At 43.0% G+C, this 72,089-nt stretch overlaps 1 long non-coding RNA gene across 2 annotated transcripts; it reads left to right on the forward strand.

The window, feature by feature from the left end:
* Nucleotides 1-17,342: 17,342 nt before the first annotated feature.
* On the forward strand, nt 17,343-44,606 carry LOC119937036. Of its 2 annotated transcripts, none has more exons than XR_005453907.1 (5): nt 17,343-17,377; nt 20,185-20,221; nt 29,171-29,247; nt 29,360-29,531; nt 44,362-44,606. It is a non-coding gene; the product is annotated as an uncharacterized LOC119937036 (long non-coding RNA). The 2 variants fall into 2 exon arrangements; XR_005453908.1 differs by lacking the exon at nt 17,343-17,377 and adding an exon at nt 19,435-19,532.
* The last annotated feature ends 27,483 nt before the right edge of the window (nt 44,607-72,089 follow it).

Genomic DNA, 72,089 nt, shown 5'->3' on the forward strand with positions numbered 1-72,089 from the left:
TAAACTGATTGATTGCAGTAATTTGGAGGAGGTCAAGGGTTTGAGAGCCTGCTATAGAGAGCTCCTGGCCTTAGCCCCAGTTTCCCATTCCCAGAATTTTAGTGTGCTGGAGAGGGTTGGATAAAACTCACATACCCCAGAATCCCCTGAGGATTCCTGAAGGAGGAAAGGGGGTGTTGGGAAAGGGAGGGGAGGCAAACCACCCCAGCTCCACAGTGGTCATTGCATCCACAACCACCTCAGTAAGGATGCTTCTCTGTGGCATTTCTGACCTTCAGTGGGTGACCTGAAGGTCCTATAGAGAGCTAGAGATGCCAAGTTGGGCTGGAATCACCACCGATTTGGGAGGGACACCTTGGTGTTCATTGAAGTTGCAAAGTTGTAAGTGGGTTTCTTGCGAAACTCCTTAGAAAAATACAGGAAAAAGGGACTGTGACCCAAGGCCCCTGTCACCATGGCCGGGATGTCTGGGGCGTCTAAGGACTCATGTCACGTGTTGAGTGTCTGACCTGATTATCTTTTATCTATCCCAGCACTTAGTGCAGTGTTGGGCGCATGCCAAGTGCTTAACAATTACCACAATCACTATTGCCCTCCCTCTGCCCATCCGCCAAGCTAGCTCTCTTCCTCCCTTCAAGGCCCTACTGAGAGCTCACCTCCTTCAGGAGGCCTTCCCACACTGAGCCCCTTCCTTCCTCTCCCCCTCGTCCCCCTTTCCATCCCCCCATCTTCCTTCCCTTCCCCACAGCACCTGTATGTATGTATATATGTTTGTACATATTTACTACTCTATTTATTTATCTATTTATTTTACCTGTACATATCTGTTCTATTTATTTTACTTTGTTAGTATGTTTGGTTTTGTTCTCTGTCTCCCCCTTTTAGACTGTGAGCCCACTGTTGGGTAGGGACTGTCTCTATATGTTGCCAAATTGTACTTCCCAAGCGCTTAGTACAGTGCTCTGCACACAGTAAGTGCTCAATAAATACGATTGATGATGATGAAAGCATATTTCTTAATGCCACCTGGATGGGACGTGACCTCTTTTACCACTCACACCTTTCTAATTTTAAAAATATGATCGTTCTTCCTCCAGTTGATGATGATGATGGCATTTTGTTAAGCGTTTACTATGTGCAAAGCACTGTTCTAAGCGCTGGGGAGGTTACAAGGTGATTAGGTTGTCCCTCATGGGGCTCACAGTCTTCATCCCCATTTTACAGATGAGGGAACTGAGGCATAGAGAAGTGAAATGACTAGCCCAAAGTCACACAGCTGACAAGTGGCAGAGCCGGGATTTGAACCCATGACCTCTGACTCCAAAGCCCGGGCTCTTTCCACTGAGCCACGCATTGCAGCTGTCACTGTCAAACTTTCGTCTAGAAGGAAAGGGGAAAAGCTACTGAAAATATAAATGAGTCTGCATCAGTGTTCTAGCCTCTATTTTCTGGATACAATGGGAGTAAAAATGGTGACCCTTAGCCCCTGAGGGTCAGTAAATTTTTGCAGTCAAGCACCGACCCGTCCTGCTAGAGGAAGCTTAACATTTTCATTTAGTTTTCCAGAGCTTCTGGTTAGTATTCACTCCCTTCTGTTGCAAGGTTATTGAAGTGCTAGTAATGCAAAGCTAAATAATTTTATGACAAGAGGAGTGTTTCTAACAAGGGAATTCAGTTTGCCTTCTAAAAAATAACTTGGGCAGAGGTAGGAAGTGGAGAAGTGATGCTGATTCACATGAAAGAGTACATAAATTCCTTTACGAACGAATCTTCAGAGGAACGGACATTTTCTTATCAGTTCACTGGGATAAAGTACAGATTTATACCAAAGCAAAAATAGCATAAAGGTTATTTAATTCTGCCTTAAAATAGTTTCAGATAACACAAATGCCACACAGAACCCTCCAAATACTACAATCCAGAGGATTATTTGGGGGGGATTATATTTTAATGCCAGTTCTAGGATTTTTCCAGTTTACCAATTAATTTAGCTCCTGAAATTCCTCTAACGTATTCAGCAAATGTGCACATCTCTCCTATCTTCTAAGACAGGGTTTTGACTTCTCATCTTTGACTTCTTTCCACCTTGGGTCACACCTGTTCAGTCAAAAAAAAATGTAGCATCCCTCCCTTTCCGATGCCATCTGCATCCACAGCTCAAGCCTTTATCCACACCAAGGAACAGCACGGTTGATCATCTGTCTCAGTATCTTCATTTCCTTCTGCTTTCTCCTTGCTCCCTCGGTTCCACCCATATTAGTCCTTGCATCTCCTCTTCCCACCCTATGTTGTCCCCCTCAAAACCTTCTCGGCCTTGGAGCCTTATGGGTTCTGGTCCAAAATGGAAGCCATAGGCCCAAGTTATCACTCTTGTCCCAATTATTCAGATGTGCTCTACAATCCAAGTGCCTAGTACATTGACCACACCAAGTCGCCATTCATTAAATGCTAGGATTACTACTGAAGTGTGCTCTGAATCTCTACCCAATCGAACATCATCATCATCAATCGTATTTATTGAGCGCTTACTGTGTGCAGAGCACTGTACTAAGCGCTTGGGAAGTACAAGTTGGCAACATATAGAGGCAGTCCCTACCCAACAGTGGGCTCCAACAGCAAGACAAGAAGTGATGTAGAATGAACAGTCATTTAAAAATGACTTTGGGAAGTTCACCGTGATAACAGCTTTGTTTGTTTAACCTGAAAGTCATCTGTTGCTTCTGCTGGCAGTTTCTGGAAAGCTCTGCTTGGGACAATCTTTTCCGTTTGGATTATACTCGAGTTGAGTTTCATATGCTCAACTTGGACAATCAAACCCTTTATTATGGTATTTGTTAAGCACTCACTATGTGACAGGCACTGTTCTTATTTATTAATGCATTAATTTATATAATAAGTGTATTTATGTATATAAATGTGTCTCCCCCTTTAGACAGTAAACTCTTCGTGGGAAGGGATATGTCTGTTCATTGTTATATGGTACTCTCCCAAGTGCTTAGTACAGTGCTCTGCACTCAGTAAATATGATTGAAGGAATGAGTGATTGAATGAGTTCCTAAGCATTGGGGTAGATAAAAGGTAATCAGGCTGGTCAGCGTCCAAGTCCCCCATGGGACTCATGGTCTTAATACTCATTTTATAGATGAGGTGACGGAGGCACGGAGAAGTTAAGTGACTTGCCCAAGGTCACACAGCAGGGAAGTGGCAGAGCTGGGATTGGAGCCCAGGTCCCTCTGAATTCCAGGCCTATGCTCCCTCCACTAGGACATGCTGCTTCTCTTGGAACATCGTATATCCTCAGATATACCCTTCCTGGTATATGCATTTGTATACAACTATCGACTGGAAAATAATACTGAAGAGTTTCAGTTAGCTTTTAGTGCCTGGATTGAATTTTCTTTGCAAGTTTCAAGCTGGGAGGAATAATCAGTCTCCCCCATCATCTCTCCTTGTTTTAGTTCAGTGGAAGAGGATTGGGACTTCTTTCTCTTCTTTAATGGTATGTATTTAACTCTTTCTATGTCAAAGGCACTGTACTAAGCACTGGGGAGGTACAAGATAATCAGATTGGATATATTCCTTGTCCCACTGCTTCCTACCCTGCTGAATAGGGACACCTTAATTCTGATCTCTGGGTAGCAGTGATGCATACAAAGAATTGTATTATATTTCATATCTGAATTCATGTCCATCAATCACTTAATCAGTGCTATTTATTGAGCACCTCCTGGGTGCAGCAGAGCACTAAACCAAGTGTTTGAGAGAGTACACCAGAGGTCCATTATCTTAAGGACTTTATAATCTATTGGTGGTGAAAGGCAGCGAGCCCCAAATCATCGACCTTGGTGGGGACAGGAGGAAGAAGAAGGTTTAAATAGACGATAACAAGAATGTGTAAACACGAAAGAATTTAGTGTTGCTTTACAGTAGCACTGAGGGTGGGTATAAATTGGTAAATGATAAAGGTGGCTGTTGGGGTGTTTTGGATTGGATTGTTGGAAATTAGCAGAAGAAGGCTTCCTGGAGGTAGCGGGATTTTAGGATGGTTTTGAGGATGGGGAGAGTTGTGGTTCGGTGTTTGGATGCTTTATATGACCTGTTCAATTTTTTTTTTCATAATTTGGGGGTAGGCTATCACTTGCAGAATTTGTTGCATCCATCATGCCACGCATTTCACATTTCTGAAATCAGGTTGCTTAGCATATTTAATATCTGAGAAACAGAGCAGTTTACCATTTCACTTCACCTCTAAATATCAGATGAGCATAAAGTGTCATTCGGAATTTTTTTTTCAATGCAAGTTATTTGTGACTCCACCACTGACTAGTTGGGGAAAGCTCTTGAGACTGGCTTCTGCTGCCCTTAAGGTTAAATATTTTACTTGACGGTTTTTTCTCAGAATAATTGTTAATTGGTTCATTCTCAATGAGAAGAAATGTCTGTCCTGTACTTTGAAGATTGCAAGCTTGAAGGATTTGTTACCATGATACTGCATCCCTATTCTACCTGAGAGCAAAATCCACCAATTTCTCCTCCGTCATTCATACCAATTGATGAAGATCTTATGCATACCCATATACCCTGTGAGATTGTGGACTTCCTGAACTGCTGGCGAGTGGGTGCCCAATAAATACTGATTGAGCCAGACAGGTCAGAATTAACCTCTTCAACTTATAAGTTATCAAATAGGCTATTACTAAAGCAAAAGAGAGTGATCTAGGCCAGCTTTAGATAATTCCCCTTAAGACATTTCTAAGGGCTGAAATATATTAAGGGCAAGCCACTCATGAATAACAGAAGAGTCTAACGACGTGAGCCCACTTTATGGAAACAATTCCGTTCTGGGCTGTGAAAATGTGTTTTTGCCTCTAAACCCTAGCATCCTGCAAACCAGTTAGGAAAATGAATATGGAGCCAATTGTCTGTGCCCTAAAATAAGTCATAGAGGCTATATTAAGGACCAGGCATACAGGGGGTGGGATGTAAAATAGTTGGTAAACTAGATTCGTATGCACACACACACATATATATGTACAAGTAAAAATAATTGTGGTATTAAGGGGTTGCGATGTGCAAAGTTTTGGGATAGACACAAAATAATAATATTGAATATATTCCCTGCCCCACAAGGGGCTCACATTCCAGAGAAGGGTAGAGGAGAAGGGATATTTTTTCCCCAGTTCACAGATGAGGAAGCTGAGACAGAGAGAAGTGATTTGCCCCAAGGACACAGGGCAGTCAAGCGGCAGAAGCGGGATTAGAACTCCAGGTCCCTGAAATCCAACCACATGCCCTTTCCATTCAAGGGAAGGCCAAGCTGCTTCTCATTCACAAATATCATGTATAAAACTTGGAGTAGATAGGTCTTGGTCCACAGCTCATCCGGAACGCAAAATATTCACAATATCCTTGAGAATTACATTTACATTTAGAGGTGTGAATTAGGCAAAATCTGCAAGCAATCATAAATGCACCCTTTGCCCTTTCTTTCAGGTCCTTTTTTGCTTGTTTGAAGTAGATCAAGATTTGGGGTACAAGCTTTGACCTTCCACAGCAGACCCAGGTTGACTTTCTCAGAGTCAGGGCGCACTGGCCAGCGTGCCAACGATCTCAAAGTGCCCTTTCTGGCCCTTGTTACTGCAGAGAGGAGAGAAGCCATGGTCGGTGTGGAGCCCAGGGAGACTGCCTTCTGCAGCTTAACCCAGAAGCAGAGCCTTCCTCCCACCTGGAATCGATTGCTGGTCGGGCTGATGACGGTTTAGATGACTGGGGAAGGGAAAATGGCATGGCAGTTCTAACTAATGCCTTAGATGTTCCAGAGCAACAGAAAGAAGGTAAGGACAAGGACTGCCGTAGGATGTTCTTACAGCAGGCATTACACGAAAAATCACTGCACACTTCAGGATCTGTCCTTTATGATGGATTGCAGGGCGAGTCAGGAAGCCCCCAGAGTACTTCCTGTACGTACCCTGACATAAACTTGATGGAAGCACTCTAATTTCCCTAATGCCTGCGGGGATTAGGCTGGAGCAAAGGAACGATCACTCTCATGGCCTCGATGAGCCCAATTTAGAATCGGCAAATGGTGGAAAGGTACCCTCCTGCAGATTCTACGGGACTGTTGGCATTCACAGTGTGGAAAGGGGGGCTCCCTAATTCTGCGGTCCTTATCATGTCTATCAGGCACCAAGCGGGGAAGGTGTTGATTAATCGGGAGACCAAAAAAGGAGGCGCTCCGTGGCCCGACCCTCATTTATTCAGGAAAATAGTCTGGGAGCCAGTGCTATAAATAGGCCTCGTTCCACTCTCTGTATCGTTCTAGCATATCGGCTGGTAAAATAGATCACCTTAAACTCTGAATGCAAGGTTCAGCCTGCTTTGCTTTTGAGAAAGAAGTTGAACAGTATTGCAGACTTTGCCCCCACCAATGAAATCATATTGAATATTGAATATTGGTTACCAGAACCTTGCCACATTGAAATCCTTCTCAAGGGAAAAGCTGACAGAGAAGATGAACTGAAGAATTACTCGTCAGAAACAATGTAAATTCAGTTCTCCCAGGATGCAGGGGTGGTGTTCTTGATGAACTCCAAATTCAGGAAAACCTGTATTCCAGTGCCTTTACGTTTTGACTGTAGGCAAGGGCCTGCATCTGACTGTTTCTCCTGACCGCAGCACGTTCTATGCAGTTTAGGCACGGGGAACTGACTGTGAATGGTGTTCCACAATTTGGCTTAGTATCATAATGGCCTGGCCTTTATGATGCATCAGTGGACAACGCCCCACTCCAAATATTTCATCCACTCATCGGGCAATGTGCCGATTCTTTCTCCAGGGCATAAAACCATCTGTTAGGCAGAGGTCCTCTCTTAGAGAAAGGAGCACAGAGCAGTGAAACAAAATGAGAGACAATCCAAATTCATTCTGTCGGATCGTAATTAAATTATCCTGAAGCGACTTTAATAATGCGGTGGTTCTGGTGGTAGTGGCATTGCATCTTTCACACGTTAAATAGGCTCCGTAATTACACGGGCTCAGTCTTTGTCCACAGATGTAACGGGATTCCAAGGTGTCAGAAATTCATCACGGCCCTGAGCATCAGATTTACATTTCAATGTGCGAGTTAGTCAAAAGATGTGAAAAATGATAAGCAGGCAGAGGGTGCACTATAGACACATGCGTCTGAAGAGTCTCTTGTGCAATATTCTAGCGAGTCCGTGAAATATCTTATGCAACTCAAGTGTGGCAAAACTGCCTTTAATTTTCTTCGGGACCCCTTTTCACGAACTAGTGATAGATAGAGATGGAACCCTCCCTCTTGTGGAACGTGAATCCTTCTAAAGATAGTCAGGCACAGGTGCGGTAGACATGCCCCACTCTTACAATATGCCTTGGAGACACAGAAATAAACTGTCCCCGTTCCATCTTTCAACATGATGAGAGGCAGCTACTGTCTGAATTGTCGCTTCTATTTGGAACTCTTGAGTTGCTTTGGGCAACTCTGCTTTAGAGAGCTACCCTCCAATTCAACCCAAAGCAAAGTTCAGAGCTCCTTCTCTCCACTCAGTAACGTCATTTCCAAATTCCCTGAGAAAATGTAGAAAGCAAGCCATCTTGAACACCTCCTGGGCAAGAAGCGTGTCTCCCAACTCTGCTGTATTGTACTCGCCCAAGCACTTAGTACAGTGCTCTGCACGCAGTGAGTTCTGAATAAATTGATTGATAATAGAACCATTTTTGACTCTTGGCCGTATTCTCCCACTCACTTCTGCATCACCCACGCACTTGGATTTCTTTTATTCACCCCCCTCTTTCAGCCACACAGAACTTACATATGAATCCATAATTTATTTATATTAATGTCTGACTCCCCCTCTAGTCTGTAACCTCAGTGTGAGCAGGGACACGCTTAAACCAGTGCTTGGCACATAGTAAGCACGTAACAAATGCCATCGTTATTACCAACTCTCTTATATTGTAACCTCCCAAGTGCTTAGTACAGTGCTTTGGACAGAGTAAGCACTCAATTAATATGATTGCTTGATTGGACCCCAGATATGTAACGGCTGGTCATTTTTTTCCTCCTCCTTCACAGTAATAATAATTATGGTATTTGTTAAATGCTTACTATGTACCACACACTGTACTAAGCACTGGGGTGGATACAAGCAAATCATGTTGGACACAGTCCCCGTCCCTCATGGGGCTCACAGTTCCAATCCCCATGTTACAGATGAGGTAACTGAGGGTAAAATCAAGGACAGAGGGAATATTATAAGACAGTCCAAAATAAGCCTCAAATAATGCTGAGAATAGGAAGATGAGAAATAGGATACATTTGCAAATGAACAAAGTGCCCATATGGTGCCTTCGCAAATATGTTGAGTCGGTTGAGGCCACTGGAGATATTGACAATCCATTGCAAAAATCCACTAAATCTATTTCAAATGATGAACAATTGGTCTGTTTTATGACACTGTTAAATCCATTTTGGAGAAAATGTTAAGAAAATGTTAATGAAGTTTGCAATTCAGGTTTTTTCATGTTGAGTCCACATTCACAAAAATGATTTGAGGGGGTAAAAATTGGGCCATGTTGGTTAAAACTAACAATGTAAATCCTAAAATCTAAGTTAACATGTGTTTTCTTGCTGATGCTTCACTAGTTTTCCCAGCTATTTCTGGTATCCTAAATCCTCTAAGGTAAGAAATCTAAGCAAGAAAGTTTTCCTGATGCCACTGTTCTGAAATTTCATGAGGAGTGATGAGTCTTTTTTGTGTGTCTAGTGTGGTTGAGTCATTATGATTTAGAATGCAAGGTGTACACTTGTCAACAACTGAGTTATCCACAAAACACTTCTTTTCTTGGTCAGGATGAAAAATGTTCCTAAACACAGCCTTTTTAGAAGTTTACTTAGGATCTAAATCTATCTGACATGAATTTTGAATAGGCAATACATCAAAGGAATCGGGAAAAATGGGCTTGAAGTATCTGTGATTTAGACATGATTTAGACAAAAAAAGAAGATACTGTTATATTTAGTCATGTTGGTTCACAAATAGGCCTCCCTTTTGTTATAACTGTTACTGAAACATGTCTTGTTTTGCTGCTGGTGACTTTATAATCTCTGAGCCGTTTTCATCAATCCAGCTGTGAAATCTGCTGGCTGGACTTGCAGATTAAGCCAAGAAACCTGCATCATCAGTGGTGGGCTGCCAGAGCTGAAGGGAATGTGTCTGTCTATTTGTTATAGTGTACTCTCCCAGGCACTTAGTACAGTGCACTGCACACAGTAAGCGCTTAATAAATACAATTAAATGAATAAAGAAATCTAGCAAAGTTCTGACTTTCCCCAAGCTCAGGACTCATACACATTCCTAGATCCATAGAACACTGCCAGCTAGATTTGCTGGAAACCGAGAGGATGTAATACATTTTGTTCAAGGTTTGGGTGTGTTTTGTGCATTGGATCCCCGTTGTTGGGTCGGGACCGTCTGTATATGTTGCTGATTTGTACTTCCCAAGCGCTTAATACAGTGCTGTGCACACAGTAAGCGCTCAATAAATACGATTGTTTGAATGAATGAATCCATAGCTTTTTCGTAGATTTATGCAGTAAAGCCATAGTGTTTGTAGCAAAACTCAGTAAGTCTGTTTGCTTCATTCTTCCGTGCCCAGATTAAGTGGCAACAGATGAACCTTCTCCTTTGGGTTACATCGGTGTTCAACATGGAGCTCATAGTCTTAATCTCCATTTTATAGAAGAGATAACTGAGACACAGAGAACTGAAGTGACTTGCCCAGGACCACACAGCAGCATTGCTACATGAATAGTATGACTTTTTTGACAGAGGTAACAGAATTTTAGGGAAGGGGTTATTTGAGGGGACTGGAATCATTTCAGGTCGCACTAATGAAAGTGGGAGGATCATTTGAGGTCACTGAAGTGAATTTTCAAGCTGAATTTGTAGAAGAGGGGTTATTTAAGGTGACTGGGGTCATTTCAGGTAATGCTAAAGTGGGGGGGTCATTTGAGGACACTGAAGGGAATTTTCAAGCTGAATTTCTAGAATAGGGGTCATCTGAGGTGACGGGTTATTTCAGGTCACGTTAATTAAAGTGGGGGGGGTCATTTGAGGACACTGAGGAGAATTTTCGAGCTGCATTTCTTGAAGAGGGGTCATTTGAGGTTACTTGGGTCATTTCAGGTCATGCTAATTAAAGTGGGCATCATTTGAGAACACTGAAGGGAATTTTCAAGCTGAATTTTAGAAGAGGGGTCATCTGAGGTGACTGGGGTCATTTCAAGTAATGCTTGTTAAAATGGGGGGTCATTTGAGGACACTGGAGGGAATTTTTAAGATGAATTTCTAGAAGAGAGGTCATTTGAGGTGACTGGGGTCATTTCATGTCACGCTAACTAAAGTTGGGGTCCTTTGAGGACACTGAAGGGAATTTTCAAGCTGAATTTCTAGAAGAGGGGTCATTTGAGGTGACTAGGGTCATTTCAGGTCATGCTAGTTAAAGTGGGGGGTCATTTGAGGACACTGAAAATTTTCTAGCTGAATTTTAGAAGGGGGTCATCTGAGGTGACCACGGTCATTTCAGGTCACGCTAAAGTGGGGGGTCATTTGAGGACACTGAAGGGAATTTTCAAGCTGAATTTCTGTAAGGGGTCATTTGAGAAACAGCATGGTTCAGTGGAAAGACTGCGGGCTTGGGAGTCGGAGGTCGTGGGTTCTAATCCCAGCTCCGCCACTGATCAGCTGGGTGACTTACCACCTCTACAACAGAGGTGGTAGATATGTTCTCTTCCCACATGGGGCTTCCAGTCTAGAGGGAGAGGCAGACATTAAAATATAGATATATATTTTTGTCCCCACTTTTATCGCCTCTCCATTTTGACTCCCATACTATTGCTGGCAGGAGTACACAATACAATAGAGTTGATAGACATGATTCCCGCTCACAAGGAGCTTGCCGTCTACAGGAGAGGCGGGCATAGGTGCAGCACAATGCAAGCGACGTACTGCAGGTGCGGTCTTTGCCCATGTGAGCCAACTACAGGCAGAAACCAGGGCTAAAACCCAGGTCTGATTCCTAGACCAGTGCTCTGGACCAGGAACAATTGACTGAAACCCTCTGAAACCCTCGTCCCCCTCTCCATCCCCCCCAATCTTACCTCCTTCCCTTTCCCACAGCACCTGCATATATGTATATATGTTTGTACATATTTATTACTCTATTTATTTTACTTGTACATAGCTATTCTATTTATTTTATTTTGTTAGTATGTTTGGTTTTGTTCTCTGTCTCCCCCTTTTAGACTGTGAGCCCACTGTTGGGTAGGGACTGTCTCTAGATGTTGCCAATTTGTACTTCCCAAGCGCTTAGTACAGTGCTCTGCACATAGTAAGTGCTCAATAAATACGATTGATGATGATGATGATGGTTAACCGACAGCTGTATAAGCTCCTAGTAGTAATAGTAATATAATTTATTAAGCTCATGCTGTGTGCTAAGTTCTGGGAGAGAATTCACGGGTGGGAAATAGATATGAACCCTGTCCCCGGGGGGAGGGGGCTCACAATCTAAGAGCTCCACAGCCCTAGATCTACTCAAGACTGCCTTTATGACCTTCTATTTCCTCCAGGAAAATGGGTCTTTTTAAGCAGATGGTGGCTTGTGAAACAGATGTTTCTGAATGATTCTGAACCCAAGGAAGCAGGGATAATTTCTGAGATGCAATTAGATGTGCTCTAAACAGTTCCTACTTGTCAGAGCTAAGTCTACGTTTGAGATGAGGTGGAGTGAAATCTAGAGCTTCAATAATTTATAATTGTGATGTTTGTCAAGGGCTTACAATGAACCAAGCACTGGTCTGGATACAATACATTCAGAACATACACAATCCCTGCCTCACATGGGGCTCCCGGTCTAAACATATCTATTCTATTTATTTTATTAGTATGTTTGGTTTTGTTCTCTGTCTCCCCCTTTAAGACTGTGAGCCCACTGTTGGGTAGGGACTGTCTCTATATGTTACCAACTTGTACTTCCCAAGCGCTTAGTACAGTGCTCTGCACACAGTAAGCGCTCAATAAATACGATTGATGATGATGATGATGAGAGGCAAGTATTGAATCCCCATTTTCCAAATGAGGAAACCGAGACACCTCAGACTCTCAGCTTGTACTTGAGGCGTGTCAGAGATCACCTACCCTCTCTGCCTCAGTTTCCCCTCTGGTATGTTCCATTTTGGCACAATGGGAGGCTGGAAACGTTTGAAGATTGATGTGATGTGGGAAATGCTCAGTGTGTTTCCTCTACCTGTCGTCACTCTTTCAGTCCCTGTGTCCAAGCACTGGCCAGAGCAATTTGAGAAATAATAATAAATGATATTAAGTCCTTACTATGGGTCAAGCGTCTGAGTGGCGCTTTCTTAGATGCCACCTCTACCATCATCAACTTCAAATACCACTTACAGTTTTCCCCAGAAGCTCTGGCCTTATGGTGGTCACGGAAAGGGGAGCGTCTCAGCCACGCACAGGAGACTGACGTCCTATGGCGTGGTTGATGGAGCTCAGCTCCGTCGCTCGTCACGCCTCAGGTCCAGTCACACAATCGCTACCGATGGCGATCGCTGAGGCTGCTGGACGCCAGCACAGGCTCACGAGGCTTCCGCTGTTCCTAGGGCAATGGCATGGATGCTTGATTCTTTTCTTTTCAGGCTCTTTTTCCTCTGCTTGCATCGGGGAAGCTACTTGGGAATTCTCAGGCTAGATTAAGGAGAAGGCAGCTCTGTGGATTGTGGGGCTGCAGCAAACAAGCAACTAAATTCAAAAGACCAGTGGAGCCTAAGGAGCAGAGAACAGCATCTGTGTCTATTGCTTTTTAAGCACTCTCAGAAGAGGGGCTTCTAGGCTTCAACCTCATGCAGTTTGTCAGAGGATGTTGCCGAAAAAGCACATATTTAGAGGCAGCCTGGCCTAAAGAGAAGAGCATCGATCTGGGAATCAGAGAGGTGGTTTCTAAGCTCAGTTCTGCTACTTGCCAGATGGGTTGACCTTGGGCAAGTCATGTAACCCTCTCCGCACCACAGTTTCCTCACCAATGAAATGGGGAAGAATGATTCCTGCCTCTCCCTAATTCACAGGAATAGTGTGAGGAAAAATTTTGATAACTGCTGTGAAAGGACTTTGGAAATAGAGAAGCATCGTACAATCAAGGTATGAGGTCTTGGTTTTATCGGGACCTTTCTGTTTTAGATGTCGTATTCGGATTGATTTCTTTGTATTTATAAGTGAGACTACCGACAGTGCCGTGTCTCAACTTGACCAACAACCTAACCCTTACTACATTCCCCCACCTTTTTCCTTTGTTTCTTTCCATTTCTGAAAGCTCTTTGTAATGGCTCTGGAGTTGCACGCTGTGGCCCAGAAATGGGCTAGCCCTGCATTACCATTGCTACAAATTCCTAACCAGGAATAGGATGTAACACACTTTCACAACAGGAGGTTGCTCTCCCTTTTGTCAGAGAGACAATTTGCTTCTGCTCTTCCTGTTTTGATTTGCAGCTGCCCCAAGGTTTGAAGATATAGCTCTATTCTTTCACATGTACCACACTTTGATTTAAAATGACAGCTGGTTAATAACTTCATCTTGAGATCTTGCCCAATAAGCATGGACTTAGTCATCTTTCAAATAACTCCATTAAGCTGCAAGTGTCCTTGTTCTCTTTTTATGGTTTCAGAAAGTGGGAATGAGAAAGGTTAAATACCTTTCCCCCAGGCCAGTCAGGAGCAACAAAGGAAAAGGATATTCAACTTGTAATCACTCCCCACCTCCTCTCTTCTCAGAATGGCACATTGTCTTCTCTTACAGCAGGGTTCTGCCCAGTAACAGTCTTGAACTTCATTTTAGGCTATTGCCTTATCACTTAATGATAGCTCACCCTGGGAAGCACTTCTGTTTGACTAAGCAGTTCTACACCCATTTTGGCCTCGCTGTTCCCATAAGCCAAAGCTCCCAGTCAAGTAATCTCGAGAAACATATGTCCACTAAGCCGCCTTCACATATTTCCTTATTCTGAATTGGTCAACAGGGAAGAATTTGCCAAACAAAGCCTCTTGCTGGTTCATTAAAATGTGATTAGTTTTGATTCCAATAAGTAATCAAATTCTCTGGCTTACTTAAGGCACTGAGAGATAAATGAACGACTGTGATGGCAACAGAGTGAAAATGGCCATGAAAGAGCTTGCTTTAAAGAGCAAGATCTGAGAGAACCGTGTTGTACGAAGCTTCAAGGCCAGTGCCTAATGGAGCCAGCCTTCATTTTGCTGAACCACTGAGCTCATTTCCCGTTCCCTCACACAAAGGCCTGGGATCAGAAAACCGGAGGTATGTCACTTCTCTTTAAGAGGGTTGAGACGCTGGGTGTGAAATCGTAGATCCAGATAGTCCCATGGTGCTAGAATAACCATGCTTGGGGAGGGAATTGATGTCTCCCCAGAGGGTATCAGTGTCTCCTGATCTTTACTATTTTTTCCCCTATCCAAAACCAAAACAGCCAGAACTGATAACCTCCAGGCCTAAGTTTGGTAAAAAAAAAAAAAAAATGATCATAATCATAATTTTCAAAGTGCCAAGCACTGTAATAAGTGGTGGGGTAGATAGATACAGACAAGATCCTCAGGTCCCACATGGGACTCACAGTCTAAGTAGTAGGGAGTACAGGTACTGAATCCCCGTTTTTAAAGATGAGGGAACTGAGGCACAGAGAAGGGGTGTGACTTGACTTAGGTCACACAGTAGGTAAATGGACAAACTGAGATTAGCACTAACTCTCAGGCCCATGCTCTATCCACTAGATGATAAAAACACATCCTGAATGATGTAGGCGCAGAAGCCAGAGTTGGAGAGTTGTAAAGGATAGATTTGGATATCAGGGGCAGGATGACCCTATACTAAATCTCCTCTTCTCACTTATCTGGGCCTAGCCTAGATGTTTTCCCTGCTTTTTACGGAGCACCAGGAATTCATTCATTCATTCAATTGTATTTATTGAGCGCTTACTGTGTGCAGAGCACTGTACTAAGCGCTTGGGAAGTACAAGTTGGCAACATATAGAGATGGTCCCTACCCAACAACAGGCTTACAGTCTAGAATGAATTTTATACCTCCTACACTTACAAACGTAACAGAGCTTTTTATCCTTTAGTTACTCCTTCAGAATGTTTGTAAGCTATTTGAGGGCCGAAATCTCACCAACCACTCTATTATCCTCTTCCAATCAATCAATCAGTCGTATTTATTGAGCGCTTACTGTGTGCAGAGCACTGTACTAAGCGCTTGGGAAGTACAAGTTGGCAACATATAGAGACAGTACCTACCCAACAGTGGGCTCACAGTCTAGAAGAGCATGTGGTCCACTATGCTCTATGCTGCACACATTTAAGCAGTCACTCAATAACTGCACAGTGCTCTGCACACAGTAAGTGCTCAATAAGTAAGATTGAATGAATTGAAGGAATCATGCCTGCCATTTTTTTGTGTGCACCAATTAAGCAAGAGCTGTTAAGTACAGGAAATGGAAACTGCATATTATCTTCTCTGGAAAGACAAAGGAATAAACCCCCATTTTTACCAAACCCTAAAGGTGGTTGAAATGTTTCCATTTCTTCCTCTGTTTCCCACTTAATAAAGGAAGTTCTCTTGCAAAATGTCCTTAGAAATACTCAAAATCTAATCTTCCCTGATTGGTATGCAATGGGAATTTCATGGGCATATTCTCTATTTCAGCTAAATCCTTCACCAGAGCTTGACTCTGCTCACATTTACATAAATTTACATTATTTTAGCATGGGCATGAGTTCAGAATACCTTGAAGTTTTTGTGAGGTAGGTTTCTTCAGAAAATGAGAGAGGGCGATTTGTTTTCAGCTCCTTGGGGTAATTTCTCTTTATCATCTCTTGTTTTGAAGGTACCAGTCACTTCTTTGTCTACTCAGAACCGGAACATGGCTGTGAACTAAAATCCCTCCCAACATCATGGGAGTTTTTCCTCTCAGTCATGCATAGGATGGCAAATTCTGGGATAGTCACCACCCTAGCCCACAGTGCCTTACAGCTTCAGCCCAAATTTCCACTCTTCCAACCTCTCATTCCCTTTACCCCATCATTCATCTCTCCCCTGAGGAGTCATATATGAAAGTACACTCTGTTGGGATTGCTGGAGGATAAATCAACCCTCAACCGCATGACTACTACTGTCCTTTGCTGAAGAGAGAGAAGATCTTATCCAGATCTTACCCTGCCATTGGATGGTGAGTATATTTCGTCGGCCTAGGTAAACTGCAAGAGAAGCACAATGTGTAAACTGCAAGAGAAGCAGCGTGGCTCAGTGGAAAAGAGCCTGGGCTTTGGAGTCGGAGGTCATGGGTTCAAATCCCGGCTCTGCCACTTGTCAGCTGTGTTACTTTGGGCAAGTCACTTGACTTCTCTGGGCCTAGTTACCTCATCTGTAAAATGGGGATGAAGACTGTGAGCCCCCCGTGGGACAACCTGATCACCTTGTAACCTCCCCAGCACTTAGAACAGTGCTTTGCACATAGTAAGTGCTTAATAAATGTTATTATTATTATTATTATTATTATATGTAAGCTTCCCAAACATTTTCAAAGTTGGACACTCCCACAGCTTTGTAGATGTTTAAATTTGATCTGAAGCCAGATTCCCCATTGCCACCAAATGCTCCATCTGAGCCCCTTGAGAGGTAGTATCTACCTACCCTGTGCTTCACTTTACTACTCCTCTCCAACTCTAAATACGGTGATTTCCACACAGGGGCTTAATAAATCCCACTGATTAAAATGCTGGCCTTCTTGATTTGGCTTGCTACGTCTTGGTTTATGTGTGCCTTGTTGGCAGGGAGACCAACAGGGTAGCAGATTTGGTGGTGCTAGGGACTATGTCCCATTGTACATAGACTTTCTCCTATGTCTGGGATTCCTTGGGCCTTGGACACCTGGGACAAAACTTCACCTTATCCTTCTCTCTATACTCCACTTCTCCTCCCCCCTACAATATTGTACAGGTGTATACAGCATCTTTATGTATCCTTATAAATATTTATTCCCTGTAGTACTATGGAAAAGGAGAGAATTTTACTTGTACATATTTACTAATCTATTTATTTTCCTAATGATGTGCATGTAGCCATAATTCTATTTGTTCTGACGATTTTGACACCTGTCTACATGTTTTCTTTTGTCGTCTGTCTCCCCCTTCTAGATGGTGAGCCCGTTATTTGGCAGGGACCGTCTCTATGTGTTGCCGACTTGTACTTCCCAAGTGCTTAGTACAGTGCTGTGAACACAGTAAGCGCTTAATAAATACAATTGAATGAATGAATGAGAGTCAAAATGCCTTTGATGTCTCTTGAATATAGGAAGCAGCTAGCAATTTCCCTCTTCTCTCTATCACCCCTCCCACAGGGCCTTCAATTACCAAAATTAAGAATAAGTGCTCAGGTCAAATAGAACTGCTTTGTCTACACAGGCCATCCTAAGTAAGCTGAGAAGCAGCTTGGTCTCATGGATAGAGCATAGGTCTAGGAGTCGGAGGGATCTGGGTTCCGATCCTGACCCTGCCACTTCTCTGTTGTGTGACCTTGGGCAAGTCACTGTACTTCTGTATGCCTCAGTCACCTTATCTGCAAAATACGGATTATGACTGTGAGCCCCAAGTGGCACATGGACTGTGTCCAACCTGATTAGCTCGGATCTACCCCAGTGCTTAGTACAGTGTCTGGCACATAGTAAGTGCTTAACAAATACCATAAAAAAGTACATGTTCCCTCCTAATAATTTGCTTTTTAGTTCTGTTTAAGACTCACACATGCAGAAAAGCTTGAACAGTACATATATCATCTAGACCCACTTATAGTCTGAAGATTAATGTCACATTGGCGTCATCCTCAACTTCCCCGGAATTAGTAAATCTTCTCCAAATTTACTAATTCGGACTTCTATCTTTTTCTCTATCCTTGCATCATTGAACAGTGTGCTCCTTGGCAAGAGAATAATTCAGAGATGGCACTGGGCTCTTAGCTGAAGGTAGATTTACCGGGTTCAGGCTAGTACCTAAACTTTGTTCTAATTGAGGCTACCAGTAATTAGTCGACAGTGCACTGCTGAGTCTGAAAAATAATCATCTTCACTGCTGAGTCTGAAAAACAATTCATAATCATCTTCATGGTGCCTTTGGTATAAGCACAGTCAGTGTATAGGATCAATTAATTGATGACATTTATTGAGCACTTACTGTGCACAGAGCACTGTACTAGGATGGGAGGTTCAAGGGCTTTCGATAACATTTTTTCCCAGGAGATATAGGCTAAGGTAAGTTCCAAATTCCTCCTGATATCCTTGAGCATAATTAGGTTAATGGTGAAAGAGAAGAAGGATCACCCATTAACTGAGTTTTCCTTTCATCTTGTTTTGTTAAGAAACCACAATAGAAATGTCATGGAGATGACTTGGGTCAGTCATTCATTTTCTCAGGGTTGCATGTGGTTCAGTTTGGGGCTAACAACATATCTATAATTACTGCCTATTGATTTTCCTAGAAGTTGAAATGTGAGATCAGCAATACAGTACTTACATGAAAAATTAATACCGATGGACAAGTGATTGCAAAAAAAAATAGATAAAACAACTCAATAATAGAAAAAAAATTTTAAAGCCAACTGGGTCTTAACCTTATCCCAGGCCTTAATGTGTGGGTGTTTTGGAGACTGATTGTATCAGTGAAAAAGCTTTGATTTTGATATTGTCCATGAAATATACTTCAGTGCTTAACCATTAATTGTTTGAATTGATGATAGTAATGATAATAATAACTGTGGTATTTGTTAAGGCACTGTACTAAACACTGGGGTTTAGTACAAGCTAGCTCTCTTCCTCCCTTCAAGGCCCTGCTGAGAGCTCACCTCCTCCAGGAGGCCTTCCCAGACTGAGCCCCTGCCTTCCTCTCCCCCTCGTCCCCCTCTCCATCCCCCCCATCATACCTCCTTCCCTTCCCCACAGCACCTGTAGATATGTATATATGTTTGTACATATTTTTACTCTATTTATTTTATTTGTACATATCTATTCTATTTATTTTATTTTGTTAGTATGTTTGGTTTTGTTCTCTGTCTCCCCCCTTTTAGACTGTGAGCCCACTGTTGGGTAGGGACTGTCTCTATATGTTGCCAATTTGTACTTCCCAAGCGCTTAGTACAGTGCTCTGCACATAGTATGCGCTCAATAAATACGATTGATGATGATGATGATGATGATGGGGTAGATGCAAGTAATTGGGTTGGACACAGTCCGTGTCCCATTCAAGGCTCACAGTCTTAATCTGTATTTTCCAGGTGAGGTAACTGAGGCACAGAGATGTAAAGTGACTTGCCTGAAGTCACACAGCAGACGAGTGGCAGAGCTGGGATTCGAACCCATGTCAATGATTAAACCTAGCAGGGGAAAGGTATTTAATTCAAGCTTTATAAAAGCCTTATAATCCATGCTCGATAAATGCTCAACTCAGCAATCTCTGCATAACAGACAAAGTCCTTGGAGGAGCTCAATTTGGTCATGCGAAACCTGCCCTATTGAGGATGTAGGAATTCCTCAATAATAATAATAATAATAATAATGGTATTTGTTAAGTGCTTACTATGTGCAAAGCATTGTTCTAAGCACTGGGGAGGTTACAAGGTGATCAGGTTGTCCCACGGGAGGCTCACAGTCCTAATCCCCGTTTTACAGATAAGGTAACTGAGACACAGAGAAGTGAAGTGACTTGCCCAAAGTCACACAGCTGACAGCAGAGCCGGGATTTGAACCCATGACCTCTGACTCCAAAGCCCGTGCTCTTTCCACTGAGCCATGCTGCTTCAAACATGTCCTTCACCTCGGTTTAAGTTTTGCAGCTGTCATTTCTTCCCCTAGGATTCCAGGAGTGAAAGAATGTCTTAATTTAATGGTACAAATACATAATTAATTCAGATTTATGTTTCCTGACTCATCGTCCTCCTCCTCATCTACAAAAACCGGCAATTGTTATGGATCACAGTAATAGTGCAAAGCACTTATATGTGAATTTCTTGATTTCTTACTTATTATGTATTTATTAATAGCTGCAGGAGGCTAACGAGATGACTGGAACTCAAGATTGTAAGTACCTATTTCTCATCCCCATCAAAATATATTTGCTCTTTTCCTGAACAAGTTATCCAAAGCCATACCAAAGCCATAACTACTAACTGACCTCTCATGTCTGAAATCGATTTTTCTATTCAGTGAAAATCCAGGCTCATCAGAACACAAAGAGCTTGTCATGTCAGCGTTTTCTCTCTCTTATAAGTGAGTATGAGGCTGAGGGGGCAGCAGTGTCCATAAGCTACATCTTTAAAGTTTTTGCATTCTGTTTTCCTCAAAGAGCAAAAAAGCCCCAAACCTCATATAATCACCTTGCAAATTACCCATTAATCGTTTGAATTTCAAAAATCTGTGGTCAGCCTTCCTTCCTCTTCCATGGGCCTGCTGCCTTATGTTTTTGTTGTTGTAAGAGGACCTGAGTTCTAGTCTCAGCTCTGCCACTGGACTGCCGTGAGACTTTGCGTAAGTCTCCTAACCAAATTATGCCTCAGTGTTCTCATCTATAAATTGGGGATAATAATATCAAAGTTATTTCTCCCTCTCCCCAGCAATTTGTGAGGACAAAAGAGTAATGTTAAAAAAAGCACATTGTCCAGATAAAAACCAAGGTACAAATCCAAACTATTGTACATAAAGGTGTTCCATTGTTGAGAGGCATTTTTTCCATCTGTCTTGCTTCTCTAGAATGTAAGGCAAAAACATCTCTATGCTCTTTAAGACTTCCACACAGAAATTAAAGAATGGAAGCATCTGCCTTTGCCAAAATAGAAAAAACCTCCAAACTTCATATAATCACCTTGCAAATTAACAGAAGCTCATAAACTAAGTGTCCTAAATATTAGGTCAGGCTACAAATAGTAGGCTTAAGAGCAAGAATTTTAAAAAGCATGGACGATGAAACTCAGAGCCTTGCTATGGGTGGGGAACCTGTTGACCTGTTGTTTTGTACTCTCCCAGGTGCTTAGTACAGTGTTATGTACACAATAAGTGCTCAGTAAATAGTGTTCATTGATTTTCCATATAACTAATACTCACTCCTTTAGCCTGCACCATTGTTCGTATACTGGGAAGCTGGAGAAAGATGTATAAATAACCATTAATGGTTTGCAAATTTGAAGAACTTGATAGCTTTTCAAGTCTATCTATTCAGGCTAGTTTAAATCCGTGCATCTGTTCTAAATCACAAGCTATGAAAATGAGTTTTCACTTGGTGTAGAAATCCTCTGGATTCCTAGAAGAATGAGCACAGAGAGGAGAGGGAGAGTCTTAAGGTCATCCGTCTAATGATGCCTGTTCATTTGTTTTGATGTCTGTCTCTCCACCTCTAGACTGTGAGCTGGTTGTGGGCAGGGACTGTCTCTCTTTATTGCTGAAGTACTTCGCCAAGCACTTAGTTCAATGCTCAATAAATACGATCGAATAAGCACCATCAGTTATTTGGTTTTTGCTTCTGTTACGCTAACCAAGACTGCATGGCACTGGAGCTTCTTTGAAGATGATATTTAAATGAAAATTTGGTCTTGGCATGAATCCATTTGGAATAAACTCAGTAACAAAGTTCCAGCCTCAGGCTAGTCATGAAAATAAGATCCACAATGTGCCGAAACCAAGACTGTCCCTCGTTGAATTGTTGTGATGTTTAATGTCTGCAGAGCCTGGCACTGTTATCTCTTTTGCCTCCTTGTCTTTTCTAGTTTATGAAGCTTTTGCTCTAAAAGATCCACTCCTTTCTTGATAGCAATAAGCTGGTCAATCCCCGCGATTGACTCCTTGTTTTTGGCTGGGATTCAGCATTGTGAGAGGCTTTTTTTTTTTTAACCATAAGCAAGTCAATCCACAGCCATGATATTATAAAGAAAAAAGAAAAAAAAGAGGATAAAACCTGCTGTTAAAGTGGTCCTACCTGCAGAAACTGATTATAAATTTATTCAATGGTCAGAAGAAAGAGCAGACCAAGGTCATATGTTAGGGTTTTCATCTTGCCACAGAACTGATGCATTGCAAAGCTTACAAAAGTCTGCAGCAAATGAAAGGATGAAACGGGATGAGGTGAATTCAGTCACACATATGGTCTTCACTCAATAGGAATATGAAAGAGCTCAAACGCTTGGAATGACCAAGTGCAATTATTTTCTTAAGGGAGAGAGTTCTTTACTCATATACTGCAGCCTTCATATTATGTTTAACACCTAAGAATGTATTTACGAATACAAATATGAATGACAGTACATCATATATGACCGTATGTGGCATATTGTACATTTAGAAAGACAAAGTCAATCCACAGCCTTGATATTATAAAGAAAAAAGAAGAGAGAAGCAGCGTGGCTCAGTGGAAAGAGCACGGGCTTTGGAGTCAGTGGTCATGGGTTCAAATCCCAGCTCTGCCAATTGTCAGCTGTGTGATATTGGGCAAGTCACTTAACTTCTCTGGGCCTCAGTTACCTCATCTGTAAAATGGGGTTTGACTGTGACCCCCCCGTGGGACAATCTGATCACCTTGTATCCCCCCAGCGCTTAGAACAGTGCTTTGCACATAGTAAGCGCTTAATAAATGTCATTATTATTATTATTATTATTATTAAAAAAGAAAAAAAGGGGGGATAAAGCCTGCTATTCAAATGGTCCTACCTGAAGATGTTGATTATGAATTTATACAAGGGGCACAACTACAAACCAGCCTGCGCACTTCACTCCTCTAATGCCTGCTCAATGTACCTCGATCTTGTCCATTTCACCGCTGACCTCTCACCCATGTCGTGCCTCTGGCCTGCAGCACCCTCCCTCTTCATATTCATTCAGTCATATTGATTGAGCGCTTACTGTGTGCAGAGCACTGTACTAAGTGCTTGGGAAATACAAGCTGGTAACATATAGAGATGGTCCCTACCCAACAACGGGCTCACAGTCTAGAAGGGGGAGACAGACAACAAAGCAAAACGTATGGACAGGTGTCATGTCATCAGAACAAATAGAATTAAAGCTAAATGCACATCATTAACAAAATAAATAGAATAAGTAAATATGTACAAGTAAAATAGAGTAATAAAACTGTACAAACAATATATACAGGTGCTGTGGGGAGGGGAAGGAGGTAGGGTGGGGGGGATGGGAGGAGGAGAGGAAAAAGGGGGCTCAGTCTGGGAAGAACTCATATCCAACGATTACTCTTCCCACCTTCAAAATCTTATTAAAAGTACATCTCCTCCAAGAGGTCTTTTCATAACTAAGCCCTCCTTTCCTCTTCTCCCACTCCTTTCTGCTTTGCTATGATCTCCTCCCATTATTCATCCCTCCCTTAGCCCCACAGCACTATGTAGCTAACCTTAATTTATTTATATTAATGTCTGTCACCCCCCTAGACTGAACAGCTTGTTGTGGGCAGGGCATGGGTCTGTTAGACTGTTGTGCTGTACTCTCCCAAACACTTAGTACAGTGCTCTGCACAGAGTAAGTGCTCAATAAATACAACTGATAGATTGATCCAGTTCATTTTCATTTCTATTCAGTTTCGCTAACGTTCTGATTCTGAATTTTCCGTGCCTCCATAATTACTGAAGCCTGTCTAAACGTAGCTCAATATTTATGGCTTTCAATTAACTGCTTTAATTTAAATCATCAGTTTTGTGCTACTGGTAGGAGTAGTCTGTTAAAATATAGTTGTTTTAATGCACTTGTCTCTCCCATTTTGCCTTCCAGTGGATCATATTTGCAGGAGCAGACACCTATGGCTTTTCTCACCACGTTCATCCACATCACCATATTCCATTACTATTTTCTGAGCACCTACTGAGTGCTAGGACACTGTATTAAGCTGCATTGTGACTGCACAATAGAAGTAAAGGCCTCAGTCTCTCCCTGGAAGAATTACCAATTCAGTGGAGAGACAGAGATAGCAAATTTTGAAATAGACGATAGGAAGAGGAACAAATGACTGCAGAATCTCCAGTGAAAAGAAGAAGATGAGGCTAAGGGCTGACACTTGAGAACCTGCACGGAGAACTTGCTTCTATTGCCAGTGGTTTGCGTGGGACCACTGCCATCTCTTCCCTGGCAGTCATGGTCTTACTAGGGAAATGGAGGGATAAAAGCAAGTATTGGGGGCAGAGGTGATTAGGAGGCTCAGCATTTCCCATGGTTTAAGCTACCATCTCCATGTGGCTGACTCCCAAATTAATACTGTTAGCCCAGACCTCCCACCTCCTCTCTAGTCTCACATTTCCTCTGGCCTCCAGTGATCTTCATTATTGATCGTACTGGATCCTGCACTCCAAGAAACACCACACATATGAGAATTTAAAAGAGAAGCCGTGTGGGCTAGTGGATAGAGCACAGGCCTGAGAGTCCTAATCCTGGCTCCTCCACTTGTCTGCTGGGTAAGTCACTTCGTTTCTCTGTGCCTCGGTTTTAAAACGGGGATTAAGACTGTGAGCCCCATGTTATATTGTACCCTCCCAATCGCTTAGTACAGTGCTCTGCACACAGTAAGCACCCAAAAAATACGACTGAATGAACGAACATGGACTGTGTCCAACCTGATTAGCTTGTATTTACCTCCAGTACTTAGTATAGTGTCTGGAACATAGTAAGTGCTTAACAAATACCATTAAAAAGCACTTGGAAAGATTCCTCCGGCACTAATTCATTCATTCATTCATTCAATCGTATTTATTGAGAGCTTACTGTGTGCAGAGCACTGTACTAAGCGCTTGGGAAGTACAAGTTGGCAACATATAGAGACGGTCCCTACCCAACAGTGGGCTCACAGTCTAGAAGGGGGAGACAGAGAACAAAACAAAACATATTAACAAAATAAAATAAATAGAATATATACAAGTAAAATAAATCAATAAATCACTAATGGCTTTTTGCAGACAGAATGTTGCAGACAGAAAATAGTAATTGTTCAGCGTATTATGGGTTGTAACACACAGAGTTATGAAATCTACACTCTATAAAATGTATAATCTGTATGTTCCCTGTGGGCAGGGAACATGTCTCCCAGCTCTATTGTATTGTACTCTCCCAAGTGCTTAGTGTAGTGCTGTGCACACCGTAAGCATTCAGTAAATTCCATAGATTGAGTGATGGAAGGAAGATAAATCCTTGTTTGACAAAACTCACAGCTCTACCCACTCCTCTAGTGCGTGTTTTACATGAACGACAAATGCAGTAACGTGGGTTTGCAGTGACGGTGACTCCAAACGGAGGAAGGTAAAAGTTCAGTGGTTTCTTTCGAGAAATGGAATATTCTAAAGCAATGGGGCTCTGGGGGGGAAGACTTTGGGCTGTAGCAGTGCTGAACTGCCATCTGGAGCCCATTTATCAAGCTGCAGCCCCAATCTTTGAAAAATGATGGAATGATGTCCCTTTCCCTACCATCACCACCACCCCACCACAACTCCACTGAGTTAAGATAGGTGACCATATTATTACCCTGATTATTCAGACATTCCCTTCCATTTACCCATTTACTTTCATTGCAAAGAAGGCTTTCCTTACTCTGAAGAAATTTCAATTGAAATGAAAATTGGGCTTCTGCAATGTAATACTCTCCCCACAGTGTAAAGCTTATTTTGTGATAGTAGAGGCGGGTTTGCCAAAGACAAGTGGAAGAAAGTCTAGTGTATCCTTGGAAATGCACTTGAGTTCTTTTTTCAACAGTTTTACCCCAGTACTCTATTTAAATCATGACATTTCTCCACCATCCACACCTAACCCACGATATTTGACCTAGACATGATAATATATATCATCCCTATATAGCAGTTTTACCAGATGTTTTGCAAGTCCCTCAGCTAGTCGATCATATTTATCGAGTGCTTACTGTGGGCAGAGCAAGGTACTAAGCACTTGGGAGAGTATAATTTAACAGATGCATTCCCTCGCTATTTACATTTTCTAATCCTTACTTCTCCCCCAGAACAACACAACTTGAACGCTTCACTCCTCTCACGTTAACTACTCACTGTGCTTTGTTCTCATCCCTAACTCTCTCTGCCAGCCTTTTGCTCAGCTCTTCTCTTCTGTCTTGGAACTCCCTCCCACCTCACTATCAGGCAAAACTACTGTGCTGACCATCTTCAAAGCTCTCCTAAAATCACACCTCCTCAGGAGGCCTTCTCTGACTAACCTCTTTATCCCTCCAACCTGTTTTTCCCTTTCCTCCTACTTCAGCATTTCCATGCTACCTAAAACACTGTTACCTGCTTCTCCAACCCTCACCCAATAGCACTTTTATACATATCTTTGAACTCTATTGCTTTCCCCTGCATGTAAACAATTCTCTTGTCTGTCTCCCCCCTTTTTTTCCCCTCTCTTGCCCCCCAACACTGTTGTAAACTCCTTGAAGCCACAGAGCATGTCTACTTACTCTGTTGTACTCTCCCAAGGGATTACCACTGTAAACACTCAATAAATCAGAGTGATCAATTGACTTAGAAACACTACCTGTAGGTGTTCTGGAATCTTTTCTGCACACAAAAATCTAATGGTTGGCTGTTTTCAATGGAATCTATAGTCAAAAAATAGTGAGGCCACTTATTTGAACTGTCCCCTGAATGCTAGGTAGCTCACACTGGAATTTTTTATACGTATACCAAGGTTTTCAAGGATTTAGTCAGGGTTATCCCAGTGTTTTATAGATGAGTATCAAAAATGGGAAGAAAGATCAGTTTAAGTCAAGAGGATGAGCATTAGAAGGCTCTTCACCTCTTCCACTAACTCACTGAGTGACCTTGAACTCACTGCACCTCTCTGATCCTAAGTTGCCGGCGTTATTAAAAAGAAAACATACAACTTCTCATTATTTCACAGAGACGGTGTGAGGCTTAATGGGGAATGTTCTGTCGGGCCCAATGTAGTCTTTGGAGAACTTAAAGGGATTATGTTATTATTTAATCTATTTGTCCAGATAGTTTGATTATCTCTAAATTGGGGTGAGACTTTCAAAAGACCAGTCTCCTTCAGTTAAATCAGATGTTCTTCAGGAAAATCTTATTCCACTCCATCCCATTTGTTTTCCAAATACAAACTGCCTAAGGCTTAAAGAAAAATAAAGTAAAACAGGTAAGCTTCTTTTACAACGTATGCCAACTCTCCAGACCTTCTGAGACTTTCCTATCTCTTCCTCACAACCCTCCTGAAAATTCTTCTCTGCCAGGGGCCATTTCCTGACTAATCTCTCCTTCCAGGTCAGGTCAATGCAGCAACTACCCTTGGCATTTATGTTTACACCAACATCTTTACCACTGCCCTACTCTTACAACAAACCGCGATAGCCTTGTTCTTTCTTCCTCCTGGTGTTTTCCCCAGTGCTTGGTAGTAGGAGACGCTCAATACCATTAATAAATCAATACCATTACTACTCTCTCCCTATGCTGTACAGAAAATGCTGTATTTTCTCCATGCGACAGCCCAAGGCTGACTGACACCTCACTGTGCTGGAGCAGAGTGAAACAGCCAGAAGTAAGGGAGGGCGCTTAGGAAGAAGCACTGAGGACATCTTGTGCAGTGACTTCTAAGCGTCGTCTTAGACTGTGAGCCCACTGTTGGGTAGGGACTGTCTCTGTATGTTGCCAACTTGTACTTCCCAAGCGCTTAGTACAGTGCTCTGCACACAGTAAGCGCTCAATAAATACGATTGATGATGATGATGCAGTGGACAAGCGTAGCAGAAATCCGCAACATAGATATGGCCTATCTGCAGATCTGACTCAAAACCTGCACGCATCATTAAACGCTATCATTTCCCCTACCTGTAATTCATTTGAATGTCTGCCTTCTCCTCTAATAATAACAATAAGAATTATGGTATTTGTTAAGCACTTACTATGTGCCAGGCACTGTTCTGAGCACTGGGAGAGATACAAGGTAATTGGGTTGGACACAGCCCCTGCCCCACATAGGGCTCACAGTCTTAATCCCCATTTTACAGATGAGGGAACTGAGGCACGGAGAAGTGAAGTGACTTGCCCGAGGTCACACAGTCGACAAGTGGTGGAGCTGGGATTAGAACCCATGACCTTCTGACTCCCGGGCCTGTGCTCTATCCACTAGACCACACTGCTCTGGACTGTAAGCTTCACTTAGGCAGCAATCATGTCTTCAACTCTATCATCATCATCATCAAATTTATTGAGCGCTTACTGTGTGCAGAGCACTGTAGTAAGCACTTGGGAAGTACAAGTTGGCAACATATAGAGACAGTCCCTACACAGTCTAAAAGGGGGAGCTATTAGCTATTAATAGATTAATCTATTAATAGCTATTAATAGATAACTCTATTATCTTGAACTGTCCCAAGGTAGTTTCACAGTCCCTGTTCCACAAGGGCAGCGTCCCCTCCCAAGCACTTAGTACAGAGCTCTGCTCACGGTAAGCACTCAGTAAATTCCGTTGATTGAATGAAAACAAACCACCCTTCATTTCACCGTAATTTAGTCCAGTCGCATTCCTTTACTGGAAGTGGGGAGAGTTTTGCTCGAATGAAGGTTGCAGCATCAGAAGAAAAATGTGTGTTTGCCGATTCCCTTTCCTCTCACATGCACAGCGCTCTGCAGAAACAGCTGCTGAGCTGCAGAGTCCCTTCATCACAATTCCTCAGTGAGGGTAAACAGACACCAAGCATGTGTGGGTCTAATGTCAAGAGCGCTGACATTCTGCCGCATGCTCATATTTTACAGGCAAAGAGATGGCCCTCTGGTTTTCCAGAAATACCGTTTTTGAAGAGAGCATGTGGCAAACAGGTCTTTGCTAAATCATCGCTGTTGTGAAAGGCATTGAAAAGGACTTTAAAAAAAAAAAAATAAGCCACTCTGGTATCGGGAGAAATGTGCTCATTATCTGGATGAGCCAAGTCTGAAGGGCTGTTTATAGAATATAGTCATGATAGCCGAAATTTGAGCACTTAACTGCACTTAATGATCAGTATGTCACTGCCGTCTCATGCGCTTTCCTTCACAGTGCCAATTAGCCTGTATGCTATCGCGGAAGGACCGATTTGAATAAACAGAGCCTTAGAAGAACGCCTTCATGACCAAGTACGTTTTTATACTTACTATAGTTGTATATTCTAGAATATGTATAGTATAGAAGATGAATGCATAAAGCTGAAAGAGCCTAAATACATTGAACCTGATTGATCCTCTGCAGTTCCAGGAAGGATAGCAACACGCTTCCTGAAGGCATTCAGGGGACAATGCATCCTCTTGCCCTTCTGCAGAATTTTCCACTAGAACCGTTTGCTCAATGCACCTCTCCTCTCCCAGAGACCCAGTTGGGGAAATGACAAAGGGAATGGAGCATCAGTGACCGCATTTTCCGGGTAAGTGTTCCAGCAGCAGTCCGACCCACTTAGCCTAGTTCCATTCCACAAGGGAATTTGCCATGATTTATCATTGGTTCCCAGCCTAAGGCACACTTATCCTATACTATCCTATACTTATCTTATACTGTCGCACTCATGATCCTATACTCTGCCATTTCCCCTCCACTTCTCCGTAAATGGGGGAAGAGGGCAGCTGTGACTTTCCCCTGCCTGTTCTCACCCTTGCCAGAGGGGCAGAATAATAATATTAATAATGATGGCATTTATTAAGCGCTTACTTTGTGCAAAGCACTGTTCTAAGTGCTGGGGAGGTTACAAGGTGATCAGGTTGTCCCACAGGGGGCTCACAATCTTAATCCCCATTTTCCAGATGAGGTAACTGAGGCACAGGGAAGTTAAGTGACTTGCCCAAAGTCACACAGCTGACAATTGGCGGAGCTGGGATTTGAACCCATGACCTCTGACTCCAAAGCCCGTGCTCTTTCCACTGAGCCACGCTGCGGATTCTACCCCTGGTTCCGCCATTTGCCTGCTGTGTGGCCTTTGCAAGTCTCTTAACTTCTTTGTGCCTCAGTTATCTCATCCATAAAATGGAAATTAAGACTGTGAGCCCCATGTGGCATGTGGACTCTGCCCAACCTGATTAGCGTCTATCTATCCCAGTGCTTAATACAGTGTCTGGCAAAGCCTTATTGAAGGCTTATCTTCTCCCACTCCCCTCTGCATTGCCCTGACTTGCTCCCTTTGTTCATTCAATCGTATTTATTGAGCGCTTACTGTGTGCAGAGCACTGTACTAAGCGCTTGGGAAGTACAAGTTGGCAACATATAGAGGTGGTCCCTACCCAACAGCGGGCTCTTTGTTCTTCCCCTACCCCAGCCCTACATTACTTATGTACGTATCTGTAATTTATTTATTTATATTAATGTCTGTCACCCCTCCCTAGACTGTAAGCTCATTGTGGGCAAGGAATGTGTCTGTTTATTGTTATATTGTACTCTCCCAAGTGCTTAGTACAGTGCTCTGCACACACTAAGTGCTCAATAAATACAAGTGAATGAATGAATAGTAAGTGCTTAGCAAATACCATAAAAAAGTCAGGCTTACAGATACCAATTCCCTTCAGTTTCCATATTGTCTCATATTCCATTAAAATCACAGTGCTCTGTATTGTACACTAAGATCATGAAGGAGTTCAGAGTTCACTCCATCTCAATTAGTACCAGTCCGAGACTTGGGCCTTAGACAAGTTCGGGTCCGTGGAATAAAATGGTTTTCACTGGTTGTTTGGTGGACATGAAGTCATCAACTATACTATACTTTACATCAATTTGGTGTAAAATTCAGCCAAAAGGGGCTGAAGGTCTGCTTTGTGGACCAGACCGATAACCCTATCCCCCTACGGATTTTCCATTTGTACCCATGGAATTGCCAGTCAGAGGACTTCCCTCTCTGGCCTGTCTTTCTTAATAAATGCAATTGATTAAATAATTGATTGCAGCCACACTGAAGCAAGACTGAACCAACTCTTCTCTGTAGGAACAAAATGTGCCCCTCTCCTAAATCTTAAAAGGCACCTCGCAATTAATGCTGGATGGAGAGAGTCAAATCCAAAGACTGGGACAGGAAGCACAGTTGAGAAGAATTTTAGAGGATTCTGATTTCTGGAGTCTGGCTTTTGGTATTCTTCTCATTTGTAAATGTTGTGCAAATCTGGACTGTTTCAACTATGGTAGTTCTAGTTAACGATCAGTGGTTCCTAGCTGCATTGTGGCTGTTGTGTGCAAAGGAAGTTGATTTGGCTTCTGCTACGGCAACTAGTGAAGTGGAATATGACTGTCACTTTGCACAATCCATCCCGTGTGATCAGGAGAACTATGTTCTAAGCACGGGGTAGATATAAGATAATCAGATCGGATGCTGAACCAATCAATGGTATTTATTGAGTGCTTACTGCATGCACAGCACTATACTAAGCACTTGGGGAAGTAAAATACAATAGAGTTGGTAGACATACATTGATTACCTCTAAACTGGAAAATAAATTTCAAATGAGCTGAAAAGAGTCCATCTGAAAGGCACTAGGCGTAAAAAAATACTATAAAATCCACTGGAGGCCAAGTGCTCTTTTGTCCTTTAAATTGAAGTATGTATGAGATCCTTGAAAAAGCACTATCTGAAATTACCATGTGTCATAAGAAGCTGGTGTGGTCATCTGCCAGGAAGATGCCTCATGAAATTTCACTATTGGTGCCCCAGTAATACCTGTTTAGAAGAAATATGCTAGAGAAAGATCACGATGCCCTGGGGCTGTCATGTTAGTACCTATGACTTTGCTCTCACACCCCCAGAAATATCGCTTTAGAAAAGGGAACCCCCCTCGCCCCCCCTCAGAGATGCAATCCCAGTGGGATAAAAGCAGAGGCTTCTGCCACAAAATATCTATCCTTCTCAGTATGACTCATGTCCAGAGATTGTTAAATTTTTCAGAGCTTGTTTGTCCCACTTCTCCCCAAACTAGATTTTTTTTTAATATGCCTGCATTAGCAAGCACAGCTTCACAAGCCTCACACTAGCAGGGATGCTCAGAATCCGGTTGCTAGGCAACTAGATGCTGCACATTGTCGCTCCCATTCCATTCTGATGAAAGAGACAGGAGCATCAGTAGCTTTCTGATATTTTTGCTTTTACTTAACAGCTGCAGGAGAAGGGGAAGATGATAGGCACTAGGAAAGACGTCAGAAAGGGATGAAAAGGGGAGGGACAGTTGCAATGAAAAAATCAGAGTGAAGGAGCTTGGAAGGGAGCATATGAATGAAGTTGAACTTGAACGAAAAATAATAGATTGAACCCAAAACAAATGGATGAGGTGTGAGTGCATTTCATATATGTGCATAACTTTATACTCTGTGGCATGGCCTAGTGCGTCGGAAGGACCTGAGTTCTAATTCTGATTCCCTCACATGTCTGCCGTGTGATCTGGCAAGACAGTTGGCTTCTCTGTGCTGCAGTTACCTCATCTGTAAAATGGGGATTAAGACTTTGAGCCACATTTGGGACAGGGACTGTGTTCAACCTGATTAACTTGTATCTACCCCAGTGCTTAGAACAGTGCTTGACACATAGTAAATGCCATCATTATTACCATTATCACTTCGCCTACCTATAATTTATTTTAAAGCATAGTTCCCCCATTAGATTCTAAGTTCCCTGAGGAAAGGAATTGTGTCTACCAACTTTATTGTACGCTCCCAGTTGCTCTGCACACAGTAAGTGCTCAGTAATTTTTGTTGATTGTGTGTGTGTGTGAATTTTTTTTTTAGTAATCAATGTTGTGACTTCTAAGAAAATAGCCAACCCCTATTAGGAGTATACGCTCCTGATCAGCATTGAAATTACTCGCATTAGTTAACAGGACTTCCCTCAGTCTGGAGGTCTGGAGATCTTTTTACATCTCTGTCCCAAATCTGAATTTCTATAGGACTCAGAAATACACTTCTGAAGAATATTTTGAACTGCCTTTCAGAGGCACCAGATGATACCAAATGAGGTCCTGAAGGAAAGTATTGAAATGTCAGTGGAAAAGATACCTATAATTCACTCCAGGTTTGACATCCTACACTATTCTTCAACGTGGTAGCCAGCAATGATCAGAGGGACCAATGACTGGTTTAAAGAGAAGCATGAATTTCCCAATTTAGCATAAAGGTGAACAGGTACAAATGGCAGAAAATGCCTCCATCTTGGGAAGAGAGGAGCAATGGTGCTCAAAGGTGAACTCAATGGTGCTCTTTCCTCTTCACTCATTCTATCCTAAGTGCTGCTACTAACTAGTGTCGTCCTTGGGAAAAGCCATTCAGATCATATCACCGACCTCTCACGAAACGAAACCTCCTTACCATTGACTTTAAGGAAATTTTCCCTTCTATCTTCCCACCCTCTTCTCTCACTACACCTCAGCTCTCGTTCTTCCAGCTGTTCTTTGCTCGATTTCTCATGCCCACAACCCAAACTGCTCGTACCCTTGCTTCCTTCATGGAACTTGTTCCCCTTCTCATCTACCAATCCACATCCTTCTCTATCTTCCAATCCCTCCTTAGGAGGGCCTCTCCCCCTCCTCCACCTTATTCACCTCCTCCAAAATGTAATCCAAGATTAATCCCCCCATGACAACTCTCCAGTCACGCCATCAGCCACCTAAGCACACATGGGTACCTATTTTTTTCTTTCAATAATGGCTTAGTTGTGTTGATATCATTTGCATCTCTGCTCCTTAGAGTGGTTATTTGTCTGGTTTTATACCATGCAAGGGCTCACAGTCTTAATCCCCATTTTACAGATGAGGTAAATGAGGCATAGAGAAGTTAAGTGACTTGTCCAGGGTTACACAGCAGATAAGTGGCAGAGCCGGAATTAGAACCCCGGTCCTTCTGACACCCAGGCCCATGATCTATCCATCAGGCTACACCATTTCTCAATTTTCAGCTGCCTGGGCCCTTGTCCAGTACCACTATGGAACAAGGTGCTTTTCTGTTCAGTTGGTACGTTTTATGGACCAAATATCTCTCTCTTCCATGATTCAGCATTAGAATTATTGGGGACCCGGGAGGGGAATGTAAGGGTTATGGATGTCGAGGTTGGGGTGCAACCTCAGGGTTCACCCTGAGGAAATGCTTTGTGATTGACCAAACTTGTGCCTACTTCTTCAAAATGGCACCTGTGACATCAACACTTTACATTCGATGCCCAGTATAATGCATCTGGCGTCACACATATTTTCTCAACTGGAAATCATGGGGTCTGCCAGTGACCTATCTTATCCTCTTCATGTTAGACTGATTCGTCTAACTCGTTAGACTATAAGATCCTTGGGGTAAAGGACTATATATAATCTATACTGCATACCTGAAACTATGCTATTCCTGATGCCATTATGATAATAACACTAATAACAGTATTTGTTAAATGCTTACTATGAGCCACACACTCGACTGAACTCTGAGGTAGATATAATCAGATCGGGCACTCTCCGTCCCTTATGGGCTCATTGACTGTCCCATGATTAATAGCTCAATGTGTCCATGACTGAACTCCTTATCTTCCCTCCCAAACCCTGCCCTCTCCCTGACTCTCCCGTCACTGTAGACGGCACTACCATCCTTCCCGTCTCACAAGCCCGCAACCTCGGTGTCACCCTCGACTCCGCTCTCTCATTCACCCCACACATCCAATCCGTCACCAAAACCTGCTGGTCTCACCTCCGCAACGCCGCCAAGATTTGCCCTTTCCTCTCCATCCAAATCACTATCTTGCTGGTTCAATCTCTCATCTTATCCCAACTGGATTACTGCATCAGCCTCCTCTCTGATCTCCCATCCTCCTGCCTCTCCCCACTTCAGTCTTTACTTCACTCTGCTGCCCAGATTATCTTTGTGCAGAAACGCTCTGGGCATGTTACTCCCCACCTCAAAAATCTCCAGTGGCTGCCTGCCATCCTACGCATCAAGCAAAAACTCCTCACTCTCAGCTTCAAGGTTCTCCATCACCTCACCTCCCTTCTCTCCTTCTCCAGCCCACCCCGCAGCCTCCGCTCCTCTGCCGCTAACCTCCTCACTGTACCTCGTTCTCGCCTGTCCCGCCGTCGACCCCCGGCTCACATCCTCTCCCTGGCCTGGAATGCCCTCCCTCCGCACATCCGCCAAGCTAGCTCTCTTCCTCCCTTCAAAGCCGTACTGAGAGCTCACCTCCTCCAGGAGGCCTTCCCGGACTGAGCCCCCTTTTTCCTCTCCTCCTCCCCATCCCCCCCACCCTACCTCCTTCCCCTCCCCACAGAACCTGTATATATATTTGTACAGATTTATTACTCTATTTATTTTACTTGTACATATTTACTATTCTATTTATTTTGTTAATGATATGCATATACTTTAATTCTATTTGTTCTGACGATTTTGACACCTGTCTACATGTTTTGTTTTGCTATCTGTCTCCCCCTTCTAGACTGTGATCCCGTTGTTAGGTAGGGACCATCTTTATATGTTGCCAACTTGTAGTTCCCAAGCGCTTTAGCACAGTGCTCGGCACACAGTAAGCGCTCAATACATATGATTGAATGAATAGCTGAACTTGAAATAGATTCTTTTTCTTTAGGCATTAACTTTCTCACTTTGTGAATATTTTCCTGAAAATTCAAAATCTTTAGTGACATAACTTTGCAAAGGAGTGAACTATGCGGTCACTACCATATCATTATGGTGTAGCCCGTTATTATTCAAGTTGTTATATCATGGCACACTATTAATCTGATAGATTTCAAACTCCTTGAGGTCAGGGATAATGTCTACTTTCCAAAAGACCTAGAAGAGAGCTCAGTGCAAAGTAGGTGCTCAGTAAATACTATGTGTTGCAGGACTGTGAGCCCACTCTTCTAGACTGTGAGCCCACTGTTGGGTAGGGACTGTCTCTATATGTTGCCAACTTGTACTTCCCAAGCGTTTAGTACAATGCTCTGCACACAGTAAGCGCTCAATAAATACGATTGATTGATTGATTGTACTTTCCAAGCACATAGTACAGTGCTCTGCAAACAGTAAGTGCTCAATAAATACGATTGAATGAATGAATGAATGGATTGACTGATAACATCTAATGAAAAGCCACAGGAAAACTAAGGTCAGGAAAATGAATAAATGGGTTTGGTGAGCGGAATTGTTTCACACCCAATTAGCGAGTCTTGAAGCCGTTACGGCTTTCTATACGGTAGTTCATTCAGGGCCAAAATGAATGCACTCGGAGCACTGCACTTGCCAACACTTAAAGCTTTATCATCTAAACTTGTTCAGAGGAAACAAGACAATTAGGCAAACTCAGCTAATGTGTTTTCCAGGATATCACTTTAAGGGACATTCCCACCTCTAAGCAGCCTTTTAGAGCCAGCCACCCCAGATCCACTTACATAAACTCCGCTGGCTCCAACTGCTTGTTTTCACATCCCTCCTCAGAGGTCTACTTCATTCACAAGCCGATTTGTTCTTGAAGCCAGGATGCATTTTTCTCGAGCGAGCTGCTATGTGGCAGGGGGTTCCTGTCTTTTCGGCAGAAAGCTTTCCTATTTTTTTCTAAAGGGTTCAGTGCAGTGAGCCCTGCTAGACTGCAGTACAAAATGGCTGCAGGCACAAACAATCCACTGAACTCCTTAACCTGATACCTTGAAATGGATTTTGGACTCTCTCAGGGGCCAACAACACAAATCACGATCATGCCGGGGCAGGTTGTATGGTTGGAGACTCTCACTGTGGTTTCTGCTCTGTGAAATGTGTTTATTTTGATTTTCTTCATCATACTAAGCTGAAAGCAGATTTCATGGGTGAGACTCAAGCTACCCAGGAAGGGCTCTAGTCTGTAATTAGAATGTCCCCTATTTTTGTAGCTTCATAAGTAGTAACTTCTCCATCTCTCATCAGTGTGGTGAGTTCTATTTTAGGAGTGGACTGAGCAGTGGAATGCTAAGAGCGGCATCAATAAAAGCAAGAATTCTGCATTACAGAAAGAATATTTCATCCACTTATTTTGCTGAACAGCATACCTACTTCCTACATTGCAAATGGACAATATTTCACAGTCAGGGTGGTAGTTAAAGGTATTTACTGAGCCCCACAGGGTGCAGTGTACTTTACTGAGAGGTTGGGAAAGTTCAAAAAAAGCCCATAAGGAGCTTACATGCCAATGGGGGGAGCAGATATAAAAAATACCATTAGTGCTTATAAATAGGCTAAGCAGAATTGACTGTACAATCAAGTGTGGGTGTGCGCGTGTGTTTGTGGAGGAGGTGTACATATATAAATATGTAAATGCTACAGGTGGCTGATACATTGATATGGCTCGGGGTATTGGGATTGAGGAAGGCCTTCATGGGGCAAATATTTTGTAAACACAGGAAATTTTGCCTAAATTCTAGCCTACCCTTGGGAAACTGGTAAATAGTGGATGATGCCAGCTTAAAATGATTCTCTTTGGGAAAGGTCAAAGTGGGGCAGGGCGCAGGGCATCCAGGGGGCAGAATTGAAAAGGCAAGAAAGACCCAGCAATAAAGGACCGAAGATGTATGGAGAGAAAGAGGTTGGAAGAAAGAAAAGGTGGAGTTGGGAAGGAAACAACCAAGATGGAGAGAGAAATTGGAGATAGAAAGGAGAGTTCGGAGAGCCAAAGAGAAGGGGATAGGGAGACAAAGAGAGGGGAAGGGGGGAAATGAATAGGGATGTGGGAAATGGTTGGAGTAAAGGGGAGCCTAATGACCGCCCCTTCAGATACATACAGACACCGACACACCCAGCACATGGATGCCTGGCTCCTGACAGCAATCAATCGTATTTATTGAGCACTTACTGTGTGCAGAGCACTGTACTAAGCGCTTGGGAAGTACAAGTTGGCAACATATAGAGACGGTCCCTACCCAACAGTGGGCTCACAGTCTAGAAGGGGGAGACAGCAGGGCTTCTCCTTACTGACTGCCCAGGGAGACACCCTTGCCCAAATGCAGACCGGTGCCGATGCTGACATCTGTCTCACCCTCTAGACTGTAAACTCGTTGTGGGCAGGGAATCTGTCTGTTACATTGGTATTTTGTACTCTCCCAGGCACTTAGTGCAGTGCTCTGCACACAGTAAGTGTTCAGTAATTTGACTGGTTGGCTGACGGACTGATGCCTGAGAACTGCTACCTGAAAGGCTTGGGGGTGGCACTGGTGTCTGGAGACTAACTGCCACAGGTTGCCATAGTGGAACCTGCTATTCCAGGACCGTGACTGGGGTTTCCAGCATGGCTGAATGAACATTTTCTAGACACCCCAAAATTTCCCTTCAGTGTTCTCTCCTAAGGGCTTAGTACAGTGCTCTGCATGCAGTAAGCACTCAATAAATACAATTGATTGATTAATTGACCTGGAAAAAGCCTGGTCAGAGCAACTGTGCCAGTCGCCGTTGCCCTGCTCGAGAAGAGAAGGGTGAAACAGTCCTTCTCTTCCCCAGTGCTGACCATAGCAGTCACCATGGCTACAGTCACCATCCTCCACAGGCAGGGAGAACGAGGTCTCGGCAGCCTCCTTTTAAACGCTTTATGTGCGTGAAGATGGCTTATATCCACTCCTTAACTATTTCTTTACCCCAGCAATGCCATTTCTTTTAGCCTTCCTATAAGTGGCTAATTTTCCATCTTCTAAACCATTTCTGTCATTATGCTCCAGACCTGTGGTTGCTTTCTGAGAGCAAATCAGTGCAAAGTACACAAGTTTGATAATAAAAGGATTCAGTTCTACTCTCATACAGTCAACCAGTGGTATCTACTGAGTGCTTACTAGGTGCAAAGTACTGTACTAAACGTATGGCGTTGTGCAATAGAACAAGTAGACACAGTCCCTGCCCTCAAGGAGCTATCAGAGTAGTGGGAGAGACAGACAATAAAGATCACTACACGATAAGTATTTCTCTAAGCAAGGCTAAATTCATGTTTTCCTTCCCTACTCTTCCTTCCCTACCCCGCCCTGTATACATCTTCTGTGCTAAATCCAGGTGGGCTCTTCCAGAGTTGGGTCAGGATCATCATCAATCGTATTTATTGAGCGCTTACTATGTGCAGAGCACTGTACTAAGTGCTTGGGAAGTACAAATTGGCAACATATAGAGACAGTCCCTACCCAACATTGGGCTCACAGTCTAAAAGTCTAAAAGGATGAGAGTCATAAGAGCCTGAGGAGAAGAGAAAAGTTCTGCCGAGCTGCAGATGAAGACACCAGGATCAGAGCTAGCATGAGCATTAAGGTGTAGACCAAAAAAAAAAAAAAAAAAAAAATCAAATCATAAAGCGGCAGACAGCTGGTATTTTCAGGGGGAGGAGAGGGTGATGGCAGCCATTCATGCCATTTCCATGCCACTTCATCATTTAAGTACTGCCAGCCTCTCACAGTGCTTAATCATCATAGCTTATGTCCTAAGCCCTGGATACAAGGTTATCAAACTGAACGAAGTCCATGTTCTACCCAGGGCTCACAATCCATCTTATCCCCATTTTACTGATGAGGAAACTGAAGTCCAGAGCGGTTAAATGACCTTCCCCGGGTCTCACAGTAGGCCAGTTATAGAGCTAGGACTATAACCCAATCTGCCCCATTTACCTGAGGTAGACATTCACCCATATACATTTTGTTATCTGTCTCCCCCGTTCTAGACTGTGAGCCCATTGTTGGGTAGGGATTGTCTCTATTTGTTGCCAAACTGTACTTTCCAAACGTTTAGTACAGTTCTCTGCACACAATAAGCACTCAATAAATACGACTGAATTAATATCCCGCTGTTCCTTCTTCTCCCCTTCCTGTAATTTTATTTCAATGTCTATCTTCCACATCACATCCTCTTGCGGGTGCTTGCTCCCTTTGTTCTTTCCCCTCCTCCCACCTCCACAGCACTTAGATACATATCTGAATTTTATTTCTTTGTCTTGCTGTCTGTCTCCCACCCTCTAAAATGAGAGCTTGTTGTGGGCGGGGAATGTGTCTGTTCACTGTTGTATTGTACTCTCCCAAGCGCTTAGTACAGTGCTCTACACACAGTAAGCACCCAATAAATACGACAGAATGAACGAATGATCGTGTCAACTCTGTTGCGTTTTCCCAAGTACTGGGAACTGTGCTCTGCCCACAGTAGACACTCAAGAAATAGAGCTGATGGATTGCTTGGTTGAAAATAGCGAAAAGGAGAGAAATGATGATAGGGAAAGCATTAGAGGAAAAGGAAATAAGTAATAATTAGATAGAGAATGGATTGTTCAATAGAAGAGAGTGGACTTGATTAGGAGAAGGGGGATAGGCAGGAGAAGGTGTGTGGGTGAGTGCTAACAACAGCAGCAAAGGTCACAAAAAATATCGTCTCCTTCTAGAATAATTCATCCTGGATAAAAAGCACTGCCTAATGTCACAGAATAGTCAGGGCTATAGGAGAAAATACAGACTTTGCTGAATCCAAATTAATAATACTCTGTTCTCCCAAGAGCATAGTATTGTGCTCTGCACACAATAAGAGTATTGTCTTGTTCTATTTTGTTCTCCCAAATACTTAGTATAGTGCTCTTCACACAATAGGCACTCAGGAAATTTAACTGATTGATGAATTACAAATGTAGAAAAGGACAACTAAAAAGAAGTCCTGTTGCACCACGTGGCATTTCAAGGAAAATTGTTCTGATATTTGTAAGGAAACATCAATAGAAAGGGAAAGGGTAATAAAAATAACCTTTGGTGACCAGGTAAGAAAAAATTAGGAAACACTGTAATCATCAGCAGTTAGATCCTGCTTTGTGCCACCTTTAAATCCAATGTCACCATTTATCAAAAATCAAACCGTCATAATAATGACAGGTTTCATTTTATGGTCTTAAAAGAAATGGAAAGTAAATCTACAAGTTCATTCTACTCAGCTGTCCTATGGATATTTTCTGAGTGTAATGCAATTGCCCACACCTATAAACAATTGCATTGCTAAGTACCCTGCTATGAAAATCCATTCCCTGCTAATTCTCAAAGAGTTCTGTATCCCCTGCAAGAGTTAACAATACCAAGAAATGAAACAAAGTTATACTTATTTAAAATTAGTTCATCCAGAGTTTTTCTTAATGTGGATCTTTTTTTCCTCTCCCCATTTTTTCCTCTCTTTTGTAAAAGATGCTAGATAGAATCATTGGGGAAGCCAAACATATTATAATAATAATGATGATGATTATGATACTTATTAAGCACATATTAAGTGCCAGGAACTGTGCTAAACCCTGAGGAAGACACAAGATAATCAAATTGGAGACTGCCTCTAGCCTCATGGCACTCATAATCGAGGAGAGGGAGAACAGATATTTAATCTCCCATTTAACAAAGGCAGAATGGACACACCCGAATGTAATTTCTGTGGAGATATCAAGTGGTTACTGAATATAGATCAAGTGTTTCATTTGTCATGTTGCTCTCCAGCTTCCATTAAATACAAAATTTTCCTCAAAAAGGCTATTAATTCCAAATGGAGGTTAGAGGAATATAAGACAAAATTTCCCAGCTTTTAGGAACAGCTAGCTATTAATCATGCAAATGATGACAAAATTTAGATACTCAGAAAGACTACTAGAAATCAAGCACCCATTTACGGATCCTGCTAGTTAACAAGAAGATTTTTCTTCCTGTTAGAAGAGGGGGGAAAATTATTTTTATGTAAAGACAAATTCATGTTTTTGAAAAACAGTTTTCCTCAGGGAAAACCCCACCCACAAAAACTGTTTACTCAATGATCTTTCCTGGCATAACATTTTTTTTTATTTTTCTTTAGTACCTTCCGTCTGAGAACTTCAATATGTTGTATGAGTATTCTTTTAACCGAACCACAGCCCTGTATGATAAGCCTGATTAAATCATTTTATACAAGAGCAGAGCACAAAGAAAATGTTTAAGCCACAGCGTTACAATACAAGTTAGACACAGACCCAGGGCCCAAGCCCAGCCCTTAGACTTGTAGAATTCAAACTCACCATTAACCCTTGCCACATATTCAAGGTCAATAGGAATATGAAAATGCATCCAACATGTTGATAACTGTGTGTGGATGAGAGGGAAAGCATTACAGGGTGAACTGTGTTGTGACAGTTTCCAGAACTTTGCTCTAATCTTTCTGGACTGTTCTGCTCCCACATTCTTCAGAGGAAATTTACCGCAGTTCATAGGATAAATCAAACCACTCCACTTCTCTCTGACTCATACTTAAAAACTTCCCAATTAACAAAAAATTGCCACACATTTTAAACAATTATGCTGAATGTGTTACTTTTCAAAATGTCATGCTTCAAACTGTCTTTTATTAAAAGAAAATTACCTTCCTGCCCATTCGTGCTTTCTCCTTAAATACTTGCAAAACTGTGATAGGATAAAATGCATGCCTCAAAAGAAATATATTTGTACTTCCCAAGTGCATAGTACAGTGGTCTGTACACAGTAAGCGCTCAATAAATACGATTGAATGAAGGAAATATCAACCAACCAGTTAATGCTTTTTCCACAGTATGTCCTTGGGCACTTTCTGTCCATTTTGTTTTTGACATGCTTTCGCCAACCTCTAAACTCTGGGCACCTGGGTACTCTGACCTGCCCACTTTGCATACAGTAGGCAATATTCACCAGTGGAAATCTCATTTTAATTCGAGATGACTGAATCAAAGTTGTTCAATGTGCATAATTAGTGAACTCAAGCCCCTTTGGGTCTATGCATTAGAAAAAAAGCTATTTATAACTGACTCCAAAGCCTTGCAGCTACTTGCTCTACCTTACCTATCAGCCTACAGACATTACATACAGACACAATTCCTATTAATATCTGTCTCCCACTCTAGACCAGGAAGTGTGCCTACCAATTCCATTAGATTGTACTCTCCCAAGTGCTTAGCACAGAACTCTGCACACCATAAGTGCTCATAAATACAACTGATTGGCTCACTTCACCCAATAATCCCTAATTCATCCTCTTTATTTCTTCCAAGCCAACCTTCTAATTGTACCTTGAGCTTTACTCTCTCTTCTCCAGCCCTACATTCAACAAAAACTCTATTACATGAGGTACTAAAGAAATATTCTTAGTAATTGCGGTATTTACTAAGTACTTACTATGTGCCAAATACTGCACTAAACAATGTGGTAGATGCAAGATAGTATGTTTGGTTTTGTTCTCTGTCTCCCCCTTTTAGACTGTGAGCCCACTGTTGGGTAGGGACTGTCTCTATATGTTGCCAACTTGGACTTCCCAAGCGCTTAGTACAGTGCTCTGCACACAGTAAGCGCTCAATAAATACGATTGATGATGATGATGATGATGATGAAGATAGTTTGGCCTAGTGGACAGAGTACGGGCCTGGGACTCAGAAGAACCTGGGTTCTGATCCCAGCCCTGCCACTTGCCTGCTTTGTGACCTCGGGCGAGTCACTTAACTTCTCTGTGCCTTAGTTTACTTCATCTGTAAAATAAAGACTTAAGACTGTGAGCCCCACATGGGACAGTGATTGTGTCCAACCTGATTTGCTTGTATCAACCCCCAGCACTTAGTGCGGTGCCTGGCACATAGTAAGTCCTTAATAAATACCACCGTTATTATTACTATTACAAAATCACCCACAGTACTGCACTGTCCCACAAGGGACTCTTAGTCTAAGAGGGAGGGAGAGCGGGTATTTCATCCCCATTTACAGATGAGGAAACTGAAGCAGAGGGAAGCGAAATGACTTATCCAAGGTCATACAGCCGGCCAGTGGCACAGTCAGAATTAGAATCCAGATCTCCTGACCTCCAGGACTGTGCTCTTTCCACTGGGCCATACTGCTTGTTATTGTTTTGAACGCATAATTAACATCGATCTATCAATTTGAAATAGTGATTTGTGAACAAATGACTGGGCAGCCAATGTGGACTCCAAAAGAATCAAACTCAAAACGATTGTTTACCCATTAAATTCAATATGCACATAGCCTTCAGAGTTAATAGTTATTCCCAAAAAATGGGAATCCCCATAGCCCCGTAGTTGATAGTTATTCCCCCAAAATGCTAATCGGACACTTAGTAACAATAATAGAAAATCTGAGATTAAAAACTTAATATCTCAATAGGTCGTGTAATTTCATTTTCTTATTGCAAACCCTGTATAGAAATAGCTCTATTCCTTGTTTGTGAAAGATTGACGAGATTGCACATATAACATGCTTTGGGCCCTCTTACAATATCCACAGCTGACTGAAATTCATACGGGCATTCTTCAGGTGCACAGAAGGAGAAAAGTTCTTGAACACGGACGTGAGTCAGTCCATCAGTGGCACTGTGCAACCATTCCACGCAGAAAACTAAATCTGAAACGAGTGATTGTCTTGGAACAGAGGATTAAGGATGATCTTCGAGACTAAGAGAGTGAAGTGAAATGGCAACAGGTACTTTGGGTATTAAATATAACAGTGCAGCAATAGATAGGAATGCAGCCTGGCCTAGCAGGAAAATCCTGGGGCTGCGAGTCAGGAGACCCAAGTCCTAGCCCCGCCTCTGCCACTTGCCTGCTGGATGACCTGAGGCAAGCCACTTAACCTCTCTGTGCCTCAGTGTTCTCTTCTGTGAAATGGGCTTAAGGGAGAATATTCATAACATAAACATGAACAGGCAGGCAGGCAAGTGCCGAGCTGTGATTAGAACCCAGGTCCCCCGCCCAGGCCGATACTCCTTCAGGCTGTTTCAAGAAAGTTGTCATAGCATAGGTTTGGAGCTGGGTCTCCCACCGAGCTTTGCTTTATTCTGGTGGTGCCGCCAAAAGGCTCAGATGGAGCGCTTTTATTTCTGCCTTAACTGGCCCTGTTATGGTGGAGCACCTTGAGTATTTTGGCGAATTCTTCACGGAAGGTAAATTTGTTTACATCTGCGATGGTGTCAGTGACCTTTCCAAGGCCCATGAAAGGAGTAGGGAGAGCTCTGCTCTTTTCCTGAATCTGCCGTGGGCAAAAGACCTTTCCGCCGTGTGCATTTTGGTCTGTGATTCAGGTAGTTCCTCCCGACTACATTCTTCAGTAGCCTGCTCAGAAGAATTAGGACTATGTAGGTGGACAAAATAAGTGAGAGCCCTTGGAAGGCTCCGTTCAACTTTTTCTTAGAGGGGTAATAAGGGTAGCATTTTCTCAGTGTCCTGGTTGGGCTTCTGAAGATTAGGTCTGTGTGGCTCTATCTCTACCCTTTCACTGTACCACAGTAGTAAGCCTGGGCCATCATTCTTTAATGATGAGAGATAAAGTTTGCCGGGGGTTAACCTAACACAACGCCACCAAAACGTGTTACTTCGGGATTGGGGTGAGATTCTGGGGAAGGAGGAATCGGGGAAGAAGCTTTAAAGAAGAGTATGAGGTTATATTGTGAAGAGGGGTAGAGACTCCAAGATATGGACAAAAATCTTGACCCAAATCCCTAAGCAAACTTGGTTCTTAGATACTCAATGTGAACTGGTCTCGCACAGAATTCATGGCAGCAATGCAATTGCCAGAATTTTAGCAGCACAGATCTTTATTCATGACAACATTCTGCCTTTGTTCATATCTATTATGGATCATATTTTTTATTTTTTCATATGGAATGAAGACAGGAACAGTTATGGAAACACACAGCACGATGTTTGCATTTATAATTAAAAGGAAATTAATTGCCCAGTGAGCATTAATAGGGTGGATATTCTCCATGAGATGATGTACTTTTAAAAATGAATAATTTATTTATGCACACAGTTGTCTTCTATACAAAGCAAGGTATTTGTCCATGAATATTAAAACAAACCATTAAGTGTAGCCATGAATATACGTGCTACATTCTGAGTTGTAATGGCATAGTTTAATCATTAAACTTGGCATTAACCTTGGAATTTCATAAGCTGCTGTGCTTGATCCAAGATGCACTTTTCTATTTCCAACACGGGATATTAGTTATGAACTAATCAAAGGTTTCAATGTATGTTATTATTTTTATGGCTGTTTGCTAGATAGGAAATAAAATCCACCTTCAATAAATTGCATTAACTGACTAGTTTAGTGCCCAATGCCCAAGGGATTTTGTTTTAGTTCCATAAGATATAGTAGTTTTATTTACCCAGTCATACTAATTATTGGTCTTGCTGCTGTTATAAAAGATAATCCAGAGTTAATACACTATTTTTCCTCACATAAATGTGCGGAATATTTCTTGGGTATCAATTCAGAATAATCATGGAGGTTTGTCTATACTACATTTCTGTAGTGTAACCCAACAGTGTGTGCCTTACTTGCAAAGGCATTAGAATAGAAATGGGAAGATCATCTGGCATTAAAGCAAGAATGTTAAGCAAGATTCTAACTGAGGGTGATTCGGTCTATAATATGAACATATGCTGGCACCTAGAGCATCTAAAAATGTCATCAGACAGATTTTTGGAGAGCTTGAAGGAAAGAAAACAATTTCCCCAACCAAAAAAAGAAAAAAAAAAAGGATCTTGTTAAACACAACTGAATGGGAAGTTACTCGTATCTAAATGCTTTCAGCACCTTGTGAGGAAGGGAATATTTCCTCTGCCTGTCATTCGAGAATCAAACCCGCTGTCCTAGCACAGAAGCCAGACTTTTTTTGACCACCTGCAGGGTGTTAATACAACAGTACATGATATTATCATAGCAAGAGAGAACGTGTTACACTAAATGATGGAAACGGCACATGTCTACAATGTCAAGTTTAATACCGAGAATGATTATATTCAGAGTAATAATAATAATAATGATGGCATGTTAAGCACTTACTATGTGCGAAGCACTGTTCTAAGTGCTGGGGGGATACAAGGTGATCAGGTTGTCCCATGTGGCTCAGAGTCTTAATCCAAATTTTACAGATGAGGTAACTGAGGCACAGAGAAGTGAAGTGACTTGCCCAAAGTCACACAGCTGACAATTGGCGGAGCCGGGATTTGAATCCATGACCTCTGACTCCAAAGCCCGGGCTCTTTCCACTGAGTCATGCTGCTTCATCAGCTGCGTGGGGCACACGGTGATGGGAACAAGCTACTCTCACAGGCTCTGATAAATCACTGGGACAAAGACTGTGGCTTCTACAAGAGGAAGGCACGGCCCGCTCGTCAGCAGGAGCCCCATAAGATTAGGGTTAGTGTAGCAACACTGTCCCTGCCACCAAACTGGGCACAGAGACTTGGCCCGAGTTAAGGTAGAGAGGCAAAGACTTGGGCAAAAAACAAAAACAGGAAAACTGTGTCACTGGAAATATCAACCCCTTGACCTAAAGCCACAAGATCACCAACTCAGAGAGTAAGGTTGGTAGACAGGAGGCTGTGAAAACTGAAGAGATGGTTTGCAATGCAGGAGGAACAAAAGGAGATACTCTTTGGGGTGAGGCAGAAACTAGGGATACAAAAAATGACTCAAATCCTCTGACGCTTATGCCCAAAGACCCTTCCACGGGAATGTAGTAATTGCTGCAATTAACAGAGAATCATAGACGAAAGTCCTATCGAGCCTGCGACTTCAGGAATATCTCGTAAAGATGAACCGGTAAGTGGGGAAGTACAAATGAGGAAGTACAAGGTGAAGTCCACTTCCCCTGTTTCTCCTACAGATGAGTGAAATTTGTATCCCTCTAATCTGTGACAGTTATGCAATCCTCTGGATGGACTTTTCTAACGGGGCAAGACAATGAGATAAGGCAAAGTCCCATGTCTCCGGCAGCTCTATAAGCAGATGACCAAAACTGCAAATGGCATGTAGAAAGATAATAAAGATGTAAGACTTTCATAATTTTGCCTGGGCTGGGATTTGTGTCTACCAACTCTATTGTACACTCCCAAATTCTGCACACAATAAGCATTCAATAAATACCATTGACTGAATGAGGAGATTTCCATCATAACTGCGGTGAGCCCATCACAACAAGCTGTCTTATTAGTGACTGTTTGTGATTCCCGTGAATGACAACGAGGAGCAAAATCGCGAAGCCACTGATGGACTCTACTTGAGGCAGGTGATTGTGGGCCTATGAGGGTGGAGCATGGAGAGAGGCATGGCTTTCTCTCCCTGTTCTGTGCACCCTGAGGCACACAGAAGGGAGGCAATAAGTAAAAAAAACTTTCCACAGTAACCTTGGTGATCAGGGGTGTGATTTGACTTTACTACGTGTCACCGAGGCTTTCCCAGTCCAGGAAGATCCTGGTTGGTATGAGCCGGGGGCAGGTTCTCCACAATAACCTAAGAAAACTACACTGTCTCCCTAGCTTGTCAATTAATTCAACAAGGAACACACCTAGACTAATAATGATGGCATTTATTTAGCTCTCATTGTATGCAAGGCACTGTGCTGTACATTGGGCTAAAGATGTTCCAAATGAACCCGGCCCTTTCCCTACATGGTGCTCATAATCTACGTGATAGAGAAAGTAGGAGTCATGTACCTATTTTACAGATGAAGTGAGTCACAGAGAAGCTGTGGGATTTACCCAAGGCTGCACAGCAGACCACTGGCAAAGAGGGAGTTAGAATTCTGGGTTCCCAGACTCCCAAGCCCATGTTTTTTCTTCACGAGGCCAAGCTGCCTCCAAAATAAATTTAAACTTTAAACACTGATATGTCCCCTGAAATCTTCCAGCTTCAGAAGCTTGCTACATCACAATACCAGAAACAAAACAAAAAAATTGGCCCAACAAACTTTGAGAGTTGAAGTTCAGAAATAATTGATGTAATTATGTTTTTAAAAGGAAGTATGGAAAATGTGTATAGCTCAACAGGATGAAAGATATTTAGTTGTACCTTTCGATTAAGTTCGGGTAGATGCAAAGATATTTGGCTAATAAAGCCAACAGTCTGTGTAAACTGAACTTTGGCAGTAGGAGCTACTTAATAGAAAAAAGACAAAACTTGGCTACTGCTGATTCTATTAACAGTGTGTTATGGACTTCTTTTTGCATCTCAGAATTATAGAAATGTGACTACTACTTTGCCCAAATATTCTTCCTTACAACTCACCAAAGTCCTAACTGCTATAATAGCAGTTCATTTCTCCCTATGCTGTCCTTACTACGGAAAGTTTACCAACAATCCTACTTATAATTGGTCCTTAAAGTGAAAGAAAAAAGGATATCAAATGATCACTGGTCCAGACTTTTAATTGCTCCCATAGGCAAACATTTTGGATGAATCTTGTCCCATTTATCCACCAGTTTGGAAAGTATTTGTTAGGGTTTACTTCCTGCAGCAAGAATGCTTGCATGAAAACAAAGTACATTACAGAGTACCTCAAGCTCATTGTCATGAAATGGATTGTTCCATTACAGCCTGGGCTAGCTGTGTAAAACAAATGGGAAAACTACAAATCTTTATTAATAATGGCAATAATAATTGGGGTACTTGCTAAACTCTTACTAAGTGCCAAATGCTGGACTAAGCCCTGGGGTAGATATACTATAAACAGATAAGCTCATTTTAGGCAGGGAACGGTTCTGTTTATTGTTACACTGTACTCTCCCCAGGGCTTAGTATAGTGTTTTGCACACAGTAAGCGCTCAACTTGAATGAATGAATGAAGGTTAGACACACGCCCTGTCCAACATACGGCTCACAGTCTAAGAGAGAAGGAGAACAGGAATCTCCATTGTTACAGATGAGGAAACTGAGGCACAGAGAGATTAGGTGACTTGCCCAGCAAGCAAGAGAGAGCCAAGCTTAGAACCTCGGGCTCCTGACTCCCAAGCCAAGAGCCTTCGTGTATTGTTCTGTTTTGAAGCCGTGAATAATCTGCTCTGCTCACAGTAAGCGCTCAATAAATACGATTGAATGAATGAATCGTTGCCAATTTCTGACTTGCTTCGGAGAGCTGCTGACCAGTAAATATTTTGACTACGCTGACATCCTCCACTGAGGGTTTGTTTATTTTCGCCTTGCATGCTGACTGCCTGAACTCTAATACCACAGTGTATCCCAGCGGCACATTCCCCAGCACAAGGATGCAAGTGTGAAAGGCGGCAATGGAGAAAACCAGTGCTGGCGTGAAATCAGATCAAGGCCGAGTTCACCAAGTGACTTAAACCGTGATGGTTTCGAGTCTACTAAAAGGACTGTTGTAAGACAGCTCCAGGAACTACTGAAAGGAAATGGAACAGATTCCCTCTCATCCATGTTCCTTCAATCACTGCATCCTGTAAGAATGGAGATTGTTTTCTGGCAACTGCCCACCTACAGACAGAATTACAGGGAAGCATTTAAAGACGCCGGAATCCTTGGCAGTGACTTGCATGAAGCAACAGGTCCTGGATATACCTGTTTCTCAGGGGTGTTTTCTCTGGGCTTGATAGTAACGGACCAGTAAAGGACAAGGATTCTAAATTTCCACAGCTGCATATTTTCCCCCAATTTAGGGGGAATAGAGGGAGCATGGTGACAGGATTCATATTGCCAGCAGGTAAAACAGAGAGGGGGAATAAGCTCCTTGTGGGCAAAGAATGTAGCTCGGGCTTCTGTTATACTTTACCAAGGTTTCAGTAGGAGGAGCAGCGTGGCTCAGTGGAAAGAGTCCGGGCTTTGGAGCCAGAGGTCATGGGTTCAAATCCTGGCTCTGCCAACTGTCAGCTGTGTGACTTTGGGCAAGTCACTTGACTTCTCTGTGCCTCAGTTCCCTCATCTGTAAAATGGGGATTAAGACTGTGAGCTCCCCCCCCCCCCGCACCGTGGGACAACCTGATCACCTTGTAACCTCCCCAGTGCTTAGAACAGTGCTTTGCACATAGTAAGCGCTTAATAAATGCCATCATTATTATTATCCAAAACTTGGGTGGGAAGATCCACCTTCCCAGCCAAACCCTGTCCTCTCCATGCCTTTCCCATCACTGCAGACCACACCACTATCCTCCCTGTCTCACAAGTACATAACCTTGACATAATCCTTGACTCATCTCTATCGTTGAACCCACATATTCAATCTGCTACCAAATTCTGTAGGTTCTACTTTCACAGCATTGCTATAATCCACCCATTCCTCTCCAACCAAACTGCTACTCTGCTGATCCAAGCATTTATCCTATCCCACCTTGATTACTGCATCAGCCTCCTTACTGGCCTCCCTGCCACCTGCTGCTCTCCTGGCTCCAGTTCTTACTTCACTAAGCAGCCCAGATCATTTTCCAAAAAAAATTCATTCCATATCTCCACATTCTTCAAGCATCCCCAGTAGTTACTTGTCCACTTCCACGTCAAACAGAAACTCCTTACGATCGGCTCACCCCCTCCAACTTTTACCCCTGATTTCCTACCCCGCCCACACACTTCACCTCTCTAAAGCCAAGCTACTCACTCTACAACAATCTTATCTACTTCACTGCTACCACTTGCCTCCCTCTGGCCAGGAACTCCTTCCCCTTTCATATCCGACAGACCACCTCTCTTCCCACCTTCAAAGCCTTTTTAAAAATCACATCTCCTCCAAGAGGGCTTCCCCAACTGAGACTTCTTTTCCCCTACGCCCTTCTCCCTTCTACATCACCCTTGCATTTGGAGCTGTACCTTTCAGCACTTAATATTCGCTCCACCTGAAGCCCCACAGCATTTATGTATATACCCACAATTTTTAAAAATATTCATTCATTCATTCAGTCGTATTTATTGAGCGCTTACTGTGTGCAGAGTACTGTACTATGCACTTGGGAAATACAAGTTTGCCACATACAGAGATGGTCCCTACCCAACAACGGGCTCACAGTCTAGAAGGGGGAGACAGACAACAAAACAAAACATGTGGACAGGTGTCATCAGAATAAATAGAAATAAAGGTAGATGCACATCATTAACAAAATAAATAGAATAGTAGATATGTACAAGTAAAATAGAGTAATAAATCTGTACAAACATATATACAGGTGCTGTGGGGAGGGGAAAGAGGTAGGGCGGGGGGATGGGGAGGAGGAGAGGAAAAAGGGGGCTCAGTCTGGGAAGGCCTCCTAAATATTTGTAAGCTTCTTGTGAGTGGAGGATTTGTCTACCAACTCTGTTTTGTACTCTCCCAAATATTTAGTTTGGTGCTGTGCACACAGAAAGCATTCAGTAAATGCCATCGATTGATTAGCAATAATAATTGTGGTATTTTACTATGTGCCAAGCACTTCACTAAACATCGGGATAGAGTCAAGGTAATCGGGTCAGATCCAGTCCCCGTCCCTCGTCGGGCTCACAGTCTACAAAGGAGGGAGAATGCTATCTAATCCCCATTATACAGATGTGGAACTGAGGCCAGAGAAGTTAAATGACTTGCCCAGCGTCACCCGGCAGGCAAGTGCAGAGCCTGGAGTAGAACCCGGTCTTTTGATTCCCAGGCCACGCTCTTTCCACTAGGCCAGGCGGGTTGTCAGTTTAGTAATGAGTTCGATTCAGCAGATGCTCGACAAATACCGTTACTACTCTTATCGGTACTTCTCTGTGCCTGCACCTTGATACAGTCATTGAGACATGTGAGACAAAAAAAATAATGTACAGGATTGGAACCCATGTCCCCTGACTCCCAGCTCTGCATTTTCCACTAGGTCATGCTGCTCTAAGGGCAGTAGTAGTATACTGGAAGCACCCTGTGGGGAGGATCATGTCTACCCACTCTATTATACTGTACTTTCCCTCTGCACAACATAACCAGTCAAAAAATATCAGTGATTAAATGACAGTCTTTGCAGCGTGGCTCAGTGGAAAGAGCACGGGCTTTGGAGTCAGAGGTCATGGGTTCAAATCCTAGCTCTGCCAATTGTCAGCTGTGTGACCTTGGGCAAGACAGTTAACTTCTCTATGCCTCAGTTACCTCATCTGTAAAACGGGGATTAAGACTGTGAGCTCCCCGTGGGACAACCTGATCACCTTGTAACCTCCCCAGCGCTTAGAACAGTGCTTTGCACATAGTAAGCGCTTAATAAATGCCATCATTATTATTATTATTTTACGCCCACTGGGCGCAATGCACTCTACTAAGAATTTGGGAACTTACCAAACGCATTCCTGCCCACAAGGAGCTTACCCTCTATCGGGTTTGAATATTCTTACCGTTTAAACAGTCCATTTAAACAATCCCCACTGCTTAACATGCATAGCTTCCAAATAAATAATTCACAATCATTTCATTTTTTACTGGGTTTTAATCACAATCAAACTCTCATTCTGTGTGTTTCAGAGGCATGTGAATGTTTCTCATCTATCATTAATCTCTGATATTATGCTTTGAGGGAAGGAACGCCCTGGCAAAACTCAATCAGAAATGATTGTCCCCCTTTTTCCTCGAGCACTGCCTATTTTTCTGGGAACATTATGTGAACCGTAGATTACCGACTAATGCATGTGTATAATAGATGTGTTTTTGTGAGGTAGGTTTAGTCTGTTCACTGAATTTCTCTCTCACTCTCTCACTTTAGCCTAGCAGGTGGGTTTGAAATGCACAGTTGATGAGGAATTTCTCAAGATATCAAAGTTTTCTATAGATTGTGATTAAATTTGGGAGTTGTAGCTGTCGTTACTGAAAGACTGGATGCAAGCTTTTTTCCCCACCGAGCAGGGCTCTAAATCAGAGATTTTTTTCAAGGTAGAAAGTGATAAAGGCTTGGGAGTGTTTGACACTTTCTTCTGCACAGTATCTTTCTAATTTGCTGGAAGATCATTGAAAAGTTGCTTTGAAGGTGACCTATCTTTGGGAAACTTTCAATAATAAATACCAGTCTGATCAAAAAAAGGTTTTGCCACGTAATATTAAATTTGGAACTCATTATTTTTCCATCCTTTGGCGAGAAAAGTTTTGGTATGGAAACCTATTAGTTTAAGAATGGAGAGCTGCAATACCTTCTTCTTTATAAACCATTCTTCTGGGGAAAATGCTGTAATCTCAGAATTACTTATATGTCAATAATAATTGTGGTATTTGTTAAGCGCTTACTATGTGCCAAGGACTCTACTAAGTACAGTGGTGGAGTGGTGGACAAATGGTGGTGCTTAAATTAATTAATCAATCAATAGGATTTCTTGAGAGCTTACTGTTTGCAGAGCACTGTACTAAGCACTTGGAGAGTACGCTACAACAGAGTTGGTAAACACATTCCCTGCTCAAAATGAGCTTACAGTCTAGAGGGGGAGACAGACATTAATATAAATAATTTAAAGATATGTACATACAATCCAATTTCTCTCTCAGGCCCATGCTCTTCCCACTAGGGTTATGCTGTTTCCCTGTGTTTGGAAGGAATAATCATATAATTTGCCATCAAGTTCTTAATTCCAAAACTTTGAGGGAGAAATTAAATTGAATTTATTGTCATTATCATAGGGAAAATCTGCACTGAAACATGCTAAAGGCACGCACTCTTTCTCTGGAGAGAGAGAGGCAGTGCAGAGTACCATTTCTGATAATAATAATAATAATAATTTTAATAATAGTGATATCTGTTAAGGGCTTACTATATGCCAAGCACTGTACTAAGCACTGGAATAGATATGAGATAACCAGGTCCTAAATGGCGCTCACAGTCCAAGTAGGAGGGAGAACACATATTGACTCCCCATTTTGCAGATGAGGGAACTGAGGCACAGAGAAATTAAATGACGTCCCCAGGGTTAGCAGGCAAGTGGCAGAGCCTGGATTAGAACCCAGGTCTTCTGACTCCCAGGACTCCGTTCTTTCCACTAAGCCCCGCCGCTTCTCTGTTTTAATCAAAAAGGACTAAAGAATGTCCCTGCACTTTCTCTCTTCCTATGGATTCCAATTCTTGGGATCCTCTGGGAATTGGAACCTTATCAGGAGTGACTCCACAGGAACTCTGGAAGAGCTCAGCTAATCAGCTAATTCTAGACAGTGAGACCGTTGTTGGTTAGGGATTGTCTCTACTTGTTGCCACCAAATTGTACTTTCCAAGTGCTTAGTACACTGCTCTGCAGACTGTAAGTGCTCAATAAATATAATTGAGTGAATGAATGAATAATACTAATGGACCTTTGAAGATCCAAAAGATCGTCCATTTAAGATCCTTTGTGCATCTCCTTCTTCAATCAGTTAATTGGTAGTATTTACTAGTCATCTACTGTATGTAGAGCACTGTACTAAGTGTTTGGGGGAGTACAGTAGAGTTAGTATGTATGATCCTTGCCCTCAAGGAATTTACACTCTAGCGGGGGAGACAGACACAAAATAATTTACAGCTAGAAGTAGAGAAAGAAAAATGGATGTGTAGGTGAGTGAGTCAAACAGTAGCATAGATCGATGTGCACAGAAGTGCCCTGTGTATGTGTGACTGTAGAAGGGTATAGTTGGTGCAAAAGTGAAGAGGTGGTAATTGGGGAATATCTCCTGGAGAAGAGACAAATGCTCTGCAGATAAAAATGAATGTGGGTTCAATCTTTCTCTCGTCCCCAAAATGACTTTTTTGGCAAGTGTCCGGGCCTGCTCTAGCTAAAGAAAGTTTATTTAATTATTGTAACTTCAGAGCCACTGGGAGGACTTTCGAAATCAGTAATCTGACTGAGCAGCTTTGTCGTGGCAGCCTGGGTTTGGCGAAAGGTTTGTTCAGACCCCTTAGGAGACTTTAACCCTCACCTCAGGGAGCCTGCTGCTTTTGTTTGAATGGAAGGAACTTAAATTTAGCTTCTCCCTTTCCAACTCTCTTTTTATTAAAGTAGAATTCCTCCTTCCGTGAATCCCTGACCATTCTGTCATTGACGACGGTTAAACTCCTTTCACCAAATACCTCGGGGATAGTAGCAATTGTCCCGTGGGGCTGCCCTTAAATACGTGAGATTTTGGTCAGGACCCAAACCTCATAATACTACCAGAATATCTGCCTAATAGTCTTGCATTGCAGCTTTGAATTTTTATCATGACGATAATATTAATAATTGGGGCGTTGGTTAAGGATTCACCATGTGCCCAGCATTGTGCTGTACCCTGGGGCAGATACAGGACAATAAAATCAGATGCCATCCCTGTCCCACATGGGGCTCACAGTCCAAGGGGAAGAAGGACAGGTATATCATGCAATCATATTTATTGAACACTGACTGCGTGCAAAGCACTGGACTAAGCGCTTGGGAAGTCCAAGTCAGCACCAGATAGAGACGGTCTCTCCCCGACAATGGGCTCCCAGGCTAGAAAGGGGCGACAGACAGGAAAACGAAGGAAAAATAGATGGGTGTCAGTAGCGTCACTATAAGGAGATGAAATGAATCCTCACCCACCCACAGGCAGGCGGGGGTAGGAGGGGGAAGCAGGGTGGGGCAAGGACGGCCCAAGGTGCTTACAGGGCAGCACGGGGACACAGCCCGCAGATCACGGGCACACTACGTGGTTGTCACACGCTGATCACGTGGGCGGCACTTAAGCCCCATTTTATTGACAAGGAAACTGAGGCCCACCTAGTACACCATAAGCTCCTGTACATTCTAAACACCTTGCAGTCAAGCTGTAGGCAAATGGCCGAGCTGGGATTAGATCCCAGGTCTCTCGACTCCTGTTCTTTATTCACTAGGCTTGGATGCTTCTCAGATTTTTCCATTTCGACCGCTCCAAACATGGGAGAGAGCTGATCAGAAGACAGGATCCTATTGCCCTAGAGTACCTCGCTGGTGCAGCAGAGTCCAGGCAAGCGGGCAGGTGAGGGAATCAGAGCAAGAAGCTGGAAATCAACCAGTCACCCTATGCAATCGGAAACCACCTACAGTCTTGAAATCCATGTCCCAAAACTTGTCTTCTCAGGCCCAAATACTTTGCTTTACTCAAATACTCAAATGCTTTGAGAAGCAGCGTGGCTCAGTGGAAAGAGCCCGGGCTTTGGAGTCAGAGGTCATGGGTTCAAATCCCGGCTCCGCCACTTGTCAGCTGTGTGGCTTTGGGCAAGTCACTTCACTTCTCTCAGCCTCAGTTCCCTCATCTGTAAAATGAGGATGAAGACTGTGAGCCCCCCATGGGACAACCTGATCACCTTGTAACCTCCCCAGCGCTTAGAACAGTGCTTTGCACATAGTAAGCACTTAATAAATGCTATTATAAAAAAAAAATACGTGACTTTCTGCCAAACCCAATACAGCCTGACAAATATCCTGTCTTCAACGATTCGAAATTGCGGCCGTGCGGGACTGTGTAAACTCGAGATTTTCTTTGGCCAAGCATCAGTTTTACCTGTGTGCACTGTGCTTCTGCTACTTAATAACCCAGATGATCACCTGATTAAATATTTACCCGTTTCCATTTAGACATGGCCTTTGGGTGACTTTCTGAGGAAACAGCATACTCTGTTTTCAAAACATCGAGTAGATGCTGCCTTCTCTAAGTGTATTCAACTCTAATAAGTTTTCTAGACATAAGCTGCCTGCTGGGTTAAATTCTATGAAAATTTATAGCATTGAACTGTTTGCCGAGGAGGCATTTCTTATCCATTTTGAGGCTTCGGTAACTGCTTACATTTCCTCCAACCTCAAGAAGAAGGATTGCAGCAACTAGGAAAGAAGCTGCCATCATTTGCTGACCTCTTCCATATGCCCCTGCCTGCAAAGACAGCAAACCACAGTGGAGGATTCTACGACAATAGCCTCATCAGCAATTAGACGGAAGACATAAAATATCCCAACAAGGCATTTTCAGTGATTGGTCTTAATGCTGGAGTAATAAAGTGCACTAACCAACCCACCTTTACCAGCTCCAACAGGTCTTCACATTAGAGAAGCAGCGTGGCTCAGTGGAAAGAGGTCATGGCTTCTAATCCTGACTCCGCCACACGGCTGCTGTGTGACCTTGGGCAAGTCACTTCACTTCTCTGAGCCTCAGTTCACTCATCTATAAAATGGGGATTAAGACTGTGAGCCCCACGTGGGACAACTTGATCACCTTGTATCCTCCCCAGCGCTTAGAACAGTGCTTTGCACACAGTAAGCGCTTAACAAATGCCATCATTATCATTATTATTAACCCACCAGCTCTTTCTTCTCTCTGAGAAGACATCTGACTAAATAGACATTTGACCTTGGGCAAATCACTTCACTTCTCTTGACCTCAGGAAAATGGGGATTAAAACTGTGAGTCCTATGTGGGACATGGACTGTGTCTAACCCGATTACTTTGTACCTACCCCAGCACTTAAACAGTGCCCGGCACAAAGTGCTTAAATACCTTTTTTTTTTTTTTAAATAGGGTATTTTCTTTCCCTCTCCAGAACTTTAAAAAAAAAAAAAAATTACACAGTGCGGGTGGGACACCGGAACTATTGTCATCAAAAGTGTCCTGATTTACTACAATAGATGAAGAGGCATGGTCTGATGAAACAATCAGAGTGCCGGAAAAACCAAGGTGTTACCAAGCTGTAAGCTCCTAGAGGGCAGGAATTGTACTGTACTCTCCCAAGTGTTTAATCTTCGGCACACAGAAACCCACGTATTCAATTCATCGCTCAATCCTGCCAGTTCAACACCTGAAACCTTCAAAACACAGTTCAACCATAAACACAAAACTAAGGCTTCTCTACAGAATCTTATAGCTGTCACTTAAATACTTAATTATGAAAGTCGAAAATTCATTAGAACACAAGGCATCATTAGGAGTCTGGAGGGAAACATGAACCAGCATTTGCTGCTGAGACATAAAAAAGGAAATCTGAGGATTTATCTCCCCCGTGCTTACCATTGCATTTCTTTGTTTCTGTGGCCATTCTGTTTCCTTTCTACCTAGGACTTTCACCCTATTAACCTGGTCTATCCCAGGTTAAGAACTGCTCGGCCCTATTAAAACAGAATAGTGGAGGTGAAATTGGGGCCTTAGGACTAAGGTAAGAAATGGACATGTTTAGGTAGAACAAATCCCTACATCCCAATGACCAAACCTCCATTCTGGACAAATCTTGATGACACCCATTATGTGCCTAACCATCTCCTACCCCTGTGCCTTTGCTCAAGAAGCAGCCAATGCCTAGATAGGCTCTTGCCATCCCGATGCCAAGCTACATCCTTCCCTTTCTTAAGTACTAGATTGAAAGTTCCTCGACTGTATTGATCTCCTACTGCAATGCAGCCCACACACTTTACTCCTCAAATGCTATCGCCTTCGTTGTACCTCTATCTCATCTGCCTCACCGCCGACCCCTTGCCCGTATCCTCCCTGTGGCCTGGAAGTCCCTCTCCCTGCAAAATACAACAGAGCACCACTCTCCCCTCCTTTTAAGTCCTACAAAAATCTCATCTTCTCCAAGAGGCCTTCCCCTACTAATAAGCCCTCATCTCTCCTACTTCCTCTCCCTTCTGGATCATACTTGCCCATGGAGCTGTACAATGTAACCACTTAAAGTGGATAGTCACCCTACCTTCCCCCTGCCAGCACTTATATACTTCTTTGTAATTTTTTTTAACGTCTGACTCCCCTTCTAGTTTAAGCTATTATGAGCAGGGAATGTGTCTACCAATTCTATTGCATTGCACTCTCCCAAGCGGTTGGTACAGTGCTCTGCACACAGTAGTGTGCTCAATAAAATACCATTGATTACCAGGACAAGGTTGTTTTTTTTTTTAAATGGCATTTTTTAAGTGCATCGATACAAGTTAATTGAGTTGGACATAGCCCCTGTCCCACATGGGCTCACAGGCTAAGTAGGAGGTATAACACGTATTCACTCCCCATTTTACAGATGAGGAAACTGAGGCAGAGAGAGGTTAATGGACTTACCCAAGCTCAACCAGCAGTGGGTGACAGAATCAGAATTCCAACCCAGGTCCTCTGACTCCCAGCCTCGGGCTCTTTCCACCAGGCCATGCTGCCTCCCCAGGTTCTCTAGAACCTTTCTAAGGCTTGTCTGCATCAGTCACCAATCCTCCAAGAAAATCTTCAAGCAACTCTTCCCCGGACAGAGTGAACCACTGATTATTAGAATTAGTTGTAGATAGAGAGCTGAAGATGACAGTGAGATTCTACCTATGGGTATGATCGCCTCTCACACCCTACACTCCTGAAAAGAAGGCAGTGCAGCTTTTCAGGCCCTTTGCCATTTGCGGTGACCAGTACCCTGCCACTGATGAATAAGAGGGGAAAGGTTTGTCTGACGGGCAGCGGGACATGGGCTTAAGCTGTTTTTGCAGGAGTGGTGATAATCATGGCATTTGCTAAGCAGTGACTATGTGCCGAGCAGTAGTCTAAACATTGGGATAGCTGGTGAAAATTCCAATCAGGCCCAGTCCCTGTATGACAGACGACTCAAACTCTAAGGGGGAGGGAGAACAAGTATTTAATCCCCATTCTCCAGATGAGGAGACTGAAGCCCAGACAAGTTAAGGGACTTGCCCGAGGTCACCCAGCAAGCCAGTGGCAGGGCTGGGACCCCCCTCCTACCTCACCTCCCTTCTCTCCTTCTCCAGCCCAGCCCGCACCCTCCGCTCCTCCACCGCTAATCTCCTCACCGTACCTCGCTCTCGCCTGTCCCGCCATCAACCCCCAGCCCACGTCATCCCCCGGGCCTGGAATGCCCCCAATCCCTCTGCCCATCCGCCAAGCTCGCTCTCTTCCTCCCTTCAAGGCCCTGCTGAGAGCTCACCTCCTTCAGGAGGCCTTCCCAGACTGAGCCCCTTCCTTCCTCTCCCCCTCGTCCCCCTCTCCATCCTCCCCATCTTACCTCCTTCCCTTCCCCACAGCACCTGTATATATGTATATATGTTTGTACATATTTATTACTCTATTTATTTATTTTATTTGTACATATCTATTCTATTTATTTTATTTTGTTAGTATGTTTGGTTTTGTTCTCTGTCTCCCCCTTTTAGACTGTGAGCCCACTGTTGGGTAGGGACTGTCTCTATATGTTGCCAATTTGTACTTCCCAAGCACTTAGTACAGTGCTCTGCACATAGTAAGCGCTCAATAAATACGATTGATGATGATGATGAGACTAGACGCCCAGTCCTGCGCTCTTTCCACTAGGCCACACTGCTTCTACGGTGATGGTTGGTGCCAAGCACGGCTGAAGGTGAGGCGAATGCACTGGAACTTGGCTCCAGTACAGGGTAAATGTCAGAACGGTCAGTCTGGTTTAAAAAGAGGGGGCAGCGGCCCCTCTGCTGTCTGGAAATGGTGAGCCAGGATCCGGGAATGGCTGCAGCATTCAGCCCCATCGCCCAAACGGGAAGCCAGAGAACAGGCTCTGGGCAGTTTCTTGGTGAACTGGGTACGAGTTGAGAGGCAGCATGGTCTAGTGGCAAGGGCACGGGCTTGGGACTCAGAGGTCGGGGGTTCTAATTCCGCCTCTGCCACTTGTCTGCTGTGTGACCTTGGACAAGTCGTGCCTCAGTTACCTCATCTGTAAAATGGGGCTGAAACTGTGAGATAACCTGATCACCTCGTATCTACCCCAGCGCTGAGAACAGTGCTTGGCACATAGTAAGCGCTTAACAAATATCATAATTATTATTACAAACAGTCCCCAACACTGCCGGAGTCCCGCTGTAAGGGGTAGCCAGAAGCTCCCCTCTCCGGTTTACCAGTTCGTACCTGTTCAGATATCGTCCTGCCTTCCATTCTCCTTCACATCCCTCCCATCCAACCTCTCTTGGAATAAACACTGATCCGCTGCTGGCAGGCTGAATAATCACGATGGTATTTGTTAATAATAATAATAAGCACTTACTAGGTGCCAAGCACTCTTGCATTATGACATCTGACTATCTGGAATCCTTTCTTTCCTTTTGGTGTAATGTATGGGTATGGCGTGTAGGTAGCACTGATGAAACTGATGGCATCTATGCTAAAACCAGCTCACGTAGACGTATAACATTCATTCAATCAATCAATGGGATTTCTTGAGCACTTACTGGGTCTGGAGCACTGAAACAGGCGCTTGGAAGAGAACAGAATAATAGAGTTGTTTGACACGTTCCCTGCCCATGCAGAGCTCATGTCTAGAGGGGCCATTCAATTTATTGCCATTCAGCAGTTAAGCCTGTTTCCTCATTAGAATGTGTGTTATTTGTCGGCAAGGAACACGTCCCACTTCCATTGTAACTTCCAGGAGCTTAGTACAGGGTATAGCCCTCTGTAGATGCTCAATAAATACCATCATAATGTCTCTAGATAGTCAGATGAGTGGCAGAGCCATGGAGATCTCTGGCTTCGGGACCCTTGTGCTTTGGGGGAAAATCCCCCGGATGTCCTAAATTGAGGACCACAGAATAATACATTGACTATAGCTAGAGAGAGTTTATTTCCCTTATGCTGCTGCAGTTGGAAACTGAAGACTTAATGCATACCATCATTCTGAATGGAGCTCACATGACAATTAATCAGGCAAAAGACACAATAGGATCCATAATAGAGCCCTGAAATATTTATGAGTCATTCTTCAGCAACATTTCCTAGAGGGGGAAAAAAAGCTAATGAAAAAAAAAATATCCTCATTGGGATGGCATTAAATACAAATTTCTTTGTCAAAAATAATAGAGAAATTTTAAGTTCATTCCTCAACCTATTGCTATGTGCTGGCACATAGCGCATCAGTATGTGGCAGGTATGCAAATATACTCAATTAGGCTGACTTTATACTTTACAATCCTGTTCTTACTGTAGATGGCTTTAAAACACATACATTTTCAACACACAAGGGTCATTCTTTGTGAAAATTACTGAAGGCAGGGATAGTATTTAAACAATGTCTCTGAATAGAATATTATCCAGGGAGAGACCATTGGTCTCTCTGGACCAGTATCCAGCTAATTGATCAGCCCTGCTTTGGCCATCATAATTTTCATGCAGATGCTTACTCCGCTCTTGTTGGGGGAGAATGATTTTATAAGTATTTATGCATATTTTTTTAAACTACAGTTAGCAAACCAATAGAACCAAAGCGACTGCTGACTGAATTCATGAAGTCTAAGGTGGTTGAAGCTTTCAGCCCCATAGCCCAAAGGTTTTTCTGACATGACTCCATTCCCTCTTACAAGCTAACAGAGTCACTTAACGTCTCTGTGCCTTAGTTTCCTCACCTGGACGGTGGGGACAAAATACCAGTTCTCCCCCAGACTGAGATCTGTGTGGAACAAGAACTGTATCCGGTGATTTTGTATCTATTCCAGCACTCAGAACAGTGCTTAGCACAGACTATAAGCACTTAATAAATGCCATCATTATTATTATCATTCGCATTACTATTTTGACCAACTGGAGGTGTCCCTAAGCAACTGGTGGGCCTCCCTCATTGACTGGCAATCCTAGAGGCAAATCAGAAACTGTTTCCAAAAGTCAGAGACTTCCCCTCCTGTTAGAGTATCATAGATGATCGATTGAGCGGTCTCCCTATTAGACAGAGTCTCTCTCGACCGCTCGAGAAAGGCCCTCACCTGTCAGAGAGAATCATCAATTGGCCGCTAATGGGCTCAACTGATATAACAAGCCAGATCGTTGAGAGGGGCAACATACAGTTCCCAGCTTCTCATGCCAGTGGGAAAAGCAGTTAGAAAGGTCATGGCCAGATAAACAATTTACAGTACAGCTATCAACAAGTATGTCAGAAGGAATCGGACGATCCCCCTTTTTTATCTATCTGTGGAAGACAAGGTGTCAGCAGAAAATAAGATTTGGCAGGCACACAACAGTTGATGTGTTGAATGCCTACTAGGGTGTCACAGACATGTTCCCAATTGGTTCGCTATTGCTGCTGACCATTTGCAGCCAATTAATTAATGGTATTTACCGAGTACTGTCTGCAGAGCAGTACACTTGGGAGAGCAGGGTTGGTGGATGCCATCCCTGCCCTCAAGGAGTTTACAATATGGAGGAAAGCATGCTTCCCTCTACACTGTAAACTCATTATGGGCAGGGAACATGTCTGCTAATTCCGTTGTATTGTACTCTCCCAAACGCTTAGTACAGTGCTCTGCACAAAGAAAGCGCTCAATAAATACCATTAATTGATTGATCAGATGGTCGCAGTCCAAGCAAGGAATTCTGAGCATATTCAGCCGGAGGAAAGTCTTCTGGCACTAACGTGCCTCAGACAAAGCCTAGGCAAAAAAGCCCATCAGCTTTCACTTCACCATCCTGTGTCCGGCACTGAGAACTTGCGAAGATTGGAGGATAATACTAATGATGGCATTTGTTAAGCACCTACTATGTACAAAGCACTGTTCTAAGCGCTGGGGTGGATACAAGGTGATCAGGTTGTCCCACATGGGGCTCACAGTCTTAATCCTCATTTCAGAGATGAGGTAACTGGCACAGAAAAGTTAAGTAATTTACCCAAAGTCACACAGCTGACAATTGGCGGAGCCGGGATTAGAACCCATGACCTCTGAGTCCCAAGCCCCTGCTCTTTCCACTGAGCCACGCTGCTTTGAGGATAGGGTGAGGCTTCTCCTACCAGTAGACTGTAACCTCCTTGAGGCCAGGAATCGAGTCTACCAACTCTGGTGTATTGGATGCTCTCAAGTGCTTAGACTGTGAGCTCCCTTTTAGACTGTGAGCCCACTGTTGGGTAGGGACTGTCTCTAGATGTTGCCAACTTGTACTTCCCAAGCGCTTAGTACAGTGTTCTGCACACAGTAAGCGCTCAATAAATATGATTGATGATGATGATGAAGTGCTTAGCATGGTGCTCTGCACACAGTAGGCACTCAATAAATACCATTGATTGATTAATTGGATAGGAATCCAGTGGGCTTCTATTTACACTAGGGATTCATTCACTCAATTGTATTTATTGAGCACTTACTGTGTGCAGAGCACTGTACTAAGCGCCTGGGAAGTACAAGTTGGCAACACATAGAGACAGTCCCTACCCAACAACGGGCTCAAGTACTTTTTTTTTAATCTCCATTCCTTTCTTCCACCCCTCCAAAACTCCTCCATCTTCTTCCTCTTGTAATACCAGAGGATTTGGGAAAAATCCATATTATGTTGCAGAGAAAATGGATGCGATTTTTTTTTTTTTTTTACCAACTTTTCATACTCATTGATCTTCCTTGGATGGACTTTCAAAGGCTCATATTGATGAGACTGCAGTGGTTTTCCCAAAATGTCCAAAAGTAAAAAGTAGCGTTCACTCTGATTTCAGCACAGTATCTGGCAGCCTGGCGCAAATACTAATGACAAGATGCAAAAGAATTCCTGGACTTCACCCAAATTCATTCATTCATTCAATCGTATTTATTGAGCGCTTACTCTGTGCAGAGCACTGTACTAAGCGCTTGGGAAGCACAGGTTGGCAACATATCTTCTAGCACTAATGATATCGGACTCATTAGCAGCCTACACTAGTTGGGTATTTGATACATTTGTTGCAAGTCAGCACACAAAGGCTAAGTAGTAGCGCGGCTCAGTGAAAAGTGCCCGGGCTTTGGAGTCGGAGGTCATGGGTTCTAATTCCGGCTCCGCCAACTGTCAGCTGTGTGACTTTGGACAAGTCACTTAACTTCTCTGTGCCTCAGTTACCTCATCTGTGAAATGAGGATTAAGACTGCGAGCCCCCCGAGGGACAACCTGATCACCTTGTAACCTCCCCAGCACTTAGAACAGTGCTTTGCACATAGTAAGCACTTAATAAATGCTATCATTATTATTATTATTATAAGCATTAGGTTAAATTATAGGCAGAACACTATTTTACCATGGAATGTCCCCTTTCTTCAAGTCTTCTGATTGGTTAGTAGACTATTTGTAATGACAGTTGCTACTTAGGGGCAGTTGGAGCCTACGTCTAACCTGTCTGGACGTCGGAAATGGCTTCGAGGACATGTAGGGCAGCAATCAATCATATTTATTGAGCACTCACTGTGTGTAGAGCACTGTGCTAAGCACTTGAGAGAGTATAATACAACAGAGTTGGTAGACATGTGCCCTCCCACAGAGAGTTTTCCATCTAGAGGACAAGTTTGCCGTAATGGAAGAGCAGAGTCAGGGTTTTGGAGAGCTGTAAAGGGAACTTCCCGGGGTCAGCTTTCTAGGAGGGTTTGGACTTGACCGAGGGCTAGTTGGCTCCAGAAATAGTCATTTCATCTGTCGGGTGCAATACACACTAATATTACATTACCTGTACATATCTATTCTATTTATTTTATTAATATGTTTTGTTTTGTCATCTGTCTCCCCCTTCTAGACTGTGAGCCCACTGTTGGGTAGGGACCGTCTCTATATGTTGCCAACTTGTACTTCCCAAGCGCTTAGTACGGTGCTCTGCACACAGTAAGCGCTCAATAAATACAATTGATTGACTGATTACATTGGCTCCTCATTAGACTTTACCCCTTGTTGATTCAGGCAAACGCCGTGATTTTCTACATGATCACTTTTCTACAAGATCTTCAAAAAGACACAAACACCAGTTCCGGTATGTGAAAATCAATGGCTTTTAGACCCAGGTGTTGATTTTGAATTTGCCAAAAAAAATATTTCAAAAGAAATTCACCGGTGAGGCCTTCTCTTTTCTTCCTTCCATTGGTCTCTCCCTTCCTTTTCATGTAAAATATGTTCTCTTTTCAATAGCCCCATTAGATACCATAACCTAGTAATAGAACGTAAATAGCCCAAACCACATTTTGATTTTCTTCTAATCTCGTGAACCAAGTAAACACAGGGGATCATGAAAGCTGGATGAATTTACTGAATTTAAATAAGCACAATTTGTGTTTACCACCGTGTATCTCTATATCCTGGCTAAAGCTGATCTTTTCCTTTCATGGAAATACTTTCTATTTCATCTGCTGTTTTCCAAAAGGGTAAAAGACTCTCCATTTCAACGGTAGAACTGATTCCGTGAGTGAAATGAACTTAAGATTTCAGGTCAGGAAACCTTGAACAGTGTCTGGAGTTGAAATCCAATGTTCCACTCCTGGCTTCCAGGAAAAATTAAGCATCATCATCATCATCAATCGTATTGAGCGCTTACTATGTGCAGAACACTGTACTAAGCGCTTGGGAAGTACAAATTGGCAACATATAGAGACAGTCCCTACCCTACAGTGGGCTCACAGTCTAAAAGGGGGAGACAGAGAACAAAACCAAACATACTAACAAAATAAAATAAATAGCATTAGCCTAACTCTGTTCATTTGTAGCCAAATGTGATTTCAATCCGTAGTATTTATTTAGCACCTACTATGTGCAGAGCACTATAGCAAGGGCTTGGGATAGTGCAATAGTCTTAGGCGACACTTTGCCTGCCCTCAGGGACCTTATAGTCTTGCTTCCAAACACGTCAAATGTGTCCTCCTCTCTGTTTCCACTCTAGTTCTACTTAGAAAAGTGAGAGGATGTGTGTGAGACACAAGAGCTGGGGTGGCGGGGGGTTCTGTGAAACCAATCAATCAACCAATCGTATTTATTGAGCGCTTACTGTGTGCAGAGCACTGTACTAAGCGCTTGGGAAGTACAAATTGGCAACATATAGAGACGGTCCCTACCCTACAGTGGGCTCACAGTCTAAAAGGGGGAGACAGAGAACAAAACCAAACATACTAACAAAATAAAATAAATAGCATTAGCCTAACTCTGTTAATTTGTAGCCAAATGTGATTTCAATCCGTAGTATTTATTTAGCACCTACTATGTGCAGAGCACTATAGAAGGGCTTGGGATAGTGCAATAGTCTTAGGCGACACTTTGCCTGCCCTCATGGACCTTATAGTCTTGCTTCCAAACACATCAAATGTGTCCTCCTCTCTGTTTCCACTCTAGTTCTACTTAGAAATGTGAGAGGATGTGTGTGAGACACAAGAGCTGGGGTGGCGGGGGGTTTTGTGAAACCAATCAATCAACCAATCGTATTTATTGAGCGCTTACTGTGTGCAGAGCACTGTACTAAGCGCTTGGGAAGTACAAATTGGCAACATATAGAGACAGTCCCTACCCTACAGTGGGCTCACGGTCTAAAAGGGGGAGACAGAGAACAAAACCAAACATACTAACAAAATAAAATAAATAGCATTAGCCTAACTCTGTTCATTTGTAGCCAAATGTGATTTCAATCCGTAGTATTTATTTAGCACCTACTATGTGCAGAGCACTATAGTGAGGGCTTGGGATAGTGCAATAGTCTTAGGCGACACTTTGCCTGCCCTCAGGGACCTTATAGTCTTGCTTCCAAACACGTCAAATGTGTCCTCCTCTCTGTTTCCACTCTAGTTCTACTTAGAAAAGTGAGAGGATGTGTGTGAGACACAAGAGCTGGGGTGGCGGGGGGTTCTTTGAAACCAATCAATCAACCAATCGTATTTATTGAGCGCTTACTATGTGCAGAGCACTGTACTAAGCGCTTGGGAAGTACAAGTTGGCAACTTATAGAGACGGTGAAAGCGATTTGCTAGTGGAAAATTTATTTTTCAAACAGTCTGCGTGGGGCCAACCTCACTGTATGTACTAATCTACTGTTAACAGGGATTACATCAAGCAGACAAAACTAATGGTTTCGCACAGGTTCATCCAGACACCAGTAGCTGGTTTGCTGCAGGTTCCATTTTTTTTTTGTGGGGTGGGGGAGGTATTTGTTAAGCACTTAATATGTGCTAGGCACTGTACTAAGAGCAGGGATAGATACAATCTAATCAGGTTGGACACAGTTTCTGTCCCAGATGGGGCTCACAGTCTTATCCCCCTTTTACAGATGAGGTCACCGAGCTCAGAGACGTTAAGTGACTTCATCATCAATCGTATTTATTGAGCGCTAACTAAGCGCAGAGCACTGTACTAAGCGCTTGGGAAGTACAAATTGGCAACATATAGAGACAGTCCCTACCCAACAGTGGGCTCATAGTCTAGAAGAAGTGACTTGCTCAAAGGGATACAGCAGACAAAGTGGCGGAGCTGGGATTCGAACCCAGGCCCTTCTGACTCCCGGTCTTGGGCTCTCTCTACTAGGCCATGCTGCTTCTCAAGTGCTTGACTGACAAACAGCTTTACAGTCCCGCTGCTTACCAGGGAAATGTTAGTGTTTTTAGACTGTGAGCCCACTGTTGGGTAGGGACTGTCTCTATATGTTGCCAATTTGTACTTCCCAAGCGCTTAGTACAGTGCTCTGCACATAGTAAGCGCTCAATAAATACGATTGATGATGTTATCTCCTGAGTCCAATCGGGTCCGTGACTGGCAGAAGATAGTGGTACCAAGCTGTTGGCACCTGGGGGGAGCAACTGTCAATCCGGAGGCCCGCAGGAGATGGTAATCTAAAATTGTAAGCCCCTTGAGGGCAGGAATTATGTCTTCTAACCTATTGCTCCTTCCCAAGAGCTTTCTACAGTGCCCTGCCCCTGGTAAACCCTAAATAGGTCAATAGAAAGCCCAATACTATTTAGCATGGCATTGTGAGTAGAGCACATGCCTGGGAGTCAGAGAAGCAGCGTGGCTCAGTGGAAAGAGCCCGGGCTTTGGAGTCAGAGGGCATGGGTTCGAATCCCGGCTCCACCACAAGTCTGCTGTGTGACCTTGGGCAAGTCACTTAACTTCTCTGAGCCTCAGTTCCCTCATCTGTAAAAAATGGGGATTAAGACTGTGAGGCCCACGTGGGACAACTTGATCACATTGTATTCCCCCCAGCGCTTAGAACAGTGCTTTGCACATAGTAAGCGCTTAACAAATGCCATTATTATTATTATTATTATTATTCTAGCCCCGGCTCTGCCACTTGTCTGCTGTGTGACCTTGGGCAAGTCACTTTATTTCTCTCTGCCTCAGTTACCTTATCTGCACAATGGGGATTGAGACTGTGAGCCCCACGTGGGCTGTGTCCACACGGACAGGGACCGTGTCCATCCCGATTTCCAGGCACTTAATACAGTGCCTGGCACATAGTAAGTGCTTGACAAATACCATAATCATTATTATTATTACTGATTGAAGAAAAAAAAATATCTATCTGCAAAAGTCCCACGCAATGCTCCTCAGTCCTTTCTTAGGAAATCAACCAATGAGTTGTATTTATTGAATGCTTCCTGGGTGCAGAGCACTGTACTGAAGCAGCGTGGCTCAGTGGAAAGAGCCTGGGCTTTGGAGTCAGCGGTCATGGGTTCAAATCCCGGCTCCACCAACTGTCAGCTGTGTGAGTTTGGGCAAGTCACTTCACTTCTCTGGGCCTCAGTTACCTCATCTGTAAAAAGGGGATGAAGACTGTGAGCCCCCCCGTGGGACAACCTGATCACCTTGTAACCTCCCTAGCGCTTAGAACAGTGCTTTGCACATAGTAAGCGCTTAATAAATGCTATCATTATCATCATTATTATTATTATTATTATTATTATTACTGAGTGCTTGGGAGATTACAATAGAGTAAGTAGGTCTGATCCCTACCTTTGCAATGAAAGGCATTAATAGCAAATTCTCCTATCATTAGCTAGCTATAAATCAACATTTCCTTTTTCAAACAGATGTTGGGACTGGGATGGTTTCCCTCCAGATTCTAAGATCCCGCTTGACGGTAAATTCCTTGCGGGCAGGGAATGTGACAACCAACTATTGTACTCTCCCAAGTGCTTAGTACAATAGTCTGCACATACTAAGTGTTCAATAAATAACACTGATTAACTGATTTGTGGTTGTGTGTAGGATGTAGGAGACTAATAAGGTGGGTGTGTGAGTTACTCTGGGAAAAGGCTCTTTGGAAAATCCTTTCACTATTGAAGAAACTGAGAGATTTCTAACTAACAGACTGAAAACAGCCAACGGTCTCTTGCTGAGGGCTGACTTGACTAATTGGGGCAGGTGGAGATGACCTACCGTAATTGAATTACAATCTTCACTAACAAGAGTTTCTATTTTATTCTCTGTAGTTTATTGACCTCTTTATGAGTTCTGCTGCTAGATCAATTCTAATCCCTGCACTGTAACTGGGAAAATTTCCACTCTTCACTGCCAGATCAATTACAGTAACATGATTATTATGTGCAACCTCAGCCTTTTTCATGAAAAATAAATCAGAGATTGCATGAAAGTAAAGGAAATCAACTGCGATATGAACTTGTAAAAGTCATAACCATGACCAAGACAAGTGTGGACAGTGGCATGGACGTGGGGTATGTGATGGGTTACTCAAGGGAAAGTTAGGAAAATAACAGAGAAGTGATACTAGGTTGGAGGATCCCTGATCATTAGAATGGATAACATCAATCAATTGAAAAAGTAATGGTATTTATTGGGCACATTCCATGTGCAGAGCACTGTACTAAACACTTGGGAGCCCACAGCAAAATTGAGTTGCTAGACACTGTCCCTGCCCACACCATCACATTAGAGAAGCAGCATGGCCTAGGGGCTAGAGCGTGGGCCGGGGCATCAGAAGGACCTGGGTTCTAATCCCAGCTCTGCTGCTTCTCTGCTGTGTGACCTTGGGCAAGTCATTTCACTTCTTTGTGCCTCAGTTGCCTCCTGTGTGCAGAGCACTGTACTAAGCACTTGGGAAGTACAAGTTGGCAACATATAGAGACGGTCCCTACCCAACAGCGGGCTCACAGTCTAGAAGGGGGAGACAGACAACAAAACAAAACATATTAACAAAATAAAATAAATAGAATAAATATGTACAAATTAAATAAATAAATAGAGTAATAAATATGTACAAACATATATACAGGTACATATAAAATGGTGATTAACACTGTGAATCTCATGTAGGACTTGAACTGTCCAACCTGATTATCCTGTATCTACCCCAGCATATGGTACAATGCCTGGCCCTTAGTGAGCACTTAACAATTGCCATTAAACACACACACACACACACACACACTTATGCCTATCTATCATTTGTCAGTCGTATTTATTGAGCACTTACTGTGTGCACAGCATTGTACTAAGCACTTGGGAGAATAATAATAATAATAATGATATTTGCTAGGTGCTTACTATGTACAAAGCACTGTTCTAAGCGCTGGGGAGGTTACAAGGTGATCAGGTTGTCCCATAGGGGGCTCACAGTTTTAATCCCCATTTTACAGATGAGGTAACTGAGGCCTGGAGAAGTTAAGTGACTTGCCCAAAATCACACATCTGA

Source organism: Tachyglossus aculeatus, chromosome 14 (assembly GCF_015852505.1).
Source record: "Tachyglossus aculeatus isolate mTacAcu1 chromosome 14, mTacAcu1.pri, whole genome shotgun sequence".
Lineage (NCBI taxonomy): Eukaryota > Metazoa > Chordata > Mammalia > Monotremata > Tachyglossidae > Tachyglossus > Tachyglossus aculeatus.